The sequence below is a fragment of the Perca fluviatilis genome, chromosome 13 (assembly GCF_010015445.1).
Source record: "Perca fluviatilis chromosome 13, GENO_Pfluv_1.0, whole genome shotgun sequence".
NCBI lineage: Eukaryota > Metazoa > Chordata > Actinopteri > Perciformes > Percidae > Perca > Perca fluviatilis.
Window position 1 is genome coordinate 34,629,528 of NC_053124.1, and position 71,009 is coordinate 34,700,536.

The following is a 71,009-nucleotide window of genomic DNA, read 5'->3' on the forward strand; positions in this document are numbered from 1 at the left end:
ATGGTGGCTGCTATGTGCACGTGCTGCTTACTTTTTATAAGTGCAGGTGCCATTCTTTCCCTCTCCCTACAATAAGATTCACGCTTGCAGGTGCCTGTTCCCTCTCAATTTTTTAATTAGTGCAAGAAGAAAAAAAAGATATACTGTATATATATATATAATATCCGCAGGTGTGACATGATATAATATACTCGTGGAGCATGTTTAACTTGGCTCATGAAATATGAAATAATCCTGACCCCATACAGGGTTTGTGTCCCATTCTTGTACCACAACCCCCGTTTTCAAGCGGACCTGAGTTCAGTTGTTTGGCCAGCACCAGAGTTTGAATAAGCTTTAACACCAACCCCAAGAAAGACAGTTTAGAAGAAGCATATTTCCCAAAATGTGAAACTATTACTTTGCAGGATAAGGTTATGTTGTATGACATGTTATGTTGTCCTCTACAGATGTGATTCCTTGAACAACATTCAACAAATCTCTGCCTGCAGTAACTCCTTCCACTCCCTCCTGGTCCTAAATGTTAGCACCATGCCAGCAATGGGAGGATTGTCTTTGTATTTAATACAGAAACTTCTTGTCTTACTTCTGTGTCTCGTGCATCATCTGAACCCTTCCCTGGCTTATTCTCTGAAAAACTGCCGCATTGGTTATTCTAACGACGCCTTGGCTGATGTTGTTTTAGATTGCACAAACCATGAACTTGTAACTGTCCCTGATGACATACCCAGAGATGCAAGTGGAGTTTTTCTCTCGATCAATCAGCTCGAACAGATCAACAGGGACGATTTCAGGGACCTGTCAAAGCTCAGATTTTTGGCGCTGGAGGAAAATCTGATTGCTCACGTGGACGATGGATCTTTCATCCATTTGGTGGCGCTAACAAGTCTCTACATGGCCAATAACAAACTCACCGATCTGACAGGCAACCTCTTTCAGGGGCTGTCCAACCTTACCATGCTTGATCTCGCCAGAAACAACATTAAGTCCATTCATACTTCAGCGTTTCAGTCACTGTCCAGATTAGAAACCGTGATTTTAGACTCAAACAAGCTCCAACAAGTCGCTGACATTCTGCCCGTCCTACAGCTACCACTTATACACAAACTTAGTGTTAGAAGTAATCTATTTCCCTCATTTCAGACTAAAGATCTGCTGCTGAATGAGCCCTCAAGCCTTAAGGTGTTGGATTTTTCGAATAAGGTGTTTGAAAAGTTCAGCATCACAACAGAGATCTTTCCTCACCTTGAGATGATAGACTTTTCTATGTCTGGCCAAGTTGCCGGCTGGCAATGGGACATTCCTGACAAGACTTTACTCAGGAACATAACTCAGCTGTATTTTAATTCCCCGTACATTGCTTTCGAAGAGATCCGAAAAGTCCTGCAGAACCTCGACTCACTGATGCATCTGAGACTGAATTATATGGAGAGGTTGATCGACAAAGGTATCCTAGCTACGGTTTGCAAGATACCGACACTTAAGAAGCTGGATCTGTATTGGAACAAATTCCCCAATATTAGTGTGCAACTTGTAGCTTGCTCTCAGCTCAGTGAGCTTGATTTGTCATCTACTTCAATGACTGAACTGTCTAAAGGCTCAATTCGACTGATGAAGCAACTGAGTTCCCTAACTTTAGAGAACAACATCCTCACCAAGGTGCCAGATGACATTCAGAGTCTCTCCTCTCTCGAGATCCTAAATATTGGTGACAATTTTATTTCTGAGTTAGGCTGTGAGGATTTCAAAAACACAACGCGCCTCAGAGAGCTTCATTTGTACGCCAACCACATTGCTAAATTGGACAGATGTGTCTTCGAAAGTCTTAATGACCTGGAGGTTTTAGATATGAGCAATAACCTGCTCTGGACATTCGGAGACGCCTTTAAAATAGGCCTGAAGAAGCTTGAGTTCTTGGATCTGAGCAACCACTTTGTAGTTATTCTTGAAAAGGGGGATTTTCAAAGTTTAGGGTCCTTAAAATATTTGGATGTGGTGTCAATACATATCAGGAGGGTGAAACATAAGTCTTTCGATGGATTGAATAACCTGGTTAACCTAAGTGTATCTCTTCCACTCGAATTTGAAAATAAATTCAGAGCTTTACAGCAGTTGGAAAATCTTACAATCTACTTTGATATTGACTTTGGTACAAGTCCTCAACCAAACTATTATAAAGCTTTCTTTCATTTAAAATCTATGAAAGTTTTCACAGTAATATGCAAGGGTTACCATACTGGTTTTCCCTTTGACATACCAATGGACAGGCTCGAGGCTATGAGACATTTAGAGGAATTTACAGCTGAGAATATCTACATTTCTGCACCAGATGTGGACACTTTTCGATTCAATCGCCAGCTCAAGAGTTTGACAATCAGACAGACTGATTTGTCAGACTTGGATCCTGGACTGTTTCAGCCAATGCCGCACCTGCAGGTTCTCGATTTCTCCAAAAGTAAGATCAAGTCTTTGGACTTTCTGTTCCAGGCCGATCTGTCTGCACTCAGATGTTTGAAACTAAGTGACAATGAGATAACCGTGATCAATGAGACAGTCTTCCAATTTCTCCCTGCACTAACATACCTCGATCTGGAAAACAACCCTTTCACTTGTGACTGCTCTAATGCCGGCTTTATCCAATGGGTGAAGAACAACAACCAAACTCAGGTTGTTAACGCCTACCAGTACACATGTTCCTTCCCTTGGGCTGAACAAGGAAACAAGCTTCTGGACTTTGACATCCTGTCCTGTTGGATGGACGTTAGCTTCCTCTGCTTCATTTCCAGCACTTGTCTGGTTGTTCTTACACTCCTCGCATCCTTCATCTACCACTTTCTGAGGTGGCAGCTAGCCAATGCCTACCGGCTCTTCCTGGCCTTACTATATGACAGCAGGAAGAGAAAAGCGGGAACTCGTCATCGCTACGACGCCTTCATCTCCTACAATGTTGACGACGAGGCCTGGGTTTACCAAAAGATGCTTCCGGTGCTGGAAGGAGAGCAAGGCTGGAGACTCTGTCTGCACCACAGAGACTTCCAACCAGGTAAACTCTTACTCTGTCTGTCTTCATCTTCAACTGAATTTCTGTTCTTTTTTGCTATCTGTCATTCATTTATTACACAAAACCGACATTTTAGCAGCTTCGGAAATTGCGCTAATACTTGCCACTTCAATACCGATACTATCTACACTGGATAAACTCAGCCCGATCTGCCGGCGATTTGATTTCTCCCTGCAACGCAGGCTGGAAACATGTACATTATTCTATCCTGCAGGGACTAACTAGCTTTTTTTTTACATTCAACATGACTGCAACCAAAGCGCAGAAACCCGTTAATGCCGCTGTAGCTGATATGTCACTTAAAAGATTGAGCTTGGTCTGGTGATAGCCAGACTAGAAACTGACCAGAAAAATATTTTGTTAAAATCCTTAAAACAGTCAATAGTTCCTCCAAACCATACAAGGATATAGGTTGTTTATTTCTCCCATTTGATACGACCAACAGGAGAGTTTTCCGTCCTCATATCTGGAACCAAGTACATAATGCTCACAGTTTTAAACACGTTAACTGAATCATTCCCAGTTTGGCTTTTCTGCAAAATATTTGAATAGGCCTGTGACTAGAAAAGTGAAGCTTGTGTCTGGCATTTATTTCAAAATAACAACTGCTATGCAGTGTTTAACATTAAAGGTCCCATGGCATGAACATTTCAGATTTGTTAACATAAATATGAGTACCCCCAGCCTGCCTGTGTTCCACCTGTTGCCCGCCCAGAGAATTTGGCCTGCCCATGAGAAAGAGAGAGACATCATGGCTTGAAACCAAGATTCATGATACAATGATGATTGAAAGCGCAAGTGGGTTGTTATGTCATTATATTTTTTTTACTTGCCCCTAACATCAGGTCGAGGCGGTGTTCACAGCAGCATCTATAAACCTTCGACCCAGATTGATTTTTTAAAGTTGATGCTGACTCTGATGGCTAAAGTATCGTTATTTAAATCTGAGAAGTACATCTGATACTGGCCTTCCACCACAAAATGCATCAAAATCAAAGAAGCACTTTAAATAAAGCGAGTGTTAGCGAGTGTTTAGCAGAAATACAGACACAGATAGCTGCAAAATGAAAAAACAGATGTGAAACCTCTCAGACGCAAACACTTTAACTATATATATAAACTGTATGTGCTCTGTGTTCACAACATCTCTGACAGGAAGAAGATAACAGGAAGAGAGGACAGAGACAAACAATTGCCTCCCAAAACATTTTTCAATAATGCATGAACAAAACAATGTGTGGAAGAAGTCCTTTACTTTAGGTAAAAGTATGAATAACACACTGTTAAAGTGGACATATTATGCTTTTCCGTATCTTCTGTCATGTCAAAACCAAAGAAGCACATTTGATGAAGCGAGTGTTAGTGAGTGTTTAGCAGACATACAGACACAGAGAGCTGCAAAAAGAAAAAACAGATGTGAAACCTCTCAGATGCAAATACTATAACTATATATATAAACTGTATGTGCTCTGTATTCACTACATAGCTGACAGGAAGAAAATAAGAGGAAGAGTGGACACAGACAAACTTAAAAGATTAATCTAAATGTCCTTAGATAAAAGAACAAGAAAAGTAATTTCAAACGTTTGCCTCCCAATATTGAAAGGGATCTCAAATATTACTATTTTTTAAAATAATGCATATACCAAACAATGTGTGGAAGAAGTCCTTTACTTTAGGTAAAAGTCACAATAACACACCGTTAAATACGGGGCCCTATTTTAATGACGTAAGCACGTGAAGCGCATAGCGCAGGTGCATTTAGGGCGTGTCCAAATCCACTTTTGCTAGTTTGACAGCGGAAAAAAGGGTCAGTGCGCCAGGTGCATGGTTCCAAAGGGTTTTACTTAGTGTCTTCAATAATCAGGTGTGTTCCGGGTGTTAAATGCAATAAACCAATCTGAGTGTCATTTCCCATTCCCTTTAAAAGTCAGTTGCGTTTGGACCTCGGAGCATTGCTGTTATGATGGCGGATTTGCAACGTAATATTTTTATTTGTAATCTTCTGCATGTGTGTGTGCTGCTGCGTGTCCCTGTGTGTGTAACAAGCATAGTGTGTGGACGCTGTTCAAAAGCCTAGGAGCATTTAACTAATTTGCTGTTAAAAATAAAATGCTGCGTTATTGACTTTAGACCAGTTTTTTTTTAATCAATGGCGCGATCACTTCCCGTTGCATCAAGCTAGTAATACACCCAGAATGCACCTGAACACATCTCCTTTTAAGCCCGACACGCCCATGGGCGCAAGTGCATTTGCGGGCGCTGGACGGGAAATTGACAACTGCGTCGGTCTTAAACTAGCAAAGACACTTGCGTCAGACTTTGCGCTGCGCTGCGCCGGGTGCAAGATAGGGCCCTGAGTGTTTAAAGGGGTGATAGAATGATTATATAGGGTATTTCACACTGTTCCTTATGGTCTCCTAATGGGGTATGTCACATTAGTTGGGCTGAAATTGGCCTGGTTGATATTTTATTGGCTCTTATGCATCCCTGTGTTTTGGCCCTATTTGTAACAAGAGCTTTTCTTCCAAATATGGTATGGTCATGAATATTTAGATGAGCTGTGCGCTGCTTGATTGAGCCTTATCCCCGTACACACACGTAGAGACGCACGCTGATTGGTTGAGAAAATCCCCAATACACACACATTAGAGAAGCGACAATCTCATATTCCAGACATTGCAATGTTTCGTTACCAAATTCACTTCTGAGACTTTTTTATGCGAGAAATCAACTATATAAAGCTCAAATATGGGCCATTTTAAGAAAATGGATGGCTAATTGCAAATCTGGTAAAACTGTGTGTCGGAGTTCAGCTGCCTGTGTTGCTGCCTCGCTGCCCGGCCTGCCTTCCTCCACAGACCCCGGCCTGCTGAGAGCTCGATTGAGCTCCGGCACGACTGCTGCAGCTCACAGCACTCCATACCCGCGCAAAGTCACCGTTTGGGCTAATGGACTTCTACCAAACGCCGCTGCCCTGACAGAGCAGGCCTGCAACTCCTCTCTTCCTGCTAGCTAAATGGCCCGTGTGTGAGAGTGAGAGTGCGGTCAGCGAGCTTGTTACACCAGCAATCTCTTACCACATGTTCACACAATGTCACGCCACTTAGCTATACAACATCTACCCAAATGTCTTATAAAGCTAACAACGGTGTCCGATTTCAAGTTAATGAATATTTGTGAACTGTAAGGGTTTAGTTAGCTGCGACTGTTCCTTCAATCCTATGTGTACAGATTGCGGCTAGATAGCTTCACTTTTGGTCGCAATTCGAGTATATTTACAGTTTGAATTTCGTCACGCCACTTATACAACATCTAACTAAATGTCTTATAAAGCTAACAAAGGTGTCCGATTTCAAGTTTATGAATATTTGTGAACTGTAAGGGTTTCGGTAGCTGCGACTGTCCCTTCATGGCTGTATGTAGCTATAAATCACGGATAGTTAGCTTCATTTTCGGCGTAATTCGAGTATATTTACAGTTTGAATTTTGGCACGCCACTTATACAACATCTAAATAAATGTCTTATAAAGCTAACAACGGTGTCCGATTTCAAGATAATTAATTTTTGTGAATTCCAGAGGAATTCTAAGAGGAGGCTAGCTAGCTCTCATTGATAGTGCTCCATCCAGCCGCAGGCTCTATCAATGAGACTCACAGCCAAGCGGCGTTTATTTCCCCAATCGTTTGTTTAAATAACTCAACACATTATAATTACCCACATTATAAGATTAACTGAAACCTGTGGTAAGAGAATGCTGGCGTAACAAGCTTGCTGACCGCGCTTTCACTCACATACACCGGACATTTAGCAGGAAGAGGGGAGCTGAAGGCCCTGGAGCTCTGTCAGCGCAGCGGCGTTTCGTAGTCCATTAGCCCAAAACGGTGACTTTGCACGGGTATGGAGTACTGTGGGTTGCCAGCCATGACTGAGCTCCATCTACCTCACAGCAGGCCGGAGTCTGTGAAGGAAGGCAGGCCAAGCGGCGAGGCAGCAACACAGGCAGCACCGGCTACTGAACTCCGACGCACAGTCGGACAAAATTTGCAATTAGACATAAATTTTCCTAAAACGGCCCATATTACACCTCTACATAGTTGATTTCTCGCATAAAAAAGTCTCAGAAGTGAATTTAATGGTACAATAGCAGATGAACAATGTATACAATTTCTGAGATCTGCACAACCGAGATTCAGAAGACTAACTGATCTCAGGTCAGTTGTGTAGCCTATGCAAATGTTGAGACGTGACAAACACAGACTAGAGCCAAATGAGGAGGAGCTGCAATAGTTGACGTCAACTATGGGCCTCGTTGAGATTCGCCCGTTTTCAGAGGCAGTTTCAAATAGTGAAATTTGCAGAGGAAAGAGGTGTCAATGGGATTTAGAGGTTCTATGTCCTAGTTACCCACTAAACTGTCATTATTCAACTATGACAAGTTAAATAGGAAAATAGGCTCCAGGTGGATAGGTCATACAATACAGGATTTCACCCAGGAGACTGGCGTGTAACTGAAATGTTAATTTTCTAACCCCACCCACGAACTTCTCATAAACCTAACTGACGCGTTCTTGTCTTGGAAATGTACCTTTAATAAGCCCACCCACCTTCCTTTCCTTAAACCTAATTGAGACATAGTCCCGACCAAGCGCATGTAGATCTGACGCTAAAGGAGACTTTAAGCAACGCCAAAGGCACCTGACCGTATTGAGTTGGTGTTTCTGTTGATATTATGTTTCAGCTTAGGTCGGGGAACATCCCTGTTTCCAGCTGACTGGTTTTAAAACAGGAACCCTGAGAAAGCGGTCTTAAAGATGCAGTTGATGATAACACAGGTGTGTCTGAACTCTCCACAGGGAAACCGATCATAGAGAACATTACGGACGCCATATACAGCAGCAGGAAGACCATCTGTGTGATCACCCGGCGTTACCTGCAGAGCGAGTGGTGCTCCAGAGAGATCCAGATGGCCAGGTGGGGGCGCTCACATCCGTCAGAACCTTCTGCTCTATAGAGGCGAAGTCCCCCCTTCCTTTGGACCACTATGGGACATTATTTCAGTAAAAATATGTCCGTTGGTGAATGGGGAGACACAAATAAATTTTTGATATTGTTTGAATTGAGCCATGAATTATACATATCTTTTCTGAATTTCTTTTTTTGACTTTTTGACTGTTTTTTACACTTTTTCCCACCTTTTTAGATTGTTTTTCAATGTATTTGATCACGTGTTTGCTGTTGTATTTTATAAACTACGAGTTTTGTGTGCAGAAATCTTAATGTGTAAAGTTACTAATAACTAAAGCTATCAGATGAATGTAGCAGAGTAGAAGTAGAAAGTGGCATGAAAAGAAAAGACTCAAATAAAGTACAAGTATGTCCACTATTGGACTGAAGAACAGTACTGTAGTAAATATACTTAATTACATTCCACCGCTGTGTGTGTTGTTGCAGCTTCCGTCTGTTCGACGATCAGAAGGATGTGTTGGTCCTGCTGTTTCTGGAGGAGATCCCGGCCCACCAGCTGTCTCCGTACTACCGCATGAGGAAGCTGGTGAAGAAACGCACCTACCTGAGTTGGCCCCAGGCCGGCCATCACACGGGAGTCTTCTGGCAGAATGTAGGGAGAGCTCTGGAGACGGGGGACGCTCCCACCGAGACCGCTGACCTGCTCACTGGACCGGCAGGATGCTGAGAAACATCAGTTGGAAAAAAGTTTCAAAAAAGTGGGAAAGGGGTCAAGGTTAGGGGGTTAGGGTTAGAGGGGTTAAGGTTAGGGATTAGGGTTAGAGGGATTACCGTTATGGGGTTAGGGAATGAGCAATTCATCTCAATGGCTTCCCTTGCTTCGTCCGATGACTGGGCAGTTGAACTGGGAAGCCAAAGGCAGAAAAACAGTCCATTGCATTCACTTAAAGGTGATGTTGGGTGACGTCTCTTCCTGTTGACTTCTTGTAGTTAAACAAAACAGAGTCTAGCTCGCCCCTCCCTCCTCCTCGTCCCATCCCCTCCCTTCCTTGCTTCCGCAAACTAATCAGCCTCTATGGAACACAGTAGCATGCATTTCAGAAGTGAATCATGGCAGAGTCAATGAAGAAAACAAAGAAAGCACGGTCGGAAGAATTAAGGAAAAGAAAATGAGAAATTGACCGCGTGAGGAACCCACAAGAGTCCCACTCGGTCAGTCTTTAACTAAAAAGCAGCAAAGGTAACGTTATATACAAGTACCCCACATCGACTCTAGGGGTTGCTGTTTGACAAAAATGGAAATATCATAGTATGCCTTTAAAGGAATATTATTTAATATACTTAACTAATAGGGGTTAGGTTTAGGCATTAGGTTTAGGGGTTAGGGTTATGGTCTCTCTTACCCCCTCTCTCCCATCCATTCCTCTCCTCTAACCAAGAGGCGCTCAACTCTCTCCTTCCCTCTCTATCCCTCCTTTAGACAACAGGGTTCAACTCTTTAGTTTTCCTTAAGGGTTATCGATATCTTGACGGATACTGTGCTCATGTACATATACTCATAAAACGACACCACTTTATATATCATTGCTTGTGATGCTAATTAGCAATACACTTGGCAGCAGGTAAAGTAAAAAATACTGCTGGCTTACAGCTTGCTTTAAAACAGAAGCTAAACAGTCTAAAGTGTGGCTTTTATTAATTAATTTTATGTAATATTGTGATTCTTTGTTACTTTTTTAATATGCAGCACTTTGACCAAACTCTGTTGTTTATGAATGTGCTTTACAAATAAAGTTGGATTGGATTGGCAGTATTTTTATTGTTTTTTTTAAAGCCATTTTATAACAGTATAGATATAACAGTATATAGTAACACAATAGAAACAAAACAAAAATTCTTTAACAGAACCAGTTCCCTATCAACTAAGCAGTATGTTTTGTAGTCATTATGTAGTATTTTACAGCACTGAAATGTGTATGTCTAATGCCGTGGTAGGTCAAGGCCTTGATCCAAATACTGGTTTTCTAAAGTAAAGGAGAAATTATTAAGTTCACATTTGTGCAAACATTCAGGGGTGGAGCCAGACGTTATAAACATTTGGGGTCGGAGCCCACACCGGGGTCCGGGGGGTATGCTCCATTTTTAAGTTCCAAAACAAAGGTAAGGTTGCTGCATTGATTTGCCATTCCAGTCAGAAATAGAGAGAGGAAATGACACAAAGTTTAAGTTATTTTTAAAAACCTTGAAAGATTTTGGGCTTGGAGACCCAGAAGCTCTGTCTTATCTTTTTCACATTGTGTGTTGTTTGTTCTCTTATTTCTCTGTCAGTTGTCATTCTGTTTAAGGAAATTACCCATATATAAAAAAGGAAGTGAGCTGACTGATCAGATGTGACCGTTATATCCTCCGCTGCTGTCGTGGAAACATCAGAACTGAAAACCGAAGGCGCACTGTTCAGACGGCCGAGACGGGGTGATCTAAAGACGTGCTGTGAGTATCAGAAAATGTATTAGTGATGTTTCTGCTGCTGTTTTTGTGCTGAAAACCTAACTTTAAAATCAAACTTCATGGAAATAAAGCTGGTGATATGGTGATAAACTGTACTTCTTGTATGCAAAAATGTTTGTCTTCTTCCAGGAATTTTCTAAAATGTACTATAATCTATAGAATAATACTTAAGACAAGATAAATAAGTGATTTGTGCAAAACATTCCCCTGTTCTGGCTTCTCAAATGTGAAGATTTTCAGTGTTTTTTGTCGTATGCATCGATGGAAGAAGATTATTTTCCTCATAGGATTTCAAGTTTTATTCAAAAAATCTTTAGTTTTTTGACATGGAGCCTTTTCCTCCTAATTTACAATCTTGTCCTTTTGACATTTTGGAGGCGGAAACCATGGAGGAACTGATTGACAGCCTTCATTCAGAAAGCTCAGAGTTGTTTGCCGAAGAACAGTTTTTCTGACTTTTTAATGATGTAGCGCAAGATAGCACCGTAAATAAAGAAATAGACTGTGTCTCTTGTCCGTTCAGATGCTGGAATATGTGCAATAATTTTGAAATGTCCATAATCCTTGCCAGTGTTCGCGCGGCACCCTTATCTCTAACATTAGAGCTAACGTTTTAGCCTTAGCTAACATGACTAATGATTAGGGATGCACCAAATCCAAAAAAACAGTATGTTATTTTAAGCATGCAATTGATATGGGTTGATCACAAATTGTTATATTTATTGCTGATTAGAAAACTATTTACATGACAGCATCAGCATTGAGCTTCAGATCAATGGTTTTGATCACGATAACAAACAAACTATATACAGAACAAGTTTTGCAACAATGAATACAACACATGCGTTTGCAATTATGAAGTAAAATGTAATGAACAAGAGCTTTCATACTCAACATAACTTTCTTTTTTAACTTTTAATTGTTTTGTCAGTGTGATTATTTATTTTTTTTGGTTCTTTTTTTATTTTTTTTATTTCCAAACCAGGTATGTGTGTGTGTGTGTGAGAGAGTATCAGAGAGAGAGAGAGAGAGAAAGAGAAAGGGGGGAGAGTGTTTGTGTGTGTGTTTGTGTGTGTAGCGAATTAATTTGTAATATAGTTTTATACCACTACTTCCTTTATTTTTTTATGAAATACAGCAAGAAAGTGTCAGACACTGTGCGTGAAGTAAAACAAAACTCCGCCAGCTGACGGTTTAAAAAAGAACAAAAACCTCCGACAGGCAGAGACGCAACGTGAGTCACATTCTACCAAACACCACGTCTGAACAAACACCACGTTTACCTGAACTCTACTGGTTAATAAGGAAGTACTACAAACCCCACGTTTACCTGAACTCTACTGGTTAATAAGGAAGTACTACAAACCCCACGTTTACCTGAACTCTACTGGTTAATAAGTAAGTACTACAAACCAAAGTAAAAAACAGAGAGAGAGATCTGTTCTCTTAGCGTTCAGTGTGTGAGTGAGCAGAGCGGGACACACAGCAACATAATAAATCTGTATGTGTGTAGGGGAGGGGCGCTGTGACTACTAAAAACCGAACCCCGTCAATAATCCGTATATATTTGGCCGAATCCAAAGCCAAATCCTGGATTCGGTTCATCCCTACCAACAATACCAGATTACACTTTTTTTGGCATATTTAATTTAGGCTTTTAACCTAAACAATGATAATTCTTTTTCTTTTAGTCGTTTTAGTGTCATTGCCATGGCCCCTGAAAGGACCGGAATCTGGCGATGTATGTAGCCGGGTTGCTGTCACCTGTTGGCAAATAAACAACTACCGCTGTAGCCGGCTTCCTGGAGCTCTGTAGCCGATAAATACAACCAGCAGCTGCCGCTGGGATTTTATCGTTACTATTCACGTTTGGGCACTTTACTTTGTTTTTAAATACTTATATTCCTATATAATGGTCTATTGGTGAGGTCGCATTGATCACAGGTTAGCTCCAATGTTAGAGGCATGGGTTCATACAACGGCAAGGATTTACGGACATTTCAAAATCATCGCACATATGCCAACATTAGAATGGATGAGAGACCCATATATTACTTTATTTATGGTGCTATCTTGCGCTATATCGTTATAAAGACAGACACTAACTGAAAGCTGTCAATCAAGGTAAACTAAGAAGGTCCGTGATGGTGTGATTACCTTGAAAGTGACCAATCAGAGGAGGGCCAGTTCCTCCTTGGTTTCCGCCCCCAAAATGTCAAAAGTTTCATGCAGGCGTGCAGAAATCAACTTTGCGAGCAGAGTTTACCTGCGAGAGCGTGTGCCCTCCTCCTCTAAATGCGCGTGCTGTGTTTTTATATGCACATGTGCCATTCTTTCCCTCTCCCTTTGTTAAGATTCACGCTTGCCTATTCCTATTCAATTGCTGAATAAGTGTTCAATAAGTGATTTCTGCAGGTGTGAAATGAGATAATTTGCTTGAGGAGCATGTTTTACTTGGCTCGTGAGATATGACATAATACTGATGCCATACAGGGTTTGTGTCCCATTCTTGTCCCGCGACTCCCGTTTACAAGCAGACCAGAGTTCAGATATTTGTCCCGCACCAGAGTTTGAATAAGCTTTAACACTGCCCCCAAGGCAAGAAGAAGTGTATTTTCCCAAAATGTGAAGCTATTGCTTTGTAGGATAAAGTAATGTTGTGTGACGTGTTGTGTTGTCCTCTACAGATGTGATTCCTTGAACAACATTCAACAAATCTCTGCCTGCAGTAACTCCTTCCAGTGATGGTCCTAAACAATGGCATCATGCCAGCAATGGGAGATTTGTCTTTGTACTACATACAGAGACTTATTGTCTTACTTCTGTGTCTCGTGCATCATCTGAACCCTTCCCTGGCTTATTCTCTGAAAAACTGCTCCATCTGTTATTCTAACGATGCCTCGGCTGATGTTGTTTTGCATTGCTCGGAACGTAACCTTGTAACTGTCCCTGATGACATACCCAGAGATGCAAGTGGAGTTTTTCTCTCGCACAATCAGCTCGAACAGATCAACAGGGACGATTTCAGGCATCTGTCAAAGCTCAGATTTCTGGCGCTGGAGGAAAATCTGATTGCTCACGTGGACGATGGATCTTTCATCCATTTGGTGGCGCTAACAAGTCTCTACATTAGAAATAACAAACTCACCAACCTGACAGGAAAACTATTTCAGGGACTGTCCAACCTTACCATGCTTGATCTCTCCAGTAACAACATTAATTCCATTCATACCTCGGCCTTTCAATCCCTGACCAGATTAGAAACCGTGATTTTAGACTCAAACAAGCTCCAACAAGTTGTTGACATTCAGCCCATCCTTCAGCTACCACTTATACAGAAACTTAATATTGGACGCAATCTATTTCCCTCCTTTCAGACCAAAGATCTGCTGCTGAATGAGCCATCAAGCCTGAAGGTGTTAGATTTTTCGAATGATGTGTTTGAAAAGTTCAGCATCACAACACAGATATTTCCTCACCTTGAGATGATAGACTTTTCTATGTCTGGCCATGTTGCCGGCTGGCAATGGGACATACCTGACAGGACTTTACTCAGGAACATAACTCAGCTGTATTTTAGTTTCCCGTACATTACTTTCGAAGGGATCCGAAAAGTCCTGCAGAGCCTCGACTCACTGATGCATCTGAGACTGAATTATGTGGAGAAGTGGATCCACAAAGGTCTCCTAGCTACGGTGTGCAAGATATTGACACTTAAGAAGCTGGATCTGTTTTTTAACAACGTCCCCGATATAAGTGCGAAACTTGTAGCTTGCTCTCAGCTCAGTGAGCTTGATTTGTCGTATACTTCCATGACTGAACTGTCTAAAGGCTCGATTCGACTGATGAAGCAACTAAGTTCGCTAACTTTAGAGAACAACCATCTCACCAAGGTGCCTGATGATATTCGGAGTCTCTCCTCTCTCGAGATCCTAAATATTGGTATTAATATTATCGCTGAGTTGAGCTGTGAGGATTTCACAAACACAACGCACCTCAGAGAGCTTTATCTGCACAACAACCACATTGCCAAACTGGAAAGATGTGTCTTTGAAAGTCTTAATGACCTGAAGGTTTTAGATATGAGCAATAACCTGCTCTGGACATTCGGAGACACCTTTAAAATAGGTCTGAAGAAGCTTGAGTTCTTGGATCTGAGCAACCACTTTGTACCTATTCTTGAAAAGGGGGATTTTCAAAGTTTAGGGTCCTTAAAATATTTGGATGTGGTGTCAAAACATATCAGGGGGGTGAAAGATAAGGCTTTTGATGGATTGAATAACCTAAGTAACCTAAGTGTATCTCTTCCACTTGAATTTGAAAATAAATTCAAAGGTTTACAGCAGATGGAAAATCTTACAACCTACTTCATTAATGACGGTTTCAAAGGTCCTCAACCAAAACATGATGAAGCTTTCTCTCCTTTAAAATCTATGAAAGTTCTCACAGTAAGAAACAGTCAGAGTTATCAAACTGGTTTTCCCTTTGACATACCAGCAGAAATGCTTCAGCCTATGAAACATTTAGAAGATTTCACAGCTGAGAATTTCTACATTTCTGCGCCAGATGTGGACACATTTAAATACAATCGCCAGCTCAAGAGTTTGACAATCAGACAGACTGATTTGTCAGACTTGGATCCTGGACTGTTTCAGCCAATGCCGCACTTGCAGGTTCTCGATTTCTCCGAAAGTAAGATCAAGTCTTTGGACTTTCTGTTCCAGGCCAATCTGTCTGCACTCAGATATTTGAAACTAAGTGACAATGAGATAACCGTGATCAATGAGATGGTCTTCCAATTTCTCCCCGCACTAACGTACCTCGATCTGAAAAACAACCCTTTCACTTGTGACTGCTCTAACGCTGGTTTTATCCAATGGGTGAAGAACAACGACCAAACTCAGGTTGTTAACGCCTACCAGTACACATGTTCCTTCCCTGTGGCTGAACAAGGAAACAAGCTTCTGGACTTTAACATCCAGTCCTGTTGGATGGATGTTAGCTTCCTCTGCTTCATTTCCAGCACTTGTTTGGTTGTTCTTACACTCATCACATCCTTCATCTACCACTTTCTGAGGTGGCAGCTAGCCTACGCCTACCACCTATTCTTGGCTTTCCTATATGACAGCAGTAAGAGAAAAGCGGGAACTCGACATCACTATGATGCCTTCATCTCCTACAATGTTAACGACGAGGCCTGGGTTTACCAAGAGATGCTTCCGGCACTGGAAGGAGAGCAAGGCTGGAGACTCTGTCTGCACCACAGAGACTTCCAGCCAGGTAAACTCTTACTCTGTCTGTCTTCATCTTGTACTGAATTTCTATTCTTGTCTGCTTTCTGTCCATAATTTATTACACAAAACCAACATTTTATCAGGTTCGGAAATGGCCCTAATACTTAACCCTTGTTTTGACATTGGGTCAAATTGACCCATTTTAAATTTTTGTTTCATGTCTGAAAATACAGACACATAAGTACACATAAGCTCTGAAAATGTGTAGAAGAAAAATTTTACAATTTAAAGTGGAAAAAACAAAAACAAACTGTGAAAAAACAGGCGTTGAGGTTGACGGAAGGACAACACAAAAATTTGCCACTAAAATTCCCACTTCAAAACAGAAACTGTCTAGACTCGGTAAACCCAGCCCGATCTGCTGGCGATTTGATTTCTCGCGCCGGCTGGAAACCTGTACATTATTCTATCCTGCTTCCGTTACAAATTTGCAGGGACCAATCACAAACTGGCTTATCCACCTGGCGCATTATTCACGGGTTTAACATGATGACAATAGAGAAGCGATCAAGCAGCTTTTTGTTTACATTCAACATGACGACCACCGAAGCGCAGAAACCCGTTGATGCCACTGTCGCTGCTACATCACCCGGATCGTTGATTTGATTGGTTGAAGGACTATCCAAATGCGTACAGAGTCATTTGAACTATGCTATGTTGATCACGCATCTTGGGCAGTAGAAAATACAGAGCAGACTCCCCAGACTCATGTTCAATCTTAAAAGATTGACCTTGGTCTGGTGATAGCCAGACAAGAAACTGTCCTCTCCAGAAAAATATTTTCTTCAAATCCTTAAAACAGCCAATAGTTCCTCCAAACCATACAAGGATATAGGTTGTTTATTTCTCCCATTTTATACGACCAACAGGAGCGTTTTGCGTCCTCATATCTGGAACCAAGCACGTAATGCTCACAGTTTTAAACATGTTAAATGAAACGGTCCCAGTTTGGTTAGGTTCAGGCACTCAAACTACTTATTTAAGTTTAGAAAAAGATGCTGGTTTGGGTTAAAATCCGATGTTACTTCACTTCCTGAAGGTTACCACCTGAGGTTACCACCTGTGATAAATGCTATATGAATAAACTTACTTCACCTTCAAAACTTCACCTGCAGATGGAAATTAGTTATTTTACTGTAGCTAAAGATATTCTACTTAAAAACCAAAACATAGTGCAAATGTAGCCTTAAAAAGTCACCTGCAGACAGTGTTTTCAACCAACCCACCCGGCTTCAGATTTTCTGCAAAATATTTGAAAAGGTCGGTGACTAGAAAACAGCAGCGTCTATACAACTTCGACCCAGATTGAATTTTTTAAAGTTGATGCTGACTCTGATGGCTAAAGTATCGTTATTTAAATCTGAGAAGTACATCTAATACTGGCCTTCTGCCACAAGCTGCATCAAAACCAAAGAAGCATTTTAAATATAGCGAGTGTTAGCGAGTGTTTAGCAGACATACAGACACAGATAGCTGCAAAATGAAAAAAACAGATGTGAAACCTCTCAGACGCAAACACTTTAACTATATATATATATATATAAACTGTATATGGTCTGTGTTCACAACATATCTGACAGGAAGAAGATAAGAGGAAGAGAGGACAGAGACTAACAATTGAATCCCAATACTATATTTAAGTAATGCATGAACAAATCAATGTGTGAAAGAAGTCCTTTATTTTATGTAAAAGTAAATGATGAAGCGAATGTTAGCGAGTGTTTAGTAGACATACAGACGTAGAGAAGTACAAAAAGAAAAAAACAGATGTGAAACCTCTCAGATGCAAATACTATAACTATATATATAAACTGTATGTACTCTGTATTCACTACATCTCTGACAGGAAGAAAATAAGAGTAAGAGTGGACAAACAGACAAACTTAAAAGATTAATCTAAATGTCATTAGATAAAAGAACAAGAAAATGTAGTTTCAAACAATTGCCTCCCAATATTGAAAGCGATCTTGAATATCAATATTTCTTAAAGTAATGCATGGACCAAACAATGTGTGTAAAAGTATCAATAACACACTGTTAAATATGGGGCCCTATTTTCACGATAAGCGCAGGGCATGAAGAGCCTGGCGCAGGTGCGTTTAGGGCGTGTCCAAAAAAACTTTTGCTAGTTTGACAGCAGAAAAAATGGGTCCGCACACCGGGTGCATGGTTCCAAAGGGTTGTACTTAGTGTCTTCAATAATCAGGTGTGTTTCGGGCATAACATGCAATAAACCAATCAGAGATCAGCTCCCATTCCCTTTAAAAGCCAGGCGTGGTGGAGGATTTGCACTGTAATATTTTTATTTGTAATCTTCTGCATGAGTGTGTGCTGCTGGGTGTCCCTGTGTGTGTAACAGGCATAGTGTGTGTAACAAGCATAGTGTGTGCATAAGCCTAGGAGCATTTTACTAATTTGCTGTTAAAATAACAATAAAATGCTGCTTATTTGTTGGTCAATGGTGCAATCACTTACCGCTGCCTCAAGATAGCAATACGCCAAGAATGCACCTGAACACACCCCCCTGTAAGACCAGCACGCCCAGAATGCACCTGATCACACCTCCCTGTAAGACCAGCACGCCCATTTAAACGACCGGTGCGCTGGACGGGAAATTGGGACAACTGCGTCGGTCAGTAAAACTACTTAAAGGGTAACTTTGTTTTCTTTTAACCTGGACCCTATTTTCCTTGTTTTTGTGTGTAAGTGACCAATAGGAATAACAACCTTTAAAATTGGTCCAGTAATGGGCGAGAATGCGGCAACCACCAGTCACTTAGGAAAGGAAAAACATGGGAAAATAGGCTCCAGGTGGATGGGTCATACAACACAGGACTTTCAGCCAGGAGACCGGCGTGTCACTGAAAATGTTAATTTTATAACCCCACCCCCCATCTTTTCCTTAAAACTGATTGAGTCAATGTCCCGACCAAGCGCATGTAGATCTGATTCTAATGGAGACTTAAAGCGTCAATCACAACGCCAAAGGCACCTGACCGTATTGTATTGGTGTTTCCATTGGTATTATGTTTCAGTTTAGTTCAAGTAACAACCCTGTTTCCAGCTGACTAGTTTTAAAACAGGAACCCTAAGAAAGCGGTCTTAAAGATGCAGTTGATGATATCACAGGTGTGTCTGAACTCTCCACAGGGAAACCAATCGTAGAGAACATTACGGACGCCATATACGGCAGCAGGAAGACCATCTGTGTGATCACCCGGCGTTACCTGCAGAGCGAGTGGTGCTCCAGAGAGATCCAGATGGCCAGGTGGGGGCGCTCACATCCGTCAGAACCTCCTGCTCTATAGAGGCGAAGTCCCCCCTTCCTTTGGGCCACTATGGGACATTATTTCAGTAAAAATATGTCCGTTGGTGAATGGAGAGACAAATACTTTTTTGATATTGTTTGAATTGAGCCATGAATTACACATACAGTATCTTACACACATCTTTTCTGATATTTTTTTTTACTTGTTTTTTTACACTTTTCCCCACCTTTTTAGATTGTTTTTCAATGTATTTGATCACGTGTTTGCTATTGTATTTTATAAACTACATTAGTTTTGTGTGCTGAAATCTTAATGTGTAAAGTAAGTAGTAACTAAAGCTGTCAGATGAATGTAGCAGAGTAGAAGTAGAAAGATGCATGAAAAGAAAAGACTCAAGTAAAGTAAAAGTACTTCAAAATTTGTACTGAAGTACAGTACTGTAGTAAATATACTTAATTACATTCCACCGCTGTGTGTGTTGTTACAGCTTCCGTCTGTTCGACGAACAGAAGGATGTGTTGGTCCTGCTGTTTCTGGAGGAGATCCCGGCCCACCAGCTGTCTCCGTACTACCGCGTGAGGAAGCTGGTGAAGAAACGCACCTACCTGAGCTGGCCCTAGGCTGGCCAACACACGGGAGTCTTCTGGCACAATGTAGGGAGAGCTCTGGAGACGGGGGACGCTCCCACTGGGACTGCTGACCTGCTGACTGGACCGGCAGGACGCTGAAAAACACAAGTTGGAAAAAAGCTACAAAAGGTTAGGAAAAGGTTAGGGTTAAGGGGTTAGGGGTTTAGAGGGGTTAAGGTTAGGGATTTAGGGTTAGGGTTAGAGGGATTATGGATAGGGGGTTAGGGAATGAGCAATTTATCTCAATGGTTTCCCAAGTGATGTTGGGTGACGTCACTTTTTGTTGACGTTCGAAGTATTGTCAAACAAAACGGATTCTAACTCGCCCCATCCTCCTCCTCATCCCATCCCCTCCCCCTTCCTTCTGTGCTTCCGCAAACTAACCCCCCCCCCCAACTCCTTCTTGTCGGTTATTGGCTGGAAAACTGTTTGCTATGGTTGGTGGTGCAGGTTGGGCTTTGGGGGTTTGTTATTGATGCCATTTGTGGAGCCTGGACTCTTTTGTGATCAGGGAACAGGCAGCTGGTGGATAGTGAGCAGATGTTTGCTGTATGTGACAAACAATTTGATAGCCTAAAAACGTGTGACATTGCTTAGAGCCCCTTTAAAGCTCTTCTTTCCTACGTTTCCCACACATACTTATTTATATGGATTAGGTTTGGGTTAAAACGCAATGCCTGTTTGACAAAAATGGAAACAGCAGAGTATGCCTTTAGGAATATTCCCTCGAGGTTAAAATGTACACATACCATTAAAAATTTATAAATAAGTGCTGATATAAAAGTGCTTAAAAAGTAAAGTGCCACAAAATAAATAAAAATAAACATTTATAAATAACAATAAATCATTTAAAATACATCATAGAATAAAACCACACTGTTAATTATGCATAATACCAATGGTATGTGTATTATCATGTGAAAATCTTGAGGCAAGTAATAGGGGGATTAGGGTTAAGGGTTAGGGTTAGGGTCTCTCTTCCCTCCTTTCTCCTCTCCATCCCTTTCCTCTAACAAAGAGGACCTCAACTCTCTCTTCTCTCTATCCCTCCTTTAGACAAAGGGGTTCAACTCTTTATTTTTCATTCAGGGTTATCGGTACCTCGACCGATACTGTACTCATGTACATATACTCATAAAATGACACCACTTTATATATCATTGCTTGTGATGCTTGTTAGCAATACAATTGGCAGCAGGTAAAGTTAACCTACTGCTGGCTTACAGTTTGCTTAAAAACGGGTAAAAATTGTAAAGCTAAACAATCTAAAATATGGCTTTTATTAATACAGTTTACGTAATATTGTGACAATTTGTTTTTTTTTATGTGCAGCACTTTGACTAAACTGTGTTGTTTTTAAATTATTATTTTATTAATAAGGGAAAAACTTCCACTAATTAACCCTGACAAAGCACACCTGTGAAGGTAAAACCATTTCAGGTGACTACCTCATGAAGCTCATTGAGAGAACACCAAGGGTTTGCAGAGCTATCAAAAAAAGCAAAGGGTGGCTACTTTGAAGAATCTAAAATATAAGACATGTTTTCAGTTATTTCACACTTTTTTGTTAAGTACATAATTCCATATGTGTTCATTCATAGTTTTGATGCTTTCAGTGAGAATCTACAATGTAAATAGTCATGAAAATAAAGAAACACATTGAATGAGAAGGTGTTTCCAAACTTTTGGCCTGTACTGTATTTAATTGAAAAAGTAAAATATCTTTGACTGTACTACTAGATATTGCTTTTTTTGTCACGTTTTTGTTTTGTTGTTGTTGTTGATTTACCTTTTTTCGACATCTTTGTTGGTTTTTACAACTTCTTGTGGCTTTCACCAACAATTTTGTTACTTTTTTAAAATAATTTGTCACTTTTTCCGACATTTTTGTTGTTTTTTTTAAAACTTTTGTAATTTTATTGTTTTTAAAATCAAATCAAATCGGTGCCCATGTATCGTCAAAGAAGTAAATGGGGACAAGTCGTCTGTTAAAATGTGTGGTGCTTCATGGTGCATTCAGGTACACCTCGTAAAGTCATGATACATGTACGTGCAAATAATGCATGTTTTTAAAAGAAATTGTTAGAACTGTAATGGTATTATTAAGTACTCATATCAGTACTTGGTACCGGCAGTTATCCAAATGTACTTGGTCTGAAAATAAATGTTTTTGGTGCATCCCTAATTAAGAGAACATCTCTGCAGAAATCTGTTCTGGTGATTACAGAGCAGTGCAGCAGACTGCAGCATCAGTGTGTTATTGATAGAAATATAAAGCCGATGTGTATTTAACAGCAGGTCCACTTTGTGTTATTGATCAGGAACATAAATCTGGTTCAGGGTCAATCAGAAAGCCCCGAAACAGTAACAGCCAGCCGTTCGCTGATTAATTAAACCTTTCATTTTAATTTCCTCAGTCGATACTTCCTTAATACGCCTGTATTGATCAGACTGTGTGTGTGTGTGTGTGTGTGTGTGTGTGTGTGTGTGTGTGTGTGTGTGTGTGTGTGTGTGTGTGTGTGTGTGTGTGTGTGTGTGTGTGTGTGTGTGCGTGTGTTCTTCATACATCATTAGTGAACAGTGTTCAGTCTAATTAATCAATCGTATTGGGAGTGAGAACGGTTCGAAGTGGCCATAGTGCGGTTATCGTCACACTTCCTCTGTCTGATTTGACAAAGCTGATCCCAACGCTACACACCTCTCTGTTTCTATTTCTCACACATCAATCAATCAATCAATCAAATTTATTTATAAAGCACTTTAATAGCAGCCAACGTTGCACAAGGTGCTGTACAGAAAAAATGTAAAATAATTAAAAACATTTACAACATCTACATTTAAAACATAAAACAGTATCACAGTCAAAATAATTGCACATCAATGTCACCCTCTGCTGTGAAAGGCCAATGAAAAAAGGTGGGTTTTAAGAAGAGATTTAAAAGTAGACAAAGAAGAAGCCTGTCTAATAGGCAGAGGTAGCTCATTCCATGTTTTAGGAGGTGCCACAGCAAATGCACGATCCCCTTTAAGTTTCCGCTTTGTTTTAGGAACACTCAGGCGCAGTTGATCAGCTGATCTGAGTGAGCGGGTCGGATTGTAGGGGTGAAGCAAGTCGGACAAGTATGATGGGGCAAGACCATTTAAGGATTTAAATACAAGTAAATACATTTTAAATTGGATCCTAAAATATACGGGGAGCCACTTGTTAGTATCATCATAATAACTTCCTTGTGTCCATTTTCCTTGTTGATCGCAGCATGTTGCAGCGTGTTACCGTCTTTGTGAGGCAGTCCCGATGCCCAGAACCTGTCAGACAAATAAACGTCCTTTTATTAAACAGCTGAAACTCCTGATTTTTATTCATTCAAAGTAAAGTGTTGCATTTCACATAGCATATCCATATTATCTGTTATTAATACAATTATTTAAATAACTCATTTAAGATTCAGATTTGTAGATCAATGTAATCTGTAACGGCTGCCAGTGACAGAGTGAACCCTTGTCCAGTACTCCCATGTCTCATTGAAGGGTTTTTACTGACAGGAATCATCCCCACAAAACAAGTTACCACAGGTTTTCTGATATCTAACCAAGATGGCGCCCTGTCTTTGTTTTCTGCAGCTAGTGTCTGTTTTTAAAAGCCCAGCAGCCAGTCCTATAGACCTTACATTTTTATTAAGTCACACACATTAAACTACAGTAGCTTTTCAGGTCTGTGAAAGTTTAAGACTTCACTATACATTCATAATGTTTACAGGTTGACTTTTTTGTTGCAGCTCCTATGTCGGCCACTGACACAAAATGGTTTCAAAGCTGACTCACATTACTCACATCAGCCCAAAAAGCTATGCAAAGTTCTCAATGATATGGGCTCTAAAGGAAAATCAAAATCTAAGTCTGATAATATTGGATTAGTCATTGAGGATAAGATGATTTTTGACAGACAGACAGACATACAGAAAGAGACAGGCAGACAGAGACAGACAGACAGCCAAACAGACAGGCAGACAGACAGACAGACAGAGAGACAGGCAGACAGAGAGACAGATTGAATGGATCCATATTTCCTTGTCTTTGTTTTGGTAGTTATGGTGTTTGGGTTGGTTGCTTGGTTACCTCATTATGGGGTGTGGGAAGCTGTGCCTCCCGTGTTGACACTCTCTTCCTAATCGTGTGATGTTGACGTTTCCTTCATAGTTTACTCCTGTACCAGAAATAAACTGACCTACACACACACACACACAGACACACATATATACACACACACAGACACACACACACACACACACACCGACACGAGGTGGTGATGGTGTGAGCACTTGCTGAAGTCTGCATCATAAATTAATAATTCTTGGCCGTCAAGACCCGATCATCTGCTCTGATTTTATTAATTCCAAACTGTCAGTTTTTCGCTCCTTAACAGACTAATTTGTTATATCAAGTCTCGGTTTTTGTTTTTGTTTTTTCACTCATCCTTGTTTGGTGCCCTGATCCCTTTGTCCTAGTGATGGGACAACCAGCTCGTTCATGTGAGTTGGTTCAACCGGATGGTTGTTGGTTGGCCTGCCGAGTTAATAGATATGGTCACCAGTTCATGTGCCTGCTGCAGGGGACACGAGCTTTTTTACATAGGCTTCTGGGATCGGTTGATAACCGAGAACACTGAGAACCGAGACACCCGTTTAATTACACACTCAAGCGTTAGGCAGGGTTACAGTCTTGGTCAGTAGCCTGGTGCGCGGTCTCCTCCTGACAGCCTACCTACCATGTAATAAACATTTAACTTAACATAACTACTGAGATATCATGACGTGTATTTGTATGTGATGTACTTCCCCATCGATAATGTGTGAATTGCCATGAACACAATCATCTAAGATGCACCAGAAACAAGGCTTGGTTAATAACTAAAACTTGCCGAGAACCAAGACACCGCTTGATTACATTAGACTTGAGCAGTTGCACGGTTACATTCGGTCTCGTTCAGTAGCCTGATGCGTGGTCTCCAATCTATAACTCTTCAACTCTTTCGGTCTAATCGTGCTGCTCGAGGTAGCCCATTTCCTGATTGATTCTACTACCACTCCAGTGGAGGCATTAATGAGGTAAAAAAAACAGGAGTGAGTCGGTTCATTGACGTATGGCACTCGATTCTCCCGGTTCAGTAACACTGGGACGCAATACGGCAACTGAAGTCAGTATGGTGTTACATTTTGACTAAAAAATGGACAAGATTCCAACGCGCTTAAATGTAATACATGTTTCTCTTTCAACACTTGGAGAGCAAGTTTCGGAGCTCGAACACAGAGGGCTAGATTCATCAAGCTGTTAGCGCCTGTTTCCAGGCGCTAATTGGTCGCAAAGACGGACATAACCGATGCGGGCAATTTAAAAACAGGGCGCACTTGGGTAAAATCGCAGATTGTCTGCCACAGGGCCGGTTCTAGCCCTTTGGTTGCCCTAGGCAAGATTGAGTTTTGCGCCCCCCCCACCCCCTAGTCTTGCATTGCCAGATCTCCACAGTGCTGTGTCAGCGATAGAGTAGCAATGTATGTTCATTTTAGTTTCTAGCTTCCATGTAAGTTAGATGGCACCAACATTTGGTCTAATCATAACTGGTCTGGCAACCCAGAGGCCAGTGTTTTGTTTCCAGATTTGTGTGAATGGTGACTTATGATGGGGGGTTCTGTGGGTCCACCCCCTGAACATTTTTAGCATTAAATACTTCATTTCCTGCATTCTGGTGAATTGTTATGCACTTATTTTTGTTTACCTTTTTCTGAAACAATTTATACTGGAAATATCTTTATCTAAAGGGAAACATAGATTACAATCCAAATATAAAAACATAATGGAATATATTGCAGTAATGCTCTCAGACATCCTGTATTGCTTTCAACTATTTATTCTCCTGTAGATCGACTTTTCTAATTATATCTGAGTCAGCACATATGTAGCCTAGGCATCATTTACTCTTCTCTCTTTTGCTTCTTTTGTTGAGGAAGTAACCTCCTTAAATGTGCATATTAAAATAATTCACCTGAATTATACATGAATTCATTTTAATAAATTAATAAACCCCTGGACTGTAATATTTTAGATGTGTTTGAGCAAGATTTCTGCTCATGTTCAAAACTTTGTGCACATTCAAAATACAGTATATCTCATCTGTGTTCTCTGAGGTTTGGAGGAGTCGTGATATTTTGAGAAAAATAAAGTGATAATACAATAAGCTATTACAAGAATAAAGTCACTCTATTTCAGAAAATAATCCACCTGCACCATAGTCTGCTGTGCATTACGTGATTGCTCTGTTGATACGGTAGATCTCAGACCTCCTGACGGACTCAGAGCCCTGTTTGGGACGCTGGTCTCTGAATGAGACAGTTTAGGGAAGTGGCTGTACACTCCCATCCTCCTCAATCAGATGTTCTCTATCATCTTTCTCTATGAAGGATACATCTGATATTAACCTCTTATCCTAATTGTAACCTAATATAATAAAACACACTAAGATGTTGGTGTTACTAAACACCTTTCAGTCAAAATGGCTAAACATGGTTTGCTTTAATTTTGATATAAGCTCACCTTGTCTCAAATCCAAAGAGGAGGCTGAGGGGTCTGTTGCTACTCCACTCCCTGGTGGGACAGTTTCTGAAACTGAGGGCCATGTGTTTCACAATGTTAATGTGCTTCTACTAAATCTGACATAACTATAATGTTGACATGATATGTATCTACCGATGATCTACCAAGCTACCTATGACACTGATTAGCCTATTATTGCTAATTATAGACATTATACAGCCTATTCATTTGAAATTAAACATGTTTTAAATAGGCTATTACAATGGTGTATTGGATGCAAACAGCATTGTTAGTGTAGTTTATTTATTTTACCTCAGATTACATGTATAACCAAATTATCATTGGAAAGTGTATGTTCTGCTCTTTATATGGGTTGTCTCAGTCCGTTTTTAGCACTAACAGTCTCTGAGATATTCAAGCAGTTTAGCACCATGGATTTGGTTTTCTAGTTTGTGCTCACCTTTCTTTGAAAAGAAGTCAGTTACCAATTGTTTCCCTTCATTTTGTTTTCTCTCCTTCTCCTGTCTTTCCTTTCTTTTTGGTAGCATGATTTGGCTTTCTTTGAGAAAGACATTTCTACAGCAGAAGTTTGCGCTCCACCAGACGCTCAACTGAACTAACATAAACAAAATGCGTGCAGATGGACTAAACCATTTGGCGCATTAGCAAGGGGTGATTGAGACCTTAGCTAGTCTTTTTTGTATACAAAATGTAGTCAGTCAATCAACCAAGTTATTCAGCCAATACACTAACTTTACATTTGATCTGATATGCGTTTTATTATGAAATAAAAATATCCAGGTAAAATAAAATATATTCCAGACTTTTCAAGGGCCCTCTCTCCCCTTGGGCCCTGATAATCAGTATTGGGTTTACCCCCAGTCCGACGCCCCCGGTGTCTGTGCCGCTGCTCGTCTCTATTTTTACAGCGAGAGTGAACACTAAGCGACGCAGAGGTCTGCTTCAGATCTCCGTGTGTTTGAGTCTGACCCGTAGACTGGAAACGTTGTGTAATGAAAGGTTGACAAGTAAACATGTGGCTGAGGGGGCGCCCTAGGATGATCATGTTTAATAAACACGTTTTATTTTGCTTGTTGTTCTAATTCTATTATTAATGGGAAGTAGACCTAAGGGCGACACGGCGCCCTCAACACTTTTGACGCCCTAGGCAATCGCCTTGGTCGCCTATGGCAATCGCCGGCCCTGGTCTGCCACAGAAGAGAAGAGACAAGTTGCGCTTTCAATATGCGTTCGTGGGAGGGTTGTGGGGAAAGTGGGAGTTCCACCCAAAAAGGTGGGAGGATAAGCGCAAAGTGCACCTAATTATATATTCCGTGGTATTTACAAAGACTGTCAGTAAGAGCAGCAGTGGGAATATCACAGTCTGCACTCAGCCATATTATAGCACAAGTACTGCTTTGCTACAGCGCAATTTACGGTATAGTGGGCGGAGAAAGACGCTGATTGCCTGATGGGTGTCAGGGTTGATAAATACTACGCAAACTGTGGAAGCATAGCGTGCGCTATTACCGAACTCGCATAAACAGACGCAGCGCAAACTGCGCTAGTGTTAGCAAATTAGGCCCAGAGTCGGCTCAAACGAGGACAACATATCAGATCTGGGAAATCGTATAAAACTATTGGAGAAGGATAACTCCTACCTGAAAGACAAAGTGGAGGAATCAGAGAACCAAAGTCAGGCCTCTGGAGGTTGTCAGGATGCGTGGTCGTGAGCGTGGCGTTTCTGTTGCGTGTCAGTTGCGTGGCAGCTGCGTGGATTTTTCTATCTCTTTGCACACCAGAAACGTGTCTGACTGCTGCTGCTAGCCTTGTCTGGACACATGGATGTTTCCCATCCATTTACTGCACTCAAGCAGTAATATACTTCATGTTAAACATAAATATATACTGATTTGATTACAGCAAAGACAACGTCGGCAGTATTGACGACAAAATAAGCTACAGTATTGACAGGTGCGACATTTGAAAATTGATAATTTTTTATTTCACGTTTATATCTGTATTTATATCAAAACCTCGGGATTTTCAAACATCAAAATGTCATTTATTAATATGCATTTGTGTCAAAATGACATATAAACATATTTTCCTATTCTATTTTTGCCTGGAAACGCTTCCAACACGCTTGCGTGTCGCGTGAAAAATAGGCAGATGATACAGTGAGCTACTCCTCCGAACCAGACATCTTACATATTGAGTATTCACTACAGGCTGACTTTGATGCTGTTCAAAAATGGTTTTCACATAACAAACTTTTACTTAATAAGAAGAAGTCATATACCATGTTGTTTGGGACTAAATTTAATTCTCTTCACCCCGTTAATAATTGTTCAATTTGTTTCCTGGACGGGACAACACTTGAGAAAGTGGAGGAATTTAAATATCTTGGTCTCCTGCTTGACTCCCATCTTTCTTTTAAACCTCATATTAATTCAGTTGTTAAGAAATTAAACTGTAGCCTTCGAATACTAAATCATTCAATTAACTATTTTACACTGCAGGTCAGGTAAAGGATTATTTCACAGCTTCTACTACCAATATTAGATTATGCAGATGTTATTTATCAGAATACCTCTGAAACAAATCTTATCCCTCTCAATGTAGCCTATAACAGTCTCTGTCGATTTGTTCTGAGGTGTCCTTACAGAACCCATCATTGCCTGAAGTATGAGTCGCTTCATTGGTTAACATCTAAATCTAGAAGGCATTCTCACTGGCTGCAGTTTATTTTTAAATAATTGTTTTTTTTAACTCTTCTCCTTATTTAAAAACATCTAATCCCATATAGATCATCATACAGTCTGAGACATAGTGAGTACCTCTTTTTCTTTGTTCCCAGAATCTCCAAAGGAAATGGACGAAGTGCCTTTAAAGCCCCAGTGTGTAACGTTTGTAGTTGTTCATTATCAAAATCTGTGTTCCCCGTTCACAAACGTGTCCTTTTTCATGAATATTGACCACCACCATGAATTTCAAGTATTCCTATTGGCTTGAAATTTTACATTTCCGCTTACATGAACTGGGGTAGACGCTCCATATTCATGCGCCATCTTGAAATACGTTAGCCGGTAAGGGACATACAGGACATACTGCTCCGCCTTTTGCTTTTCCGACTCACAGCTGCTGCTAATGATTATCGAAACACGGAGGACCACACGTATTCAAAATCCAAATTTCAGGAACAGGAGTCTTCTTCTTCGCTCAGAATAAGAAAACGGATATTGAAAAGAGCAAGAGACTGCTTTTTGAAGCGTGACGGGTACCGTAGCTGTAATACGTACTTTCAACTGTGTGGCGAGAGAGAGTTGATTGCGATATATGATCTCAACGCTAGATGGGAGAAATTCCTACACATTGTAGCTTTAAAGTTAAAGCGCCATCTGATTGGAATACCTTGCCCACCTCACCTAGATCAATTACTTCATTTGTTACTTTTAAGGCATCTGTCTTTAATTATCTGCAATTAACCTGCTCTTGTTTCTAACTTGACATAACACAGTTCTTGTTGATTTTCTCTTTATTTTGTCTTTATTTCATTTTTTTATTTTCATTTTTTTATCTTTTTTTTTTTCTTTCATGTGTGTTAGCTCCTGTTTGTGCATCTACTATAAATAGCAGCATATTTGGGATGTATGTAAATTTACTTACTTGTGTGTATATGGTGAGGTGGGATCAGTTGGTGTTGGAGCAGTCAGGCTTGGGAGTGCTGTGTGTATGTGTGAATGTATTTTGTGTTTTGTATTTACTGTTTAATTGTCTTAAGGACCCCCTCGAAAATGAGATTATTCATCTCAAGGGGTTATCCTACTAATAAATACACACACACACACACATTTTTTGTACATTGCATCTTCTTGCACAAAAACTCTGGACTCTGAAGTTGCTGCTGTTTTTATTGTATATAGCATACACAGTAGCGTGTGACATTCTTGTGACGTTGCTGAAACTATTGTTTCAGTTTTTGGAAAATATCTGTTGAGTACTTTTTTAATCTTGTGGAAAGAATGTCTTGTTTTATCTGTTGCACATTTTTTATTTTATTTTTTTCTTCTTCACAGTGGGTCTATGTGACGCAATACACACCAAAGCTTGACTTGACGCACACACACACAATACCACACACACACATATGTATACACACACACACACATACACACACACACATACAAACACACACACATATATACACACACACACACACACACACACACACAAACCCACGACGTTACTCACCGTAGACATTGTATTCCTTTTTTTATTTCCTTCCCTAAACTCTCCTGATTTCTTCCTTCTTCACCCTCATCCTTCCTTCCTTCTTGTCTTTTCTCCCCGCATCACTCGCATCCTCTGTTTCCTTCCATTCCTTGTTCCCTACTCTGTTCTCCTTCCTGTCATTCTTTCCCCGTCCTCTTCTGTTATGTTAATAAAGTTGTAACTTTATTTCTATTTACCTGGGGTGATACACTTTCGGATGACGTTGATTCTGCCTCTGGTTCTCAGAGTCGTCCAAGCTCCTCCACATTCTGAGAGACAGACAGACAAACAGACAGACAGGCAGAGAGACAGACAGAGAGGGCAGAGAGACAGACAGACAGACAGACAGACAGGTAGTCAGAGAGACAGACAGTTAGATGTTTGTGTACTCTGCTTGTGTTTGGACTTTGTTCCTGTTTGCAGATTAAACAGAAAAGTTTATAAAAGCTTAAATGTTCTGTGTGAGGAGCTGCACTGATACTCAGTTATAGTAGAATATATATATTAACACATATAATGTTAGATATTATAATATAACTATACATACTGTTATAAGATATTATATATATATATATATATATATATATATATATATATAATATTTAATAGAAATTCTCACCCAGATACCTGCACCAGAATGACTCCTGCAGAGAGGAAAGACTTTCTGTTAGATAGTAAACTTATATTTCTGTCTGTCTGTCTTGCTGTCTGTCTGTCTGTCTGTCTGTCTGTCTGTCTGTCTCTCTGCCTGTCTGTCTGTCTGAATAGTAACATGAGTCTTACCGTTGTATCCGGCTGTTCGAACACTTCTCTGGCTTCTTCGTAGTCGCAGATTTCCTCCACACACTCTCTCCCTGACAGAAAACACACACATTATTATTATTATTATTATTATTAATTTTCCTTGTATTTTTTTAAATCTGTCAGGTCCATATGTGTTTGTGTTATGTGGTGAATGTGAAAATGAACTGCTACCTCCTCTCTCAGATCTAGCCACTGAAAAGAAATAAGCGGAGAAATCAGACCAATCACAAAAGCTGGTCAGTCTGACATCATGTTGCCTGAGCTCATTACTAGAGTCAAGCAGCTTAGCTCGTTGAATATTAATGAGAACTGGCAGAAATCGAGTTTTCCTGCAGGCTTTCTATACCACGCTAGAATGGCTTGAAACAAGGTAACCAAGGTTACAGAGTCCATGGTAGAACTTCAGACATCACCACAAAGTCATGACATACGTGTGGCAGGGCACCTTTAAAGATTTACCATTGGCATCTTTAATTTATCAAAAAGTACGTTGACTCACCTGGTTTCAGCTCCTCGAAATACCCAAGATTGGCCCGACGGCTCCGGACCAAAACCTGGGAGGCCCTCTGGCTGCTCCAGAACACTACACACACACAAACACACACACACACACACACACACACACACACACACACACACACACACACACACACACACACACAGAGACACACACACAGACTCACAGACACACAGACACACACACAGACACACACACACACACACACACATACACGCAAATGTAGTTTATAAAATCTGATGCTTTATTCTAAAGTAAACTAGCCAACAATATAACGGCTACAAGTCCAGCTGAGATGATCAGACCCTTTAACCATTGTGCTTTCAACGCTCTTTGAAGTTTTTTTGATGTTTTTTTGGTGCTTTTACGCCGCTACTTTTTATGCCTTTTTTGGCGCTTTAAATGCTCTTTTTTACTACATTTCAGAGAGAAATATTATAATTTTTTCTCCACTCCATTCATTACAGCTTTAGTTACTAGTTACTTAGTTACTCCGCCACATTCATCTGTTACAGCTTTAGTTGCTCCAGTGCTGGAATAAGAAGAACTTAGAGAAGTCAATACCATGTTGAGCGAGGCAGCCGTGCAGCAGCAGCAGCAGCAGAACCGCTGGTTTCAGTTCCAACATGATCCAGAAATGTCCAGCGAGCAGAACCGTCAGAACTGTCAGAACTGTCAGAACCTGCCAGATCCAGCCGAGTCTGTCCGTCTCTCCGTCTCTCCGTCTCTGAGAGAACTGATGAATCCTCGACATGTGTTTACTTTACTTACTCAACCACAAAAAACTGCCAACAGTGGAGAGTACAACACGTAGAAGTACAAACTGACTTTATGTACTTCATGTTCCGTAAGCTCATTGGAAGAGAAGGTGTGTGTGTGTGTGTGTGTGTGTGTGTGTGTGTGTGTGTGTGTGTGTGTGTGTGTGTGCGTGTCTGCGCGCGTGTGTGCGTGTGTGTGTGTGTGGTCTATGTTTCGTCATTTAGCATGTCTTTGTGGTCGTTTAGTGTTTTATTCACTAAAACTCTGGGGCCCCAACCCTGGGGGACTTCGAAGGAGTCTGGGGGGCCTAACCCTGGGGGACTCTGGGGGACTCTGGGGGCTTAACCCTAACCCTGGGGGACTTTGAGGGACTCTGGGGGCAGTAGGTCTGGGGGCCTAACCCTGGGGGACTCTGGGGGCCTCTGGGGGCCCCGTCACAGTGATCGAGGGTTTTGACCGTTTGAACTTTTGTTCCCGAGCTGTTTGCCGAACGGGAGATGCCGCAGATCTCAGATCAGAGTTCAGCCCACGCCGAGCAGATAAAACCCCCAAAACACCAACATCATCCTCAGGGTTTAAATACACAAACATAAAGCTGGACCCTGTGTTCCCATGTTGTGTGTAAGTGACTGATAGGAACAACATAGACCATTTGAAAACCGGTTTAAGACCTTTCTGTTTAACCACAAACAGCTCTGAGGTCGCTAGCGCTAAACCCACCAGACTCCATTTAAAAAGCCAATACTTTTAGTGTGTATAGAGCCAACATATTTCCACTTGTAAATCGGTAAACTATTAGCCTGACGTGGTCATACTCAGATTCTAGTCAGAATATGAGTCTGATGCTGCTCCATTGGGCTGTGATTATGGGGTCGTGTTCCAACCGAACCAGGAAAGAAAATTCCTCTGCACTCATTGGATAGACCTACAACCAATCAGAGCAACAGAACTCTACTCAACTGTCAACAGACGAGACAGTGTTTCGTCTCCGTAGAAACCACTCGTTGCACATGCACTTCCGTCCAAACTCCCGATTTCTAGACTTTGTGTGGATTATTTAAAGTGGATTATGGATCATATTATTTCTATGTTTATAGCTGACTTTACCAGCTGACTTCTCTATTGAAACAGGTCAAGTCTCTTACGTTCTAAAACCAGCCTCTGTGACTTGAACAGCTGAGTCGCAGCGAGTGTGTGTGTGTGTATGTGAGAGAGACGTTACTGTTCGTTACTGTATCTGTCCATCATCGTATAAAGCCCACCCTCCCAATTTGATTGGTCAGAACAGCTTTTGTTCGGAGCATAATTGCTCCTCAACGGATCAAGTCCAGACCAAACTTCCCGACCTCTAGAATGTTGTGGGCGGGGCTAAGTTCGGCTAGCATCCGGGCTAACTCGCAAGTCATCTTGTCATTGACTTTACTTTGGCGTTGTTTTCCGTGGTGGCCACACAGAATTTTCACACATTCCGTGTCACCACCACATAATGCGCTGTAAACAGTTTGTGATCATTTCACGGAATTCTGTGAGACCATGCTGGAAAAAAGATGAAGAAGAGATGATGAGTGACCAATGGTAAATAGAGCCATTACCAAAGTTTTATCCTGGTCATCTTGCTTCAGTCTTCAGATAAAAAGTGTCACATCCAACTCCCGCTCTTAGGTCATGTTTTTGTCTTTATGCACTTACTTCCTGTTTTATTTTGTTAACTCACCGTCTGTCTCTGCTGCAGCTCACTTGTCTTCCCGTCTTTGTCTGCTTTCTCCCCTGTGTGGTTACCTTCCCTTCTCAAATATGTGCCACCTGTCTGTAATCGTCTCCCCCTGCCTCAGTGTATATATACTCACCTTGTGTCCTTTGTCAGTTGCCAGATTGTTTTACTACCTTGTGTATCTCACTCTCCAGCGATATTCCCTAGTGTATCTTCCCAGTGTGTTCTAGACCTATAGCCAGTTTTATGACCACGTCTTTTACCTCCATTTTAAAGATATTTCACACATGAATCTCGTTATTCATATTTCAGATCCTTCACACTAGGACAAAACAGACATGCCACAAACATAAATAAAAATAAAAAAGACACAAAACAAACAAATCAAACAACGTAATAAAAGTACTCAGATAACACTTTTGTAGTAATCCCTAACATTAATGTAAAATGTATGAAGTCAAATTCTCTATAAGATTGCCATATCTTCAAAAAGTCAGAGGTTCTGTCTTTACTATTACCGTATTTTCTGCACTATAAGGCGCACTTAAAAGCCTTTAATTTTCTCAAAAAACGACAGTGCGCCTTATAATCCGGAGCGCCTTATATATGAATCAACCTCTCGGATCACTGCCCCGTTGACGGGACACTGCGTCGCTGTAACCTCGATAAAACTTCCACTCATTTGCGTTTTTATAACTTTAAAGCATTAAATATTCAAAATATACAGCCATGCGACACACCAATTCAAAGCTTAGCCTCTAATGATTAACTTAAGCCCACATACAAAGCATACGATGATTTATAGCAGTTACACAACATAAAACAATTTAGCCATAATCTGCGCAGCTGTCGAGAGTGCATCCATACCTGATTTCGTTGTCCTTTCAGCAACAATGTGGTATTTTGGCCAAAACTTGATTTTCATAAATCTACAAAAGTCCAAGGAAATGTAATATCCAAGCTTTATATTCCAAAACAATCTGTTCGCCTCACAATGTTGAAGTTTCTGGCCGAATCACAACAGAAAAACGCGTTTTCCATTTCCGCACTTGTCATCGCCGCTAGCTTCTCTGCCCAGCTCGCTACATGATCGATGTGGGCGTCATCGTATTCCCTAGCTTCTAAGCTTTCGATTGGTAGCTCACATTAGCCAATCCGTTCAGGTTTGCCTCTGATATGGCCAATGGAAGCGGACAAGCCGATGACAACATGTCAGGGACCACGTTGAGACGATCGCCATTTCTCGGACCACTTAGATTTAAATGCTATAAGGAGGGAGTGATCGGAGTTGTCAGAACGCTTCATGAAGTTTGACTTTATCTGACGGTTTTGTTGACGTTCCCTTTAGCACAGCTCCATCTAGTGGATGCATAACGCAACCCCAGTCAAACGTTTGACTGCAGTATCTTCTATTCTATGCGCCTTATAATCCGGTGCGCCCTATATATGAAAAAAGTTCTAAAATAGGCCATTCATTGAAGGTTCGCCTTATAATCCGGTGCGCCTTATAGTGCGGAAAATACGGTATAATAAATGCTGTCCATAACAAAGTAGCTTGAGAGTTGATTCCACCAGTGGACTATTGCTGTGGGGTTTGGAAATCTTCCATTTTAAAGCTATGCATTTCCTAGCTGCCATCAAAGCAAGATCTATGTACATACTTTCATATTTATTCCACTTGTCAGACATATTAATTGCCAAAAGACATAAACGAGGTGAAAGGGGAACAGATACATTTAACCCTTGTGGGGTATTTTTGTTACACAGCCAATGTTCCCAGGTCTGGTGGACCCACCACATTATTAGGCTTTTAAATCAATCTTCGGGGGTATAATAAACCCTGTGCATTATATTAAATAATGCTAATTTAGGCCTTAAATTATAAGAGCATTTATGTACTTTCCTGCAAATAAAAGACCAATCTTTTTGCTGTATTTCCATATGAAGATCTTATTCACACTTTTGTCTTAAATAGTCTGTATTTACCATTGAGCCTGCAATAAGAGCACTATAAATCTTTGAGATAAGTTTATACTTGTTCTTCTCCGTGTTGTTCATTATGAAATCATTTTTGATGGTTCCGGTTCTTGCCTCCTGATTTTTATACCTTTGCCTGAGATTGTACTTTGTACAATAAACTTCATTACCTCTTTACCTCTCCCACTGAGTCGTGCTTTTGAGTTCTCTGAGCTCCCTGACAACTAGTAAATAATGTGTAAAATGTTCCCTTCATGAATTCTTCATGTATTAATGTTGTATTGGTGCTGTATACTGTTACAGTTATTGTTGATGTGGCCTTGTTGGCCATCTTTAACCTATTCTGCACGAGTGAGTGCAGGACGAGTGTGTTCAGACACAATCGGACATTTTTTGTGGCAGCCCAAAGACTCTCATGCAGCAACTTGAAGTTATTTTCTCAACTGACTGCCCCAGAGACAGAATGCTCTCTTTAAAACACCAGATTACATTACAGGAACATGACAACATTTTTAAAAGTTTGATCCCAAACCCTTTTATATTTTGGACAATGATTACAGATTTGGAAAATAACACATATCTCACTTGAAGTCCATCCATTTCTCTTGTGGCTCTTTTTGTCAGTTACAGCTTCCGGTGCATTACCACCACCTTCTGGACTGAGTATCATTACCATGTAGCTCGGGGAAACTGACTGGCTGCAATCACATCTGTGATTTGGGGGTCAGCCCTATGTTCCTACAGCCCAATGGTCCCACATTTCTAAGATTTTTTTTCACTGAAAATTAGGCCCTATGTTCCCACATTTCTAGGACATTTTCAAAATTAGGTATTGTGTTCCTACATTTCCCTTCAATATAAGCCCTATCGTTCTACAACATTTTTTAGGGTTAGGGTTAGGGTTAGGGGGATCAAATATGATTGAAATTTATGAAAAGGGAAATGTGGGAACATAGGGCCTAATTTTGGAAAAAAGAATCTTAGAAATGTGGGAACTGTGGGAACATAGGGCCTAATTTTGAAAAGAATCTTAGAAATGTGGGTCAGTGGGTAGAGCAGGTGCACATATAATTACAGGTGTATGCCTCGACGCAGAGGTCTAGGGTTCGAATCCGACCTGTGACGATTTCCTGCATGTCTTCCCCTCTCTCTCTCCCCTTTCTCACCTAGCTCTCCTGTCGATTAAAGGTGGAAAAGCCCCAAAAAATATATGTATATAAAATATGGGAACATAAGCACGCTCCCATGACTTGGACTCATATACAGTATGTGGAAAGGTGTTTACAAAAGTGTTGCGTCTGGATTTAATCCAGATATGAGACACTTGAAATGACCAGTGTAAATGAGACCTTGGTTCAGATTTAAGAAACATCCTCATCACAGCAAAGCCAACAGTTATTGTTGGGTTTATGGTGGGGTTGGTTGGCATTTCACTTTTATGTGTTATTAGTGTGCATTGTCCCATGGTTTGTCCGTCTTTCATGTCAGTCAGAAGCTGATTTCTCTGAGTATCGTTTCTTATTATTCTGCAGTGGTTGAGTCAACGCAGAACAGGATGTACAACAAAAAAGCAACAAAAAGCACAGAACAAAGCGGCAAAAATGTCCAAAAAGGCACCAAAAATGTTTTTGGCACCTATGATTAGAACTGAAAAACGAAGATTGCCGTGTTCCGACGGCGAAGACGCAACAATCTAAAGACGTACTCTGAGTATCAGAAAATATATTTGTGATGTTTCTGCTGCTGTTTTTGTGTTAAAAACCTAACTTTACAAACACACTTCATGGGGATATATCTGGTGATATGGTGATAAACTTAACTTATTGTTTGCAAAAATGTTTGTCTTGTTCCAGGAATTTCCTAAAATGCAGAATAGAATCTAGAAAATAATACTTCAGTAAAAGTCTGTAAGTATCATCAGGAAAATGTAGTAAAGGAGGGTAAAACATGTTCTGTGTTCTGGTCATGGAGTAAAAAGTACAATATTTCTCTCTGAAATGTAGAGGAGTTGAAGTAGAAAGTGGCATGAAAAGAAAAGACTCAAGTAAAGTACAAGTACCTCAAAAATTTGGACAATACAGCACTGGAGTAAATGTACCTAGTTACATTCCTCCTCTGCGTCTGAGATAATGCTCCATTTACAGCAGCTATATCAACTCCTCCAGACTTTTTTCAGCGTCTCTATCCCAGACTGGATTTAATTTAACCTTCAGTACATTTGTCCACCTCTTTGCCCTCAATCCCTCTTTATTTCTGTCCACGAAAACGCACACACATGCATCGGTATCAAACACACCCCAACAGAAACACAATCTCCCTTTAATACACTGTGATGTTATGGATTTCCTGTGTTATCAGCTGTCTTTGCGGAGCACCTTGCAGCCTCCTCACCCTGTCAGCAGTCTGCCCTCCGTCTACTGACACCAATAAAATCTTCTCACACTCACACTGCGACTCTCTCAGTCTGCACACAAACCACTTCATCAAATAGAGCAGAGGCGCTACCGCACAGGTTAAAGGACAAGCATTACTTAAGCAATATTACACTCAAGGGTTTTATTTAACATCGTTATTGGCACGACAGTGATGTGGCTAGGACCGAGGCGCTTTCACACTGTAGTCGTTGTTATTAGACATCATCAAGAGACCAACGTTTTATGGAAAGGTATAAATAAGTATTTATTTTTTACAAATAACAGGTAAAGGAAAATCCTTATAGTCACACATTTCTTTGACGCATTCTGTGGATTGTGTCTCCCATAATCAAAACTGGGCTTTTTCCATTTTAGTTCCTTGTCAATGTTTTTTATTGCTTTTGAGTTTGTTTGTTTTTTGATTATTTTTGAATTTTTTGTCGCCTTTCTCAAAGATTTTTCGACACTTTTTCTGAATTCTTTGCAGCGTTCTTTTTTTTTTACGGTTTTGCTGCCTTTTTTGTTTTTTTTTCTTCTTTTTCAAGGGTTTGTTTGGAAAAAAACTTTCAACATTTTTGTTATGTTTTTTTCTGACTTTTCGTCTCCTTTTTTTGGACAACATTTTCAACATTTTTACCACTTCTTTCAACATTCATGAGGGTTTTTTTTGCCACTTTTTCTGAGTGTTTTCTCCTTTTTTAAAGTTTTTTTCCTGACAACTCTTTCAATGTTTTTGTCTCTTTTCTAGATAATAGGAGATCTCCAACTATAAAATGTAATTGAATTTGCAGGGTGAGTTCATTTGAGGTTTTGATATTGTTGTAGCTTCCAGTAGTGTTCCTCTAATGTAATCCAGTATGTTAATGACATCAAAATCAGCATTTAGTCAGTTCAAAAAATAACTTCAAATTGTCATGCTGCATGAAAAGCTTTGGGCTGCCACAAAAAATGGCAGACTGTGTCTGAATACACTCGTCCTGCACTCACTCGTGCAGAATAGATTCAAGTTGGACAACAAGGCCACATCAACAATAACTGTAACAGTATACAGCACCAATACAAGATTAATACATGAAGAATTCATGAAGGGAACACATTATTTACTAGTTGTCAGGGAGCTCAGAGAACTCAAAAGCACGACTCAGTGGGAGAGGTAAAGAGGTAATGAAGTTTATTGTACATAGTACAATCTCAGGCAAAGGTATAAAAACAGGAGGCAAGAACCTGAACCATCAAAAATTTATTTTATAATTAACAATATGGAGAAGAACAAGGATAAAAGTCTCAAAGATTTATAGTGCTCTTATTGCAAGCTCAATGGTAAATACAGACTATTTAAAGCCCATGTTGCAAGGTTTATTTTCTAACGATTTTTTGCAATTTGCTTGTTGGTAATAAACATTTAAACTGTTACCCAACAACATCAAATACAATGGATATCACAAAACGGAATAAAATACGAAAAAGTAGTACTTTTTTACAGTGGTTTCTCCTTTCCCCCACAATGCATTGCATGACGTCACGTTGGGGAGACGCAGGCGAAAGCCCCGTCTCGGTCGGTTCACTGTCCCGTTTACGGTTTCTGCGCTGGTGGGTGGCAAAATATGGCTTTGGTCTCGACCGAATCAATGTGTCTTTATTATGTGTATAATAATATTGGGGGGGGCGGGACGGGGAATGCGACGGTATGCATATCGGCTTGTCATAAGTTTAAACAGCTAGCTAACGCCACGACGTTTGCTAACGTTAGCGCAACAGTGTTAGCTTAGACTGCTAGTTAAATACCGGTATTACAACTGCCTTTGGAGCTACGTCCACGTTGTCAACACAAGACATATGGCGTTAGTGCTCCTTTTGTGCCATACTTTTATTGAATGAAATATTAAGCTTCGCTCCTACGAAATAGGTGTTTTTTTGTAACATTACACACAAAGCTAACTGGCTATAGTTAGCCTGTACGTATGCTAGCGGGATTAGATAACGTTACGTAGCCAGCCAGCAACTTTGGCAATCGGCAGTAGTTTCGGCGAGCTAACCACGATAGTATGTTGCCCACAATCAACCTCTGCTGCTAAAAGCAGTCAATCTGCAGTGATGTTTGAAATGGAGACACATGGATGTGTTAGCTGTCGAGGTTAGCTCGCCGAAGCTGCTTGCTGGCTATGCAACGTTAGCTAATGTCCGCTAGCATACGTAGAGGCTAACTATAGCCAGTTAGCTTTGTGTGTAACTAATAAAAACTCACCCATCTTGTAGGAGCAAAGTTTAACGTTTCATTCAATAAAGTTATGGTACAAAAGGAGCACTAACGCCACAGGTCTTAGGTTAAAAACGTGGACGCAGATATAGGAAACTCCGAAGGCAGTTGTAATATTCACCTAGCCGGCTAGGCTAACGCTGTTGCGCTAACGTTAGCGAAACGTCGGCGTAGCGTTAGCTAGCTGTCTAAACTTGAGAAAAGCTGAACAGCATCCCAATCCAAGTAATAAATAAACACGAGGCAAATATGTTGTTACTGGAGCTAGTAGGCTACCATCAAAACGTGAGATATCTAATCATGATATCAATCATATCTATGTGTTTACAACCATCGGGGGATTTCACAGGTGGGACTGGCAAGTTAGCACATAGCTAGCATGATGCCTTGTATTTTCTAGATCTAGATAAGTTTACCGGTACTTATCTGAACTAACGACATGATCACTGTCACTAGATATACAGTGCCTTGCGAAAGTATTCGGCCCCCTTGAACGTTTCGACCTTTTGCCACATTTCAGGCCTCAAACATAAAGATATAAAACTGTAATTTTTTGTGAAGAATCAACAACAAGTGGGTCCCAATTATGAAGTGGAACGAAATTCATTGGCTATTTCAAACTTTTTTAACAAATAAAAAACTGAAAAAGTGGGCGTGCAGCAAAACTCTCTCCAGAAGTTCAGTGAGGATCTCTGAATGATCCAATGTTGACCTAAAATGACTAATGATGATAAATAGAATCCAGCTGTGTGTAATCAAGTCTCCGTATAAATGCACCTGCTCTGTGATAGTCTCAGAGGTCCGTGTAAAGCGCAGAGAGCATCTTGAAGAACAAGGAACACACCAGGCAGGTCTGAGATACTGTTGTGGAGAAGTTTAAAGCCGGATTTGGGTACAAAAAGATTTCCCAAGCTTTAAACATCCCAAGGAGCACTGTGCAAGCGATAATATTGAAATGGAAGGAGTATCAGACCACTACAAATCTACGAAGACCTGGCCGTCCCTCTAAACTTTCAGCTCATACAATGAGAAGACTGATCAGAGATGCAGCCAAGAGGCCCATGATCACTCTGGATGAACTGCAGAGATCTACAGCTGAGGTGGGAGACTCTGTCCATAGGACAACAATCAGTCGTATACTGCACAAATCTGGCCTTTATGGAAGAGTGGCAAGAAGAAAGCCATTTCTTAAAGATATCCATAAAAAGTGTCGTTTAAAGTTTGCCAAAAGCCACCTGGGAGACACACTAAACATGTGGAAGAAGGTGCTGTGGTCAGATGAAACCAAAATCGAACTTTTTGGCAACAATGCAAAACGTTATGTTTGGCGTAAAAGCAACACCGCTCATCACCCTGAACACACCATCCCCACTGTCAAACATGGTGGTGGCAGCATCATGGTTTGGGCCTGCTTTTCTTCAGCAGGGACAGGGAAGATGGTTAAAATTGATGGGAAGATGGATGGAGCCAAATACAGGACCATTCTGGAAGAAGAAAACCTGATGGAGTCTGCAAAAGACCTGAGACTGGGACGGAGATTTGTCTTCCAACAAGACAATGATCCAAAACATAAAGCAAAATCTACAATGGAATGGTTCACAAATAAACATATCCAGGTGTTAGAATGGCCAAGTCAAAGTCCAGACCTGAATCCAATCGAGAATCTGTGGAAAGAACTGAAAACTGCTGTTCACAAACGCTCTCCATCCAACCTCACTGAGCTCGAGCTGTTTTGCAAGGAGGAATGGGCAAAAATGTCAGTCTCTCGATGTGCAAAACTGATAGAGACATACCCCAAGCGACTTACAGCTGTAATCGCAGCAAAAGGTGGCGCTACAAAGTATTAACTTAAGGGGGCTGAATAATTTTGCACGCCCAATATTTCAGTTTTTTATTTGTTTAAAAGGTTTGAAATATCCAATAAATTTCGTTCCACTTCATGATTGTGTCCCACTTGTTGTTGATTCTTCACAAAAAATTACAGTTTCATATCTTTATGTTTGAGGCCTGAAATGTGGCAAAAGGTCGAAAAGTTCAAGGGGGCCGAATACTTTCGCAAGGCACTGTAAATTAAACATTGACTTTCACTTGGTGCTATTCACGGACAGTAAAAACCCTCTTCCTCATCCCAGTCAGTCACCATAATTCTAGTACTAGGCTGATACACGTCTCCCCAACGTGACGTCATCACCGAATTGTGGAAGAAAAACTCTAATACCAAAAATCTGACAAAAATGACAAAAACTATCCTTTAACACTATTTGGAGAAATTTTTAACAATGATATACATATATTGAGTGCTATATGTACCTGTTAATCAACAGTGGTGGTTAACTTGCAACATGGGCTTTAAGACAAAAGTGGGAACAAGATCTTCATATGGAAATACAGCAAAAAGACTGGTCTTTTATTTGCAGGAAAGGACATAAATGCTCTTATAATTTAAGGCATAAATTAGCATTATTTAATATAATGAACAGGGTTTACTCTACTCCAGAGAAATTAAATAAAATGAACAGTGAGATATCCCACCCATACTGTCCTATTTATTTATTTACAAATGTACTTACTGTAATTACATCTATACATAGCTATAGTTTACTGCTCTTCATACTATTCATCCTGCACATAAACTTATTCTTACTATTCTTATAATCTTACCACACTGCACATAGCTGTACATACTGTACATATCTGTCTATATGGCTCACTCAGTATATCCATATTTATTCAGTTTTTCTTATTATATATTCTGTTAATACACTGCATATATCTATATTATTCTTACTACTAGTGTAATGTCTGCTACTACATTGCACAAATCTGTACATGTTGTTCATACAATTTTAATATAACATAGCCATATTTATTCTGCTCTTATAACACTGCAATATATTTCTTGTCGTGTCTACGCACCACCTATATCGCATTGCACTTTCCTGCTTTTTTGCACTTCTGGTTAGACGCAAACTGCATTTCGTTGTCTTTGTACTTGTACTCTGCACAATGACAATAAAGTTGAATCTAATCTAATCTAAGCATTCCTCTGCTGCCGTTGTAAGACATTTTTTTTCATACGCTTTGGTCATGTGAACAACTTTCGTTATTTTGGAAATTTGTTACCAAACTGATATCTCTGTGTTTAAATGTATCTGTTCCCCTTTCACCTCGTTTATGTCTTTTGGGAATTAATAGGTCTGACAAGTGGAATAAATAAGAAAATATGAAAGTATGTACATAGATCTTGCTTTGATGGCAGCTAGTAAATGCATAGCTTCAAAATGGAAGGCTTCCAACTCCCCAGCCAACAGATTCTCACTCCCATCTCGTAAAATACGGACGCTTGGTCAGGAGCCTTTGTCGTTGTTATTGACGCTAAAAGTCTCCTTTAGGTCAATAACATAGGTTAAAATAATAATCTGCCTGCCTCTATGGGAATTTAACATAGGGGTGTACTTACTTATGCCCTCTGTATTTTAAGGAAGAACATTTATTTATTTACGATACATTATTCATTCACAAAGAATGTGTAACTTTAAGAAAGTGTGTTACTAGCTGTGCATGTAGCAGAGCTTATTCTTTATTCCATCCAGCTTAACGTCAGGTTATTATCACAGACCCTGGTTGTGTGTTAGTAAGGAAGACGGTCTATCATCTCTTGTGTTTGTTTCACTGACATTTTTGTTTAATTCACACCTAAACTTTTTTCTAACAAACAGAACAAAAAAAACTGTGTGGTCACACCACAGTTGTTGTGTCAGACAGGCATGTGTGAATGCAGCTAGTCACTGTGTGTGTATTTCCTCATTTTTACAATCAGGAAGAAACATCTTTATTTTATTAGCTTTACTTAACTTTAATATACTTGTAATAAGGTTTATCTGAAGGGTTTCATTATACTGATTCACAAACGACTGAATGCCTATTTCTGAGTCAACTTTTTAAGTTAAGTGGGACGTTTTGTCTAACAGTAACAAATGTATTATTGTGTGCATCTTTCTTAGTGGTTTGCGCTGCGGCCACTTCCTGTGTTAAAGGGGTGACCAACTTAAAGACAGACTGTGAGACGGAGAATACGTTCAGTTCAGTTTTTCAGTTTGTCAAGATGTCTGCAGATTTTGATGCTGCGCCACGTTTGAGCCTGAATGTGAGATATAACAGAAACGACCAAGGCAACAGCGGAGAGGAAGAGGAGAGTCAGGTGGAGATCTTAGAGGATGAAGAGCATCACACTGATCTCAGGCCACAAAGAGCCAGTAAGTCTGAAATGATGATTGTTGTAAAAGGGGAAGTTCATGTCAGTTTACGTAAGGCTTTATTTAAACTAGATATTGAGTGTTAATTCACAATTAATCAATCCAGCATTAGTCACCATTCATTGTGAGTGTTTATCAGGTGTCTTGGTTATGTAATCTTGTGTCTCGTGAGTCATTATTCTTATCGTTCAAACTTCAAACAAACAATAAAACATGTTCTCGATGTATTTTGTCTCTGTAGGACCACGCAATCCTGCAGTCGGCAACAGAAGGTGCTTCAGAGCTACTGCAGTGATTCTGGGAGCGTTTTATCTTCTGATATTGGCTGGACTCATCATTCGCCGTGAGTAATTATGTTTTTCAATTCAAAGTGTGATATCTTAAAGGAGACATGTCATGAAACACATTTTCAGTGCTTGTGCAAATACAGTATGTTTGGGTATTTTGGAGTGCCTACCAAACCCAACTATGAAATAAGACCCAGTCAGTTTTTTCACGGCTGCCTAGATGAGGAAACGTGATTCAACAAGCTATTCACATTTGACTCTCCTTCCTCTTTCTCATGCAGGCTCATGAGAAAATACCACCCCATATAAGTATCTCTACCCACAGCTTAACCGTCAACTTTTTTTTTTATAAGCCAATCACAGCAGACTTTTTTTTTTTTTTTTGGGGAGGGCTTTTAAAGTGACAGGCGCTAAAATGGAGGTTGTTTTGGTTCTTTTTCACACTTGATATTGTCATGATTATGGTTTTCAGTTGTAGTTTTTCCTGTTTTATTTTTTCTGTTCATTCCCTGTATGTTACTGTTTCCCTGTTATTTGTTCTTGGTTATGTTTTACCCATGTTCTTTCTGTTTTTTTTGTTTGTTTTGTTTTCCTAGTTTCATCCTTGTGTACAGTATGTGTTCATGCTTCAGTTTCTTGTTTTCCTTCCTTGTTTTCTGTTTGTGTCATGTCTTATTTTACTTCCTGCCTTGTGTTTGTCTGTCCATCAGCCCTCTCGTCACCTGTCCCTCGTTTCTACCCTCATTACCTTGTGTATATAGTCTCTGTCCTTTCTTAGTCTGTTGTCTGATCGCTGTAGTTACGTGTCGTTCCCTGTGTCATTTCTTGACTCATTCCCTGCATTTCTTGCATCACACTGCAGAACCCTCACCCTCTTGTCGAGTCCAAGCAGCTCCCTCATTTTGCTGCTGAACCTGGACTTTTGCCATCCCCAGTCTCAACTGAACTTTTACAGTCTCCTAGTGTCCCAAGCTTCTGAGCCTCAGTGGTCCCTGTTCCTGAGCCCTACCAGTCCCAAGTTCCTGTGCCCCTGTTTCCTCTGGCAGCCATTTCTGACTCCCCTCAGCTGCTGTGTTCCCCAGATTCAGTTCGACAACTGACTGCCCCTGATGAGCTGCAGCTTCAACAGGAATTAGCTTTGCCTCAGCAGTCCCTGGAGTTCCAGATGCCCTGTTGCCGGCTTCCAGCCCTGCTGACCTGTCGCAGGGCTGTTTTTTTGTGGTTTTCACCGGATATTTATTTAGTTAATTTGCTCTTTCATAGTTTCAAATTCTTGTTTTATGTTATTTTTTTACCTTTCTTCATGTAGCTGTTGTTATTTCTGTCCTCAGTAAAGGCTCACCTTATCTTATATTTCAGTCACTTTGCTGCAGACCAGATACGACCAACTGAGCAACAACTACAATCAGTTACAGGATGAAGTAAAGCAGCTGAAGGACAGAACTGAAGGTGAGAAAAGTTTAAAACCATTAATCTCCTGTATTATAAACATTAATATTATATTTTTGAGTCTTTTTGCTCTTTTATACTTTTAAATGTTATGCAATTCTTATTTCTAATTTTATTATTACCTTTCTCTATGTAACTGTACTCATTTCTGTTGCGTGCTGCTGCAACACCAGAGAGTGAATCAATCAATAAAAACTCACCGTATAAATAAAGGTTCACCTTATCTTATATTTCAGTAACTTTGCTGCAGACCAGATACGACCAACTGAGCAACAACTACAGTCAGCTCCAGAAGAAAGTTTCAGGTAAGAAAGGTTTCAAATCATTACAACACACAGGATCAAACTTCACACTGCATATTAAGCATAAATAATCTCAAACTGTCTCACTTTCATCTATTGCTGTTAATCTCAAGACATATCTGTCAAACAGTCAGTTACATTAAAGATGAGAACGTTTACATCTGTATTATACACATTTACATCATTGACATCATTGATTGTGTAGTTACCATTGAGTATAACTGTTTCATGCCATTAAACTGTTTTGTTGATGATGTGAATATTTCTGTTAGAGACGGTCACTTACAAACGACATATGAAACCTGAGTGAAAATTCAAAGTATTTACACAGTAAACAACCTGACAGGGAAATATGACAGAGGCCAGAAAGATCTTCAAATAGTGAAACTACATTTGTTTGACTTTAAGATAAAAGTTGTCCTGACGGATGGAAGAGATTTGTGTTCAGTTGTTACTTTAAATCTAAAGAAACGAAGATTTGGACCGGAATCTTAGATGACTGTAAGAAGAGAGGAGCAGATCTGGTCGTCATCAACAACGAAGACGAACAGGTGAGTGTGTTTGTTTATGAGGGATGTTAGAGAAAAATACTTTCAATAGAAATATTTACACAATAAAATATATTACAATTTTAAATGTTTGAAAAAAAACATGAAATTATATTATTTGTCTTATTTGTCTAATGGTGCAGTTCCAGTTTCAGAGATTCATGCATCATGGGGGGATTTTTCTCTTGCAATACATTTTCTCTTTCCTACAGATGTAGTCACAAGATGAATTTACTACAACAGAAATGCTGAACCGTGAACAGAGAAATGATTTGTGTCTCTTGTCAACTTCTAGAAGTTTGTCACTGAGCTGAGTAAGGATGGAGAGTCCTGGATTGGTCTAGTGTATAACCCGAAACTAGAAAAATCGAAACCCGAATGGACATGGGGATGGATCGATGGATCACCACTGACAGAAACGTGAGACATTTGAAAGCTTTTTGTTTTCATCAGAATTCCATCAATGTCAGTCAGTTTGTCACTAAAATAAGTGTGAAATATGCTGAGTTAAAGCTTTTTTAACTCAGACACCACCACTCACTTCTAGAGAGTCATAAGTGATAATTGAGATACTTTTGTATGGATCATAAATAGTTTTGAGGGACCTTTAAAATAAACATGAGCATCAGTCCCATTGATGACATATGAAGATTAAGCTGGAGAGACGGGGAGCAGAGTCAGCTTTGAAACCGTTACGTGTCAGAGGCCAACACAGGAGCTGCAACAAAAAGTCCCCCAGTAACATTATAAATGTATAGTGAAGTCTTAAACCATTAACCCTTAGATGCATGACCTACCAATACCTACACTCTTCCATGAGTGGGGTCAAAAATGACCCCAATTAGAATGAATGCATTTTATGAGGTAAACTTAAGAAATGTCTATCTTAAGTCAAAAAACGACTTACTACTTAACAATACAATATCACATGCACACACACACACACACACACACACACATACACACACACACACACACACACACACACACACACACACACACACACACACACACACACACACACACACACCTTATGATTGTGCTCAAGAGTATATTTACATAGTGTGCATGTCTAAGGGCAACACGGTCTCACAGCAGTTTGTGGAATGGTCACGTTATTTTTAATCTATTGATTCGTGTACTCTGACACGATTATCTTGTTTATTTCGTATTTATTCGTGTGGTCAGCACATACTGGGAAGCATCTATACGGAGGTTGGGTTTCGAAAAAGAAGCACAGGGAAAGGACACGCCACACGCCGGGACCCGATCCCAGGTCTCTGGGATGCCGGCGCGCCACAACAATGGTATGGTGATGCACCACAACAATGGGACGGTTGGGGTTAGGAAAAGAAGCACTGTGAAAGGACACGCCACACGCCGGGACGTGGTCTCTGGGATGCTGACGCGCCACAACAACAGGAAGGGCATTTCATACTACTCGCTACTGTAATCGTGCTGCGATCACGAAATATGCTTCCCATTGAAATTCATGAAATCTTGCAAAACGTGCTTGTCTTTAAAGCTTGTAACTATTGTTACATTCCATAGACTAAAAATTAAATTGATGAAAAATAACCATAAGTTGCAGCCATAATATTTACTTTATTTCGATCGTTGCACCCCAGCTACTTACAGGATATGTAAACACGCCAATTTTTTGTTTCATCAAGGCTGACTGTCATCGTGACACATTGTAATTGACTGATGCAATGTTGAGCACTGAAATTAATTTTTAGTTGGAAATGTCAAAGTGCCAACAGACCTTTCTGACATGTTGGTGGTTACCAGTTAGAAATTATATAACTAACCACATCACTGCCTCTTGAAAAATATACTTACCACTTAACAATACTTCCAAGTTAAACTTCAAAGTATTTGTATAACTTAACTCATGGCAAGGGAATTAAGGTAAAGTAAAGTAAACATGAAGGGATTTTGGTAAGCACTGTTTCAAATAAGAATACACCAATTCACTGTTAGTAGCAGTGATCAGATCAGTGATTGGTAGAGAGTATTAAAAATAATGTTAACATTTAGTAAAAATAACCTTCAGGGTGGTGAGACTGAGGGTATTAGATGTGTGGATCAACAGTAAATGTATCCCTGACAGCCACAGTTGATAAAAATCAAAGGCTCCTATGTTTAACTATAATATATTTACAGTTTGAATTTCGTCATGACACTTATATCACAGGTATCCCAAGGTCTTACAAAGCTAACAAAAGCTAACAGTCCGATTTGAATTTAAAGGGGTGATAGAATGCAAAACCGATTTTACCCTGTCATAGTTGAATAACGACAGTTCGGTGGGTAAATATGACATACATAGAAGCTCAAAATCCCACTGACACCCCTTTACTATGAAAATCTCATATTTTGAAACTGCCTCTGAAAACGGGCGAATCCCAACAAAGCTGAGTTGCTTGCGCAAGCATCTCAAAATCCGGAACCTTAAGAGAACAGTCACGCACCAACATTTTACATAGGCTACACAACTGACCTGAGATCAGGTAGTTTTCTGAATCTAGCTAGGTCACGCAGATCTCTGCTATTCCATTACAAAATTCACTTCTGAAACTTTTTTATGCGGAAATCAACCATATAAAGCCTCGAATATGGGCCGCTTTACGAAAATGGATGGCTAATGTGCAAATTTTTCTCCGACTGTGTGTCGGAGTTTAGTGCCGGTGTTGGTGCTGCCTGGGTTGCTACATCGCCGCCCTGACCGCAGTGTCAGCGAGCTTGTTACGCCCGCAATCTTTTACCGCAGCCCGCAGGTTCCAGTAAATCTTATAATGGGTATGTGTGTTGAGTTATTTAAACAAACAATCGGGGAAATAAACGCCTCTTGTCCGCGAGTCTCATTGATAGAGCCGCGGTGAGATGGAGTCCATCAATGAGCGCTAGCTAGCCTCCTCCTAACTCTGACATTCACAAAAATACATTCAATTGAAATCCGAAATCGGACAAGTGTTAGCTAAGCTTTGTAAGACCTTGAGGAACCTGTAATATTCATGCCGTGACGAAATTCAAACTGTAAATATACTTTAGTTATGCGAAAGTGAGCAAGCTGCGGTATTTCCCCATTGTAATGAATGGGACATATAGCAAGCAGCTGTCGTCCTACAAAGATGTCTCGCGTTCATAAAAATGCATTAAAATCAAATCGGACACAACGGTTAGCTTTATAAGACATTGGGGAATGATGTTGTATAAGTGGCGTGATCGAAATTCCTAAATATAATTTAGTTATGGCGACAATGTAGCTAGCTAAGCTGCGGTATTTCCCCATTGTAATGAATGGGACATATAGCAAGCAGCTGCTCGTCCTACAAAGACCCCGCTGCGTTCATAAAAATGCCTTAAAATCAAATCGGACAGACGGTTGCTTTATAAGACATTGGGGAATGAGTTGTATAAGTGGCGTGACGAAATTCAAACTGTAAATATAATTTAGTTATGGGCGAAAGTGTAGCTAGCTAGCTGCGGTATTTCCCCATTGTAATGAATGGGACATATAGCAAGCAGCTGTTGGTCCTACAAAGACGCTTCGTGTTCATAAAAATGCCTTAAAATCAAATCGGACACAACGGTTAGCTTTATAAGACATTGGGACATTCAAAACCGTAAATGTATTATTTATAGATATAGTTATGCCGGCAGCTGGCCGCGGAGCTCCCGTATGTAGTATCCACAAAGGGTGACTTTGCCCTGGGTATGGAGCCCAGCAGGCTGTCGCTTCGTCAGACTGTGTGGAGCTCCTAAAGTCCCATCGCTTTACCAAATTTGCAATTAGCCATCAATTTTTGTAAAACGGCCCATATTTGAGCTTTATATAGTTGATTTCTCGCTTAAAAAGTCTCAGAAGTGAATTTGGTAATGAAACATTGCAGTGTCTGGAATATGAGATTCTGTCGCTTCTCTAATGTATGTGTATTGGGGATTCGCTCAACCAATCTCGCGGCCTCTAATGTCTGCTTATGGCAAGTCGCTCAACCAATCACCGCGCAGCTCATCTAAATATTCATGACCATACCATATTTGGAAGAAAAGCTCTTGTTACAAATAGGGCCAAAGCACAGGGATGCATAAGGGCCAATAAAATATCAACCAGGCCATTTTCAGCCCAACCAATGTTACATACCCCATTAGGAGACCATAAGGAACAGTGTGAAATACCCTATATAATCATTCTATCACCCCTTTAAGGTATTTTTATGAAAGTGAGGGGTCTTGTTAGGAGGAGCAGCTGGCTAGCTATATGTCCCATTCAATACAATGGGAAAATATTGCGGCTAGCTAGCTACACTTTTGGCATAACTATAGTATATTTACAGTTTGAATTTCGTCACGCCACTTATATAACATCTACCCGAAGGTCTTATAAAGCTAACAATGGTGTCAGATTTCAATTTAATGAATTTTTGTGAACACTAGGGGTTTCGTTAGCTGCGACTGTCCCTTCAATCCTATGTGTACAGTTTGCGGCTAGTTAGCTTCATTTTTGACGTAATTAGAGTATATTTACAGTTTGAATTTCGTTACGCCACTTATATAACATCTACCCCAAGGTCTCATAAAGCTAACAATGATGTCCGATTTCAATTTTATAAATTTTTGTGAATTTCAGAGGAATTCTAAGAGGAGGCTAGCTAGCTCTCATTGATAGAGCTCTATCCAGCCGCAGGCTCTATCAATGAGACTCGTGGACAAGAGGCGTTTATTTCACCAATCGTTTCTTTAAATAACTCAACACATTATAATTACACACATTATAAGATTAACTGGAACCTGTGGTAAGAGATTGCTGGCGTAACAAGCTCACTGACCGCACTCTCACTCACACACACGGGGCATTTAGCAGGAAGACGGGAACTGCAGGCCCTGGAGCTCTGTCCAGGCAGCGGCGGTTGGCAGTCCATTAACCCAAAAAACGGTGACTTTTCTCGGGTATGGAGTGCCGTGGGCTGCCAGCTGTGACGGTGCTCAATCAAGCTCACAGCAGGTCTGTGGAGGAAGGCAGACCAGGCGGCGAGGCAGCAACACAGGCAGCTCCGGCCGCTGAACTCCGACACATAGTCGGACAAAATTTGCAATTAGACATCAATTTTCGTAAAAACCGCCCATATTTGACCTCTACATAGATGATTTCTCGCATAAAAAAGTCTCAGAAGTGAATTTAATGGTAAAATAGCAGATGAACAATGTATACAATTTCTGAGATCTGCACGACCTAGATTCAGAAGACTAACTGATCTCAGGTCAGTTGTGTAGCCTATGTAAATGTTGGGGCGTGACAAAGAGAGAGACTAGAGCCAAATGAGCAGGAGCCGCTGAGTTGACGTCAACTAGGTTGGCGGCTCATTGAGATTTGCCCGTTTTCAGAGGCAGTTTCAAATTGTGAGATTTGCAGAAGAAAGAGGTGGCAATGGGATTTTGAGGTTCTATGTATGTCATTATTCAACTATGATAAGGTAAAATCGGTTTTGCATTCTATCACCCCTTTAAGGTTTAATATTTGTTAAACTTTCACAGACTGAAAAGAGAATTTAGTTTAATGTGTGTGACTTAATCAAAATGTACAGTCTATAGAAAAAACAGAAACTAGCTGCAGAAAACATTGAAAGAGAGCTATCTTGGTTAGATATCAGAAAACCTGTGATACCTTGTTTGTGGGGGATGATTCCTCTCAGTATGTCAATCACTGAAAACAGAGATGTGGACAAGGGTTCATTCTTTCATTGGCAGCCATTACAGAGTACATCGATTTACAAAGCTGAATCTTAAATGAGTTATTGAAATAAGTGTATTAATTACAGATAATATCAATTTGTTATGTGAAATGCAAGAGATTACTTTAAATGAATACCAATCAGGAGTTTCAGCCCTGTTTGATAAAAGGACCTTTTATTTCTCTAACAGGTTCTGGGCAGCAGGACTGCCTCGCAAAGACGTATACATGTACATGTACGGTACAACATGCTGCGATCAACAAGGAAAATGGACACAAAGTCATTATAATGACCTTAAGAACTGGATCTGTGAGAAATAGATTACCTGCATTCTTTGATGACAGAGGGGTGTGTAGTATTGGGATCAGCTTTGTCAAATCAGAATAATTAACATTTTGCTCAGCTGTTTATTCTGTGTTGCTAAATAACATGGATTACAGAGATATTGTTCCTCTGCCCTTCATAGTGCACAATCTGGTTAGAAGTCAAGAGCACTTACTCTGTAGTCCTACAGCATTATAATAGTAAAAGCAAATAAAAACATGGAATTGCAGGTTGTCAGCTTAAAGAACATTTTACACACGACCCAAAACAAAACCCCTCCCTACCTCCATCTCCCCGCCCCAACTCATCCTTACAACTAATTAATTTCTTAAGCTGAAGCTGTTATTCTTGTGCTTGTATCTTATTCCATTGTAGTCTGTTCTTATTTTTTAATTTCTTTCATGAAAATGTTTAATTGCTCTTTAATGTTTTATGTAAATCATTTTGAATTGCCTTGTTGCTGAAGTGTGCTATAGAAATAAAGTTGCCTTGTCCTACAACCTGCAGCTTGTCAGTCAGTTTTCAGGGCATAGAGAACGCTGTTGTGCCTGTCTGTCTAAGAGGAAGTGTAACGTTAACCGCACTATGGCCACTTTCGACCCGTTCTCACTCCCACACACACACACAGACACACGCACTCAGACACACATGCACACATGAAGACACACACATAACACACGCATGCAAGCACGCACACACATACACACACAGACAAACACATGCACATACTCAGACACACACACACATGCACGCAAGCACACAAACACACGCATGCACGCACACATGCAGACACACGCACGCAGACACACAAGCACATGCATGCGTGCACACACGAACGCACACACAAAGACATACGGACACAGACACACGCCCTCAGACACATGCACACACGCAGACACACACACTTACACACACACGCACGCACGCAGACACACACACAAACACACACGCATGCAGGCACGCATGCAGATACACAAACAGACACACACACGTACGCAGACAAACGCATGCACGCACACACGCACGCATGCAGACACATGCACGCAGACACACACACACACGCACATGCATGCACGCACACACACAGACACACACATGTATGCACGCACGCGCAGGACACACACGACGTCGCCGCGCCACGCGCCGAACATACACACAGCATACACACACACACACACACACACACGGTCTGATCAATACAGGCGTATTAAGGAAGTATCGACTGAGGAAATTAAAATGAAAGGTTTAATTAATCAGCGAGCGGCTGGCTGTGGCTGTTTCGGGGCTTTCTGATTGACCCTGAACCAGATTTATGTTCCTGATCAATAACACAAAGTGGACCTGCTGTTAAATACACATCGGCTTTATATTTCTATCAATAACACACTGATGCTGCAGTCTGCTGTGCTGCTCTGTAGTCACCAGAACAGATTTCTACAGAGATGTTCTTTTAATTAGGGATGCACCAAAACCACTTATTTTCAGACCAAGTACATTTGGATGACTGCCGGTACCGAGTAGTGATATGAGTACTTAATATTACCATTACATTTCTAACAATTTCTTTTAAAAACATACATTATTTGCACCTGCATGTATCATGACTTTACAAGGTGTACCTGAATGCACCATGAAGCACCACACACTTTACCGGACCATTTGTCCCCATTCAATTCTTTGACGATACATGGGCGCCGATTTGATTAGAGTTAAAAGAAGAAAAAAAAATGACTAAAGTGTTAAAAAAAAGCAGCAAAAATGTCAGAAAAAGTGACAATTTATTTTAAAAAATTGACAAAATTGTTGCAGAAAGCCACAGGAAATTGTAAAAAGCAACAAAGATGTCGAAAAAAAAAAAGGTAAATCAACAACAACAAAACAAAAACGTGACTGAAAAGCAACATCTAGTAGTACAGTCAAAGATATTTTACTTTTTCAATTAAATATGTGAATAAACTCAACATGGCTCTGATGTGATTCTTTTTCCCAGTGTGGCCCGTAGTGAAGTTGAGTTTGACCCCCGTGTAAATAGAAGAAATGTATGTCTGATTTTATTTTCTACCTAGTATAGTTGATAGGTAACTGCTTCTGTCAAGTTTGTACTGTGTTGTCAAATGGCTTTTAAAAAAACAAAAATACTACCAACTTTATTTGTAAAAGCACATTTAAAAACAACAGAGTTTAGCCAAAGTGCTGCACATAAAAAAAGAACAAAGGATCACAATATTACGTAAAATTAATTAATAAAAGCCACACTTTAGACTGTTTAGCTTTAAGATTTTTACCCGTTTTTAAGCAAGCTGTATGCCAGCAGTAGCAACTTTACCTGCTGCCAATTGTATTGCTAACAAGCATCACAAGCAATGATATGTAAAGTGGTGTCATTTTATGAGTATATGTACATGAGTACAGTATCGGTCGAGGTACCGATAACCCTGAATGAAAAATAAAGAGTTGAACCCCTTTGTCTAGAGGAGGGATAGAGAGGGAAGGAAAGAGTTGAGCTCCTCTTGGTTAGAGGAGAGGGATGGAGGGGAGAGAGGGGGGAACAGAGACCCCAACCCTAACCCTTAACCCTAACCCATTAATACCAATTAGTAATAGCTCAACTGGTAGAATTTTACAACAGAGAATTAGAACAGAAAGATACAATTAATCATTTGTGGCTATAGCAAAAAAGACGTATAATGACCAAGCACATCGCAAGCACTTTAATTCCACACTGGTACTTTAAATCCACACTGGTACTTTAACTGGATGGTAGATCTCAAATCCTTCACAACCGTTATTTTTTACTTTATTCATTTTTTGTTTTTAGCTACGTGATAATATTAGTCATTTTTATGTCTTGTCAACATCAGATATATGATTGTCATTTCTGCAGTATTGTTATTTTTTCTTTCCTATATATACAGTATGTTTACTCGTTTGTCTGTGGTGTCTATGTTTTTAGAGAATATGTTGTGACAAGGGCACATAATGAATGACCATATGAATTTTCCCTTGTGGGAGAATAAAGTTCACCTTGACCTTGACCTTGACCGTATAAATAAGCATGTGTGGGAAATGCAGGAATGAAGAGCTTTAAGTGTATGCACTGGCCAATCTTTCTGCCTTTGGCTTCCCAGTTCGACCTCCCAGTCGTCAGACGAAGCAAGGAAAGCCATCGAGATAACTTTCTCATTCCCTAACCCCCTAACGCTAACCCCTTAACCCTAACCTTTTCGTACCCTTTTGTAGCTTTTTTCCAACTGATGTTTCTCAGCATCCTGCTGGTCCAGTCAGCAGGTCAGCAGTCTCAGTGGGAGCGTCCTCCGTCTCCAGAGCTCTCCCTACGTTCTGCCAGAAGACTCCCGTGTGATGGCCGGCCTGGGGCCAGCTCAGGTAGGTGCGTTTCTTCACCAGCTTCCTCATGCGGTAGTAAGGAGACAGCTGGTGGGCCGGGATCTCCTCCAGAAACAGCAGGACCAACACATCCTTCTGTTCGTCGAACAGACGGAAGCTGCAACAACACACACAGTGGTGGAATGTAACTAAGTACATTTACTACAGTACTGAACTTCAGTATAAATGTTGAGGTACTTGTACTTTACTTGAGTCTTTTCTTTTCATGCCACTTTCTACTTCTACTCCACTACATTTCAGAGAGAAATGTTGTACTTTTTCCTCCACTACATTAATCTGACAGCTTTAGTTACTAGTTATTTACACATTAAGATTTCTGCACACAAAACACATGTGGTTTATAAAATACAATAGCAAAAACGTGATCAAATACATTGAAAATTCTTTTTAAAAAAGGTGGGAAAAAGTGTAAAAAACAAGTCGAAAAAAGAAACAAAAACAATTTTGCCAAAGGCACCAAATTGGTAAGAGCCGTTAAGAGACTATTTATTTGTTATACTGTTTGTCTATTTACTTATTTTCAGTCAGATACTTCAGCAGTTTTACCAAAAACTGAGACTTTCTTAACTTGCTAAATTATTTTTTAAACTGACGGACATCATATGTGTAATTCAAGGCTCAATTAAAAAGTATTTATCTCTCCCCGTTCACCAACGGACATATTTTTTACTGAAATAATGTCCCACAGTGGTCCAAATGAAAGGGGGGACTTTGCCTCTATAGAGTAGGACATTCTGACTGACGGATGTGAGCTCGCCCACCTGGCCATCTGGATCTCTCTGGAGCACCACTCGCTCTGCAGGTAATGCCGGGTGATCACACAAATGGTCTTCCTGCTGCTGTATATGGCGTCCGTAATGTTCTCTACGATCGGTTTCCCTGTGGAGAGTTCAGACACACCTTTGATATCATCAACTGCATCTTTAAGACTGCTTTCTCAGGGTTCCTGTTTTAAAAAAAGTCATCTGGAAACCGTCAGCTGGAAACCAGTCATCTGGAAACCGTCAGCTGTAAACAGGGCAGTTCCTCTAACTAAGCTGAAACATAATACCAACGGAATCACCAACACAATATGGTCAGATGCCTTTAGCGTTGTTATTGAAGCTAAAAGTCTATTTATTTCGAGAACGATAACGTCATTTATGATACAATGTTGATCGAAGGGCAAGTGGGTTGTACCAACAGAAACACAACACAATACCCAGACTGATGTCATGAAGTGGCGTATGTATGACACGTCAATTCGTATGCCATTATTGGCGTGTTATCAAGACGCATAATCGCTTTTTAGCGTGTTTATCAACGCCGTTTGGTCTCCATTGACTTACATTACCTTGCGATTGCGTGTCAATTTATGCCGTGTATGTTTACGCAAAGTCACAATGTCACAATACCAATACAATGGAAACACCAACATAATACCAATGAAAAACTACTAAAGTTGACAGAGCTTTCAAAGACTGTTGAACTCTTTGCCTCATGATATGTTTTAAGAGTGATGGCCTTTGTTGACATTTTTAAAAAGCAGCTTAAGACGCATCTTTGTAGTCAGGCATTCTTTAGTGACAATTTTGACTGTATTAATGTAATAATATTAACGTATACTTTATTAATCCTGCAAGGGGAAATTACAATGTTTTTCACTCTGTTGTTATTACACACAGGCCTGAATTACACACACATGCTCAGTACCTCTACGTGCACTAAATGGAGAGATGTCAAAGTGGGGAGGCTGCCCATGGAACGGTGACCCGAGCAGTTGGGGGTTCGTTGCCTTGCTCAAGAGCACCTTGGTAGTGCCCAGGAGGTAAACTGGCACCTCTCCAGCTACCAGTCCACCACCATACTTTGGTCTGTATGGGGAGTTGAGCTTCTGCCTGTTTGTGTTTTACTACCAACAGGGGCAAGGGAACGATAATGATACAATGATGATCGAAAGGGCAAGTGGGTTTTTATGGCGTTATAATCTTTTTGAGTTGCCCCTTACATCAGGTCGAGTTTACAGATTGATTTTTTTAACCCTTGTGTTGTCTTTACGTTGACAGCTTTTTGTAATTCTGAGTCAAAATGGAAAAAAAATGTTTCTCCAATGTTTTGGTCGTCATTTTTTGACACTTTTGTGGCTTTTTTGTTCATTTTAGTTTTTAGTTTCTTGTTTTTTTTACATTTTTGTTGTTTTTTTTATCAAGTTTTTGAAGCTTTTCTGACTTTTTTGTAATTTATTTCCAAGTTTGTCGATTTTTTAAAACGTTTCTCTTGTTTTTCTTTCCCACGTTCTTGAAGCAATTTTGTCACTTTTTTCAACCTTCTATCATTAATTGAAAGCATTGAACTGATTATTTCTTTTACCATAGGCGGCGCTAGGCTATTTTTAGGGGTGCTGAAGCACCCCTAAAAATCATCTCAGCACCCCTGAAAATAAAGTCCTTATTGTGATAATGTGAAATCGTTTAGTGCTCAAACTAGTGGCGGTTTTTGGCACGGGCGAACTGGGCAGCCACTTACCTGAAAAAATAAATAATCCTCTGTGCCGCAAAGCGTTTTTCTGTTTTCTATCACTTCACTGTGTGGGGAATTGGCAGATCAGCGCCCCCCGCAGCTGCAGGCGCCCTGCTAGCTGAGAGAGGTCAACACCCCCCACTTTCACAATGAAATGGACTAGTCCGTCCCACAGTGCGCCGCAGCGCGAAAGATAAACACACAGTGACAGGAGAAATGGGAAGTACACAGAGACGGAGCAAGACGAGTCTAAACCTTTCTTTTATGTCAATGGTCTAAACGCCAAAATGAAAAAAAGTTACCCAAGCGGCTCAAATAAAAGAAAAAAGCGAAAAGACATGTTTTCGGGAGTAGCAGGACCTTCATCAGCTCCCGTGCCCGTGGCCGATGATAGCGGTGCTGGTGTCGGCTACAGTGACATGCACAGTGGGGAGGAGACTTTAGGGGGAGAGGGACAGAGATGAAGGAGTGAGGCTACAACCTGCGGTAGGCTAAGCACAACTCCCCTTAACCCTTGTGTTGTTCTTCGGGTCCCAGTGACCCGAAGACACAAGGGTTAAACAACACAAGGGTTAAAACACTTAACCCCTTGATAAAACTGAGTGGTGGACAAACTGTTGATGATAACACTACAACAATAAAAAAAGTAGGCATGCTTTACTGTATGATTGCATTAGTAGCCTATTAAAACGTTGCACATCATGCACATCATGCAAACGTTCTTAACGAGAATTGTAGCTTTTCTATCTGCATTGGCAGACAAAAAATCATAATAGACCTCTTCAAATTATAGCATAGGGCCTCTCGAAATGATAATCATAAAGCAAGCTACATATACAGTACAGGCCAAAAGTTTGGACACACCTTCTCATTCAATGCGTTTCCTTTTTATTTTCATGACTATTTACATTGTAGATTCTCACTGAAGGCATCGAAACTATGAATGAACACATATGGAATTATGTACTTAACAAAAAAGTGTGAAATAACTGAAAACATGTCTTAGATTCCTCAAAGTAGCCACCCTTTGCTTTTTTATTAATAAGGGAAAAACTTCCACTAATTAACCCTGACAAAGCACACCTGTGAAGGTAAAACCATTTCAGGTGACTACCTCATGAAGCTCATTGAGAGAACACCAAGGGTTTGCAGAGTTATCAAAAAAAGCAAAGGGTGGATACTTTGAAGAATCTAAAATATAAGACATGTTTTCAGTTATTTCACACGATGTTAAGTACATAATTATTTTCATATTTCATATATTTTGATGAATCTACAATGTAAATAGTCATGAAAATAAAGAAACACATTGAATGAGAAGGTGTCCAAACTTTTGGCCTGTACTGTATATATAGCTTGTTTTATGATTAATTAGGAGTATACAGTTTTAGTGTATTAATAAATGGCACTTTGTTGAAGTATTTAAAGTGTCAACTTTCACTGATTTTTGCTTACTCATTACATGGCATTAGTAGTTTTAGGAGTAGGTATACATATTCAGGGGAGGGCAAGGACGGGTACAGTTTTATCAATACTAGTTAAACAGTTGTACAGTTTTATTCCCTATTTTGAATATGGCTTCGGAGGGGTCTCGCCCGTCATTCAACACAGCCAAAGCTATGAATTCTAGCATATTTTTCAGTCCCCTTCCCCCAGTCCAACACCCCTGGGTATGTGTGCTGCAATAATCATGCTTTGTAGTTTCCATCTTTTTTCACAGCAGATGCCTTGAATCTGTTGATAGTTTGTCATAATTGCATGTCTCAATCTGTCTATTTCTTTCCCCAAAACTCACAAGAAGTCATGATTTAAGGGTTTAAAAAACAAAAAAATCTTACGGAAGCATGCCCCCGAACCCCCCTAGCTTAACTGCTATCAACTTTTCATTAGGGGCTGAGCACCCCCAAAGGTCAGATCCTAGAATCGCCCCTGATTTTACGCTAAAGAACGTTGTATGAAACCATCTACATTATCTATATTATTTTTGGACAATTTGTTGAAAGAAACCCACATTTTTGATATAGAGACTTTTTGAAAATGGGTCAAATTTGACCAAGGACAATAGGAGGGTTAAAGTTGATGCTGATTCTGATGGCTAAAGTATCTTTATTTAAATCTGAGGAGTACATCTGATACTGGCCTCTCACCACAAGCTGCATGAAAACCACAGAAACACGTTAAAGGAAGCAAGTGTTTATCAGACATACTGTACAGAGAGCTGCCAAAAGAAAAAACAGATGTGAAACCTCTCAGATGCAAATACTATATATATATATATATATATATATATATATATATATATATATATATATATATATATATAGTTATAGTATTTGCATATATATAATTGTATGTGCTCGGCCTTCACAACATCACTGACAAAGATAAGAGAAAGAGGAACAGAGGACACAGACAAACTTTAAAGATTAGTCTAAATGACATTAGTTTCAAACAATTTCCTCCCAATACTTGCGTTTTTAAATATTAAATATTACTAATTCAAAAAAAGTACTTAAACGTTAATTATTTTTTTCCACCTGGGACCCATTTTCCTATGTTTTGTGTGTAAGTGACTGATAGGAATAACAATCTTTAAAATAGATCCAGTATTGTAGCAGCCATGGACCGGGCTGCAATGTAACCCTAAAGCAGTGGTTCCCAACCTTTTTTCCTTGGCGTCCCCCGTAAGAAACGCTGACACCACCACGAAACCGAAGTTGAGGTAACTCTCGAGATAGAGCCTTACTTTCTTTTTTGAAACAAAGGAGTTATCAGCACTTTTACGTTTCTCCGCCATGTTTCATTCATAAAATAGTGATGCCGTGGCTGCAGGAAAAACGAGGATGATAGCAGCTAACAGCTAACAGCTAGCAGCTAGCAGCTGACCTGATGACAGCAAGGGTCCCAGGTTAAGAGGTCCTGGAGGTTCGGCCTACTAAGTAGCCTGCCTACAATTTTAAGCAAGAACAAAAATATATAGTTTTTATACAGACTTTTGTATACATTATATATTCTAGTGTATTATCATAATTTGTTTAACATATGCAAATATATATATTGTTTTTACCTCAACCTTAAACCAGATAAAGACTTGCGCACCCCCTGTGATCGCCCTAAGGGGTGCCCGGACCCCATGTTGGGAACCACTGCCCTAAAGGACAAATGTTCAGCGTCAGTTAGCATCCACTAAAAGTTCTGTTTTTGCCGCTGACAGACTCAGATTATTATTCTAAGTGTCTGACATTATGGAAAGGATCCCTACAGAGATAGACCTTTTAGTTAAAGAGTAAGATCCTTTTAGTTTAACATGAAACAGCCCCAAAATCACCATCACCAAACCCACCAGACTACATGTAAATAATCAGTACTTTTAGCTATGGATGCACCGAATCCTGGATTCGGATTCGGCCGAATATCGGGCTTTTTAACGGGGTTCGGTTTCTGCCGAACCATAGAATTTTAATGTAATGGCGCCGCCGTTGATTACAGGAACGTGTTTACGTAGGTGGACCGTTCAATGCAGTAGGCTGTGAGAGAGTGAAAATGGAACTTGTGAGCAGAAAAACTGTTGTTTGGCAGTACTTTCAGTCAAAAGAAGGCCATTCAAGTCCACCTACATGTTCAATTTACAATGCCGATTTGTCTCGTAGTGGCGAGGACCCTAAACGATACACAACATCACCACTGTTAAAACATTTGGTATGAAACATCCAAAAAAATACGAGTTGTGCATGAAGAAATCTCCAGACAGCAGCCCAAATGAAGAAACTTCAGGTACGGCAAAGGAAGGACAGTCACTGTTTACTTCCTTAATGTGTTTACTGTGTTAATGGACTGAGGATATTGAGGAGGATTCAGTATTCGGTTTTGGATTCAGCAGAATCTTAACCAGTGGATTCGGTATTCGGCCGAACCCCACCAATCTGGATTCGGTGCATCCCTACTTTTAGCCGTCATAGAGCCATCATATTTTCATATATAAATGGGTGAATTAAGGGTTTATTTCAACCAAACCAGAGTGGTGATTGTTGGAACAGTGGAAAGACGAACCAAGACAGATTTTTATTAAGTTTAATTTGTTGTTCACCATCTTGTTCTTGGCGTGCTTCGTGTAGGAGACAGAATCACTGACCAATGCGCTTCACTACGCGGAGGTGAGTCAGACAGCGGATGGCAGGTATGGGTGTTGGATGGGTCAAACAAACACAGGACACGTTGTGGCAACGCTGCCGAATATCCAGAAGTTAAAGCCCGAGCAAGAACAATCTTTGCTGAGTTTTGTTGGTGGCCATGATGTTGTGGCCCTTCTCCCCACGAAGTTTGGGAAAAGTTTGGTTTTCCAGCTCGCTCTTTTAGTGGTGAAGGAGTTTGTTAAGGCTAACGCTAGTGATGCCAATTCAGTTCATAAGCCGATAGTTGTTGTCGGTCTCCCCTGTTGTTGCACATGCGCATGAAATACGTCACGACCAAATGTTAGCAATTGGTTATGGCAGATCCAGAGTGGCTCTGGGCAGATCCAATAGTTTTAAACTTCAACAGAGTACCCGCCTTCAAGGAAGTTAACACTTTTCAATGGAGAGTGGCCAGACTCTCTGTACGAATGAGTCAGGTAGGACCAGGCTAGGATTTATTAACTTTACAGAACAAAAGGAGCTACATCTCATTCAGCGTCATGTGTGTAACCTTCAGGAAGTGAAGTAAAGTTTGATTTTAACCCAAACTACCATCTTTTTATCAACTTAACTTAGTAGTTTTGGTGTCTAAACCTAACCAAACTCTAACAGTTTCAGTTCATGTGTTGAAAACTATGACCGTTTTGTTCTCTGGTTTCAGATGTGAGGACGGAAAACACTGCTGTGGGTCGTATTAAAAGGGATGAATGAACAACCTATATCCTCATTTGTTTTGGAGGAACTGTTGGGTGTTTTAAGGGTTTGAACAAAATATTTGTTTGGAGAGGTCACTTTCTGTATTAAAGTGTCAATTTAAGTGGCAAAAATAAAGTTTAGAGCTACGTCCAAAGCTTCTAAAATTTTGGTTTTGTGTGATAAATTCATGACAGATAGCAGACAAGGATAGAAATTCAGTAACAGATGAAGACAGACACAGTAAAAGTTTACCTGGTTGGAAGTCTCTGTGGTGCAGACAGAGTCTCCAGCCCTGCTCTCCTTCCAGCGCTGGAAGCATCTCTTGGTAAACCCAGGCCTCGTCGTGAACATTGTAGGAGATGAAGGCGTCGTAGCGATGTTGAGCTCCTGCTTTTCTCCTTCTGCTGTCATATAGGAAGGCCCGGAAGAGGTGGTATGCGTAGGCTAGCTGCCACCTCAGAAAGTGGTAGATGAAGGATGCGAGGAGTGTAAGAACAACCAGACAAGTGCTGGAAATGAAGCAGAAGAAGCTAACGTCCATCCAACAGAACTGGATGTCAAAGTCCAGAAGCTTGTGTCCTTGTTCAGCCCTAGGGAAGGAACATGTGTACTCGTAGGCATTAACAACCTGAGTTTGATTGTTGTTCTTCACCCATTGGATAAAGCCGGCGTTTGAGCAGTCACAAGTGAAAGGGTTGTTTTTCAGATCGAGGTATGTTAGTGCAGGGAGGAATTGGAAGACCATCTCATTGATCACAGTTATCTCATTGTCACTTAATTTCAAACATCTGAGTGCAGACAGATCGGCCTGGAACAGAAAATCCAAAGACTTGATCTTACTTTCGGAGAAATCGAGAACCTGCAGGTGCGGCATTGGCTGAAACAGTCCAGGATCCAAGTCTGACAAATCAGTCTGTCTGATTGTCAAACTCTTGAGCTGGCGATTGTATTGAAAAGTGTCCACATCTGGTGCAGAAATGTAGAAATTCTCAGCTGTGAAGTCCTCTAAATGTTTCATAGCCTGCAGCATTTCTGATGGTATGTCAAAGGGAAAACAAGTGTGATAACCCTCGCATATTACTGTGAGAACTTTCATAGATTTTAAATGAAAGAAATCTTTATAATAGTTTGGTTGATGACCTTTGAAACTGTCACTAATGAAGTAAATTGTAAGATTTTCTAACTGCTGTAAATATGTGAATTTATTTTCAAATTCAAATGGAAAAGGTACAGTTAGGTTACCCAGGTTACTCGATCCATCAAAAGCCTTATGTTTCCACACCACATCCAAATGTTTTAAGGACCCTAAACTTTGAAAATCCCCCTTTTCAAGAATAAGTAAAATGTTGTTGCTCAAATCCAAGAACTCAAGCTTCTTCAGGCCTATTTTGAAAACACCTCCAAGTGTCCACAGCAGGTTGTTGCTCATATCTAAAACCTTCAGGTCATTAAGACTTTGGAAGACGCATCTGTCCAGTTTGGCAATGTGGTTGGTGTGCAGATCAAGCTCTCTGAGGCGCGTTGTGTTTGTGAAATCCTCACAGCTCAACTCAGAGATAATATTGTCACCAATATTTAGGATCTCGAGAGAGGAGAGAGTCCGAATGTCATCGGGCACCTTGGTGAGAAGGTTGGTCTCTAAAGTTAGAAACCTCAGTTGCTTCATCAGTCGAATCGAGCCTTTAGACAGTTCAGTCATTGAAGTAGACGACAAATCAAGCTCACTCAGCTGAGAGCAAGTTACAAGTTTCACACTTATATTGGGGACTTTGCTCCAATGCAGATCCAGCTTCTTAAGTGTCGGTATCTTGCAAACCGTAGCTAGGAGACCTTTGTTGATCCACTTCTCCATATAATTAAGTCTCAGATGCATTAGTGAGTCGAGGCTCTGCAGGACTTTTCGGATCTCTTCGAAAGCAATCAACGGGTAACTAAAATACAGCTGAGTTATGTTCCTGAGTAAAGTCTTGTCAGGTATGTCCCACTTCCAGCCGGCAACATGGCCACACCGAGAAAGGTCTATCATCTCAAGGTGAGGAAAGATCTCTGTTGTGATGCTGAACTTGTCAAACTTGTCATTATCCGAAACATCCAAAACCTTCAGGCTTGATGGAGCATTCAGCAGCAGATCTTTGGTCTGAAAGGAGGGAAATTGATTGTCTCTAATGCTCAGTTTCTGTATAAGTGGTAGCTGTAGGATGGGCTGAATGGCAACGACTTGTTGGAGATTGTTTGAGTCTAAAATCACGGTTTCTAATCTGGACAGGGACTGAAAGGCCGAGGTATGAATGGACTGAATGTTGTTACTGGAGAGATCAAGCATGGTAAGGTTGGACAGTCCCTGAAAGAGGTTGCCAGTCAGGTCGGTGAGTTTGTTAAAGGCCATGTGGAGCCTTGTTAATGCCACCAAATGGATGAAAGATCCGTTGTCCACATGAGCAATCTGATTTGTGTCCAGCCACAAAATTCTTAGCTTTGACAAGTCACGGAAATCGTCCCTGTTGATCTGCTCGAGCTGATTGTACCAGAGATACACTACACTCGCATCTCTGGGTATATCATCAGGCACAGTTACAAGTTTACGTTCCGAGCAATGCAAAACCACATCGGCCAAGGTGTCGTTAGAATAACTGATGGAACAGTTTTTCAGAGAATAAGCCAGGGAAGGGTTCAGACGTTGCACGAGACACAGAAGTAAGACAATAAGTCTCTGTATCAAGTACAAAGACAAACCTCCCATTGCTGGCATGATGCTAACATCGCTGGAAGCAGTTACTGCAGGCAGAGATTTGTTGAATGTTGTTCAAGGAATCACATCTGTAGAGGACAACACAACACGTCACACAACATGACTTTATCCTGTAAAGTAATAGCCTCACATTTAGGGAAATATGCATCTTCTTAACTTTCTTGCAGAGAGAATAAAACTGTTGACACACATTTGTTTTTTTGGTTGGTAATTTACACATGGATCTGGTGTAGAAAAACTCCTATTGTCACTCAAATAATTGTCCATAATCTGCAACTTTAATTTGGATATGTCAACCTGTTTATTTTTAAATGAAAACAAAAACTAATCATAATAAGTCAAACACCATGTCACATTCTACAGCATCCACAGTGCCACTTTTCCACATTACCACTTCCAATAAACTGTCGACCTCGATGTGCCCAACCTGTCGCAACAAGTCCACATTTAAGTAAACTTTGGCTACCCCCAACATCATGTAATGGATGTGTATCAAAAAGATTGACAGGATATAGTTATCTTAGCTTAGGAAAAGGAAAATAGTTAGCTTTGCTTAGTCTGTTCGAATGAACCATAGTTTTGAAAAGCTACTTGGCTGCGCTACAATGACCGCTGTTGTTTAGGAACACAGCTGGCCGCGTAACAAGGAGGTCTGGGTGGATGACTGGGTGTTACTGGGAGTTCGCTTCCCGGGGAAAACAAAAGACTTTCACCGAGGAAACCACAATCTTTTTCCTAAACTTAACTAGTCGTTTTGGTGCCTAAACTTAACTTTCGTCGCCGCATAATGCTTTTTCTTGCCTAAACCTAACCGTAATCTGTGCCTAAACGGCCGGCTGCTCACGGTGCTCTGTACCCGGCTCACAGTCACCTACTAACATCTACTACCGAGCTGTGACAGAAGTCTGTAGCCAGCTGCAGGAAACTCTGTAGCCTGCGTCAAGAAGCTCAGTAAGCGACTGCAGGAAGCTCCGTAGCCTGCTTCAGAAAGCTCTGTTGCCGGCTGAAGGAAGCTCTGTAGCCGGCTGAAGGAAGCTCTGTAGCTGGCTGCAGGAAGCTCCGTAGCCTGCTTCAGAAAGCTCTGTTGCCGGCTGAAGGAAGCTCTGTAGCTGGCTGCAGGAAGCTCTGCAGCCTGTGTCAGGAAGCTCTGTAGACGGCTGCTGGAAGCTCTGTTGGAAGCTCTGTTGCTGACTGTAGGAAGCTCTGTAGCTGTCAGCGTCACGGAGCTTTGTAGCTGATGTCAGGTGATCAGCCTGCTGCTGTTTCCTAGTTTTCGTATGATATCATACATTTTAGTGTGCGAAAGTTTTCTTACGATATTGTGCGAGCCCGTTCATGAAAATACTTGTTTTGTCTGACCAACAGTCTAAGGTTGACTTCACACTTTTGCAGTTTGGTCCGTTTTAACCGAACCCTGCCGCGTTTCGTCAGATAGTCCGGTTGGTTTGGGGCATTCGATCTCTTGTGCAGACCAAACAAGCAAACTGTGGTCCACTTGAAAACGGGGGTCGAGGTTCGCTTGTAAAACCCAGTTCAGACCAAAGATTCGCTACGAGACGAGTTGAAATTTGCAACTAAGTTAATAAATATTTTAGTTCTTGGAGCACAGATAAAGTGATGTGATGCGCTCACTTTTGATGCTTTCCTTTACTGAAGTATTTTTAAACTGCGGTATTTCATTTTTTACTTTATTTATTACAAGCTGAGATCCTGCAAGTTACAAGATCCCCAACGATAAAACCTGAAACATAAGGTAAAAAAGGAGAGTCAAAAGGACAAGACTGTGAATTCTGAGAAAGAAGTAAAAAAAACTAAAGATCTTTCAAATAAAACTAGAAATCCTATGAGTAAAAGAATCTTCTTCCATCAATGCATACGACAAAAAACACTGACAATCTTCACATTTGAGAAGCCAGAACAAGGGAATGTTTTGCACAAATCACTTATTTGTCTCGTCTTAAGTATTATTTTCTTGATTCTATTCTGCATTTTGGGAAATTCCTGGAACAAGATAAACATTTTTGCAAACAAGAAGTTCAGTTTATCACCATATAACCAGATTTATCCCCATGAAGTTTGATTTTAAAGTTGGGTTTTTAACAAAAACAGCAGCAGAAATATCACTGATACATCTTCTGATACTCACAGTACGTCTGTAGATCGCTGCTTCTCGGCCGTCTGAACAGGGCGTCTTTGTTTTTCAGGTCTGATGTTTTTACAACAGCAGCGGAGGATATAACGGTCACATCTGATTAGTCATCTCACTTCCCTTTTTTTTATAAGAGTAAGTTCCTTAAATCAAATGACAATTGACAGAGAAATAAGATGTCATGGTGATGCTCACAAACAATACACAATGTGAAGAAGAAGAAGAAGAAGAAGAAGAGGAAGAAGAAGAAGAAGAAGAAGAAGAAGAAGAAGAAGAAGAAGAAGAAGAAGCAGAAGAAGAAGAAGAAGAAGAAGGGGCAGAGCTTCTGGGGTCTCCAAAAGCCCCGAATCTCTGAAGGTTTTAAAATAACTTCAACTTTGTGAAGACGTACCTCCAACATGGCCGCCAGAGAAGAGGCGATATCGTCCCAGCTGACACGTTTTTTTCTCCTTTTTTGTTGCTTTTTAAAAACATTTTTGATGTTTTTTGGAAGTTTTTTTCAATGCATTTCTTTGCTTTTTTTTTTACATCCTGTTTTGCACGGACTCCGCCCCTGCAGAATAATAAGAAACGATACTCAGAGAAATCAGTTTCTGACTGACATGAAGGACGGACAAAACCAAACGAAATGAGATGGAGACTCACCGTCCAAGCATTTATTTATCAGGGACAATACACATTCATAATACATAAAAGTGAAATGTACCAGTACAGACTTCTAGCTTCTACAGGAGCAGAAACTTTCGTTTCACAACCACGTAGCACATTGTCAGTCTTTTTCGGATGGTTTAGACCAGTGTTTCTCAAATGGGGGCACGTGTCCCCCAAGGGGTACTTTGGAGAACTGCAGGGGGTACATGAGATATTTAACAAAATGTTTAATAGTTACAAGGCTGTTGTCCAGAACATTGTTTCTCTGTATGTAGAATTCTTTTTTTCTACCAAAAATGTGACATTTGTGTCGCCTTCTTTAGACCTAATCTCGCCTTCCTTCCTTCTACTGTCCTTCTTGCTTTTTTCTTCTTATGTCACTGTTTTTGAAGTTTTTGATACTATTTTCGACCTATTCTTGCCTTACTTCCATCCTTCTTTCTACCATCTTTTTACAAGTTTTTGTCATTTTACAGTTATTAGGCTAATGCTGAAAGACATAAAAACAAGAACAGTTGGGTAAGATTAACACCAGCACACACACACACACACACACACACACACACACACACACACACACACACACACACACACACACACACATTTATACAGTGCGTTTCCCTATCTTTGTGGGGACCCGTCATTGACATAATGCATTCCCTAGCCCCTTACCCTAACCTTAACCATCACAACTAAATGCCTATCCTTAACCCTTACCCTCACCCTAACCATAACCTAATTCTATCCCTAACCCT

General features: G+C 40.4%; 5 protein-coding genes across 8 annotated transcripts; 3 read left to right on the plus strand and 2 right to left on the minus strand.

Moving 5' to 3' along the window:
* The first annotated feature begins 516 nt into the window (after positions 1 to 516).
* On the plus strand, positions 517 to 8,767 carry LOC120571600 (toll-like receptor 13). Its single transcript, XM_039820652.1, has 3 exons — positions 517 to 3,043; positions 7,919 to 8,036; positions 8,517 to 8,767. Exons 1-3 carry the CDS (start codon positions 532 to 534, stop codon positions 8,755 to 8,757), a joined length of 2,871 nt encoding a protein of 956 aa, XP_039676586.1. The 5' UTR covers positions 517 to 531; the 3' UTR covers positions 8,758 to 8,767.
* Positions 8,768 to 13,303: 4,536 nt separating this feature from the next.
* Positions 13,304 to 19,759, plus strand: LOC120571392 (toll-like receptor 13). Its single transcript, XM_039820322.1, has 3 exons — positions 13,304 to 15,818; positions 18,983 to 19,100; positions 19,589 to 19,759. Exons 1-3 carry the CDS (start codon positions 13,304 to 13,306, stop codon positions 19,719 to 19,721), a joined length of 2,766 nt encoding a protein of 921 aa, XP_039676256.1. The 3' UTR covers positions 19,722 to 19,759.
* Positions 19,760 to 22,497: 2,738 nt separating this feature from the next.
* LOC120571422 (vitamin K-dependent protein S-like) lies at positions 22,498 to 32,708 on the minus strand. 3 transcript variants are annotated; one of them, XM_039820364.1, is made up of 6 exons: positions 32,479 to 32,708; positions 31,897 to 31,980; positions 31,377 to 31,447; positions 31,213 to 31,237; positions 30,791 to 30,862; positions 22,498 to 23,036 (listed from the first exon to the last, which is right to left on the minus strand). In XM_039820364.1, the coding sequence occupies exons 1-6, from the start codon at positions 32,666 to 32,668 to the stop codon at positions 22,945 to 22,947; spliced, it is 534 nt and encodes a 177-aa protein (XP_039676298.1). In that variant the 5' UTR covers positions 32,669 to 32,708; the 3' UTR covers positions 22,498 to 22,944. The 3 variants fall into 3 exon arrangements, with proteins under 3 accessions (XP_039676298.1, XP_039676299.1, XP_039676300.1); XM_039820365.1 differs by lacking the exon at positions 22,498 to 23,036 and adding an exon at positions 30,215 to 30,427 and having other exon boundaries at positions 32,479 to 32,706; XM_039820366.1 differs by lacking the exon at positions 22,498 to 23,036 and adding an exon at positions 30,375 to 30,432 and having other exon boundaries at positions 32,479 to 32,689.
* A 12,429-nt stretch (positions 32,709 to 45,137) lies between these two features.
* LOC120570955 (CD209 antigen-like protein C) lies at positions 45,138 to 54,199 on the plus strand. The gene is made up of 7 exons (XM_039819641.1): positions 45,138 to 45,288; positions 45,530 to 45,631; positions 46,935 to 47,024; positions 47,261 to 47,329; positions 47,735 to 47,877; positions 48,170 to 48,294; positions 53,800 to 54,199. Exons 1-7 carry the CDS (start codon positions 45,138 to 45,140, stop codon positions 53,927 to 53,929), a joined length of 810 nt encoding a protein of 269 aa, XP_039675575.1. The 3' UTR covers positions 53,930 to 54,199.
* Positions 54,200 to 56,133: 1,934 nt separating this feature from the next.
* Positions 56,134 to 69,627, minus strand: LOC120571391 (toll-like receptor 13). 2 transcript variants are annotated; one of them, XM_039820320.1, is made up of 4 exons: positions 69,601 to 69,627; positions 64,958 to 67,522; positions 58,100 to 58,217; positions 56,134 to 57,435 (listed from the first exon to the last, which is right to left on the minus strand). In XM_039820320.1, exons 2-4 carry the CDS (start codon positions 67,452 to 67,454, stop codon positions 57,195 to 57,197), a joined length of 2,856 nt encoding a protein of 951 aa, XP_039676254.1. In that variant the 5' UTR covers positions 67,455 to 67,522; positions 69,601 to 69,627; the 3' UTR covers positions 56,134 to 57,194. The 2 variants fall into 2 exon arrangements, with proteins under 2 accessions (XP_039676254.1, XP_039676255.1); XM_039820321.1 differs by lacking the exon at positions 58,100 to 58,217 and having other exon boundaries at positions 57,266 to 57,435.
* Positions 69,628 to 71,009: the final 1,382 nt, after the last annotated feature.

What these genes read in the sequence shown, in the direction of transcription:
- LOC120571600 (XM_039820652.1), top strand. Translation starts at nt 532, where the DNA reads ATGCCAGCAATGGGAGGATTGTCTTTGTATTTAATACAGAAACTTCTT. An exon ending in CCACAGAGACTTCCAACCAG is followed by an intron (nt 3,044 to 7,918) that starts GTAAACTCTTAC and finishes AACTCTCCACAG; the next exon opens with GGAAACCGATCATAGAGAAC. An exon ending in AGAGAGATCCAGATGGCCAG is followed by an intron (nt 8,037 to 8,516) that starts GTGGGGGCGCTC and finishes GTGTTGTTGCAG; the next exon opens with CTTCCGTCTGTTCGACGATC.
- LOC120571392 (XM_039820322.1), top strand. Translation starts at nt 13,304, where the DNA reads ATGCCAGCAATGGGAGATTTGTCTTTGTACTACATACAGAGACTTATT. An exon ending in CCACAGAGACTTCCAGCCAG is followed by an intron (nt 15,819 to 18,982) that starts GTAAACTCTTAC and finishes AACTCTCCACAG; the next exon opens with GGAAACCAATCGTAGAGAAC. An exon ending in AGAGAGATCCAGATGGCCAG is followed by an intron (nt 19,101 to 19,588) that starts GTGGGGGCGCTC and finishes GTGTTGTTACAG; the next exon opens with CTTCCGTCTGTTCGACGAAC.
- LOC120571422 (XM_039820364.1), bottom strand. Translation starts at nt 32,668, where the DNA reads ATGTCGAGGATTCATCAGTTCTCTCAGAGACGGAGAGACGGAGAGACG. An exon ending in TCGAACAGCCGGATACAACG is followed by an intron (nt 31,238 to 31,376) that starts GTAAGACTCATG and finishes TCCTCTCTGCAG; the next exon opens with GAGTCATTCTGGTGCAGGTA. An exon ending in ATTCTGGTGCAGGTATCTGG is followed by an intron (nt 30,863 to 31,212) that starts GTGAGAATTTCT and finishes TCTGTCTCTCAG; the next exon opens with AATGTGGAGGAGCTTGGACG.
- LOC120570955 (XM_039819641.1), top strand. Translation starts at nt 45,138, where the DNA reads ATGTCTGCAGATTTTGATGCTGCGCCACGTTTGAGCCTGAATGTGAGA. An exon ending in TCTCAGGCCACAAAGAGCCA is followed by an intron (nt 45,289 to 45,529) that starts GTAAGTCTGAAA and finishes TTGTCTCTGTAG; the next exon opens with GACCACGCAATCCTGCAGTC. An exon ending in GCTGAAGGACAGAACTGAAG is followed by an intron (nt 47,025 to 47,260) that starts GTGAGAAAAGTT and finishes CTTATATTTCAG; the next exon opens with TAACTTTGCTGCAGACCAGA.
- LOC120571391 (XM_039820320.1), bottom strand. Translation starts at nt 67,454, where the DNA reads ATGCCAGCAATGGGAGGTTTGTCTTTGTACTTGATACAGAGACTTATT. An exon ending in CCACAGAGACTTCCAACCAG is followed by an intron (nt 58,218 to 64,957) that starts GTAAACTTTTAC and finishes AACTCTCCACAG; the next exon opens with GGAAACCGATCGTAGAGAAC. An exon ending in AGAGAGATCCAGATGGCCAG is followed by an intron (nt 57,436 to 58,099) that starts GTGGGCGAGCTC and finishes GTGTTGTTGCAG; the next exon opens with CTTCCGTCTGTTCGACGAAC.